This window comes from Gastrolobium bilobum, unplaced genomic scaffold (genome assembly GCF_033153095.1).
Source record: "Gastrolobium bilobum isolate Gb01-03AN ecotype WA unplaced genomic scaffold, APGP_CSIRO_Gbil_v1 utg2933, whole genome shotgun sequence".
NCBI classification, from domain to species: domain Eukaryota; kingdom Viridiplantae; phylum Streptophyta; class Magnoliopsida; order Fabales; family Fabaceae; genus Gastrolobium; species Gastrolobium bilobum.
In genome coordinates, this window is record NW_026898380.1 from 231,497 (window position 1) to 290,182 (window position 58,686).

Here is a 58,686-nt window from a genome sequence, read left to right on the forward strand (position 1 = left end):
TCAACAAAAAATCTTAGTACGATGCTTTTGCCTGATAAAATGTTATCATTTAAGGAAAGCTGTTATTACAGAATAAATTTATGATTCAAAAATTTTTCGACCGAGTTATGTGTTCTCTTTTGCTGGCATGCACGTGCACACAATGGTGGACCCACTCTCGGGCAAATATTCGTGACTGCTCTATATATGAATTGATTTCAACAAATATAAGAAATAAATCAAATTGATTTCAATTCATAATCCACGAAAATAAAATAAAATTTGAGGCCCATATACGTCATAATTAGTTTCGCCTATTGGAAGCAAACAATTTTCACATCATAGCTATAAATAATTATTTATCAAACTACGAACACGTATTTTGAAATTTTCTTGTATAAAAAAAGGGCTAAAGGCACACTTGACTTGTTTTATCAAATTAGACAAATAGAAGAAGAAAATAGTTAGTTCAATTCTCATGTAATGCAAAAAAAAAAGAAAATAGTTAGTTTTAATAATATTCAATAGAGTAATATTATTTGTACATTATATTTGAGTCACATATCTAGCAATTCAATTAGAGTGATTTAATCACTTAACTGATAGAAATTTTTATAATCATTATGTGCTTCAATCAATTGTAGTTTTTCTTATTTTTATAAAAAATGAGTTAAGTCATGATCCGTATAGGAGTGCAGCATAAAGTTCATTTAATTAAGGGATCATTTAATTAAGGGTCCATTTAATTGGGTAAATTGATTAGTGTAAATAACAGTGTAGTTGTACTATATCTTTGATACCATGTTGTATTATATCTAAAAGGGATCGTTTACTGATAGGGAAATTAAAAATAATTTTGAACTGAATTCTTATTTTTCGTTTGACATTTTCATGCGCTGTAGAGTAAAATATGCCATTGGTCTAGCGCCTTTAATGCCCTATTCTCTATTATGATATGTTGATATATTTTAAATAAATGAATTTATATCCGGTGTATTTTTGCTTTTAGGAATTGCAGTATGACTTATTTCATTATTAAATTAAATGGTTTCTCGTCAAGATGCCAATATCTTGGATTTTACCTTAAATTAAAATATATATACATGCGATTTTGATACCCATATACTAGAATCGGAGGTGGTGGAGATATTTAACAATATTTTTTTTATTATAATTTTTTGATTTGAGATTTTTATTGGATTTGATTGAAAGCTTTAGAGATATATCTTTATGTTTGTGATAGTGGGTCAACAAAAATATTTGGATAGAAATAAATACATTTGGTATGAATAATTTTAAAAAAAAAGTTATTTGGTAGTTATGTGTCTTAGATACCTTGAATTCAACATGAATAAAAATACATAAATCCATATGTTACAATTACGGCAAGTATACAGATCATTTCAAGTAATAAAGTAGTGAGAAAGAGTATCGTCCCACGAGGATTAAAGCACCAAGTACTATTATAACTATTCCCTTTAATTTGGACAATCCAATTTGGTTTAGAGAATAAATTTTCAATTAAAATAGAAATAAAAGACCAAAACTTAATTGCAATAAAAATCAAGAACATGCAAGAACACAAGTAAAAAGTATGATTGAAGAAACTACGATAAAGAACTGTAGCTAGGGCACACTTCATCTTTGATCCCCCTTATTAATCTAAATTAATTCTTATAATCAATTATTTTAATTTTTTAGACATTACATCTTCTTTAAATTAATTGGTTAAACCCTAATGTCTTAATGTATTTAACCCTTTAACTCAATTAGAACTCTAATATCTCAGTAATCATTCTTGAATTAAGCATTAAGTTCAATGAATTAAGAAGTCTGCAACTCATTCAAGCCTATGTGTAGAACATGTACAAATTGTTATTTTACCACACTCAGAATTAAAATTTCAATATGTCTATTGTTAGCTTTAACCCTTAAAGCCCTATAAGAGTGATCAGTTCTAATAAAGATATAGAATTTTCGTTCAAGGTAAAATAAAACTAATTGAAATAAAATAAATATAAAAACAATTTAAATATCAAAAGGGTTCACATGAAATCCCATGACCCTACCTACAACGGAAAGCTAGTCAGGCATAGTTGGCTTAAACACAATAAAGAATGAAAAAGAATTCATTAAGAAGAAAGAAAATAAGGAGAAGAAGAAGAATCAAAGGTCTTCAAACTTCAATTTTTCTGAAATTCTGATCTCCAACGTAAGCCTCCAAGAATTGTCTCAATTTCTTGATCTCTCTAAAGTCTCCGGCCAAAGATCGCCAATAAGGGTTTACATCCTCCTTTTTATAGCTTGATGTCAAATCTGCCCAAATCTTGACCAAATCTGTAATGTAGAATCCTCCTTAAACTGTAATTTGATCTCCATTCAAATTGATCACGTGCTTCCTGCGCTACTAGCGCGACAAATACAACAAAGGCATCTGAATCCCGTGCTACTAGCGCGGATACCGCGCTAGTAGCGCAGCAACACTATATGTTGGGGAATTTTCCCGCGCTTGTAACACGGCACTTCTGTGTTGTGAAAAATTTGCTGCGCTACTAGCGTGGATCTCGTGCTTGTAGTTCGGCAGCTCTGTCTTTTGCTTTCTCTTGTGCTTAAGAACATGTTCTTTTCTAGTACTTTTTTCTACAAAAACAACAGAAATTTAGTGAGAGAAGAATTGAGCATAGTTTATCAACTTAATAACAAATATAAGCCTTTTTTTCAAAGTGGATTAAATTTTTACTCTTTTTAACTTAGAAAAATATATACGCTGGAGGCATATCACCATGATACCTTTGATATATACTCCATTTAGAATGTGGCGTTATTTATGGATGTAACTTATTTCTTTGGTGGTTGATTTGCATAGGGAGCAAAAACTCCTATTTGGATCACTTGAGTGATCATTGCAAGCTATGACGCATAAGGTGTTTCTGGAACCAATATTGATATAATCTTTACCAAATTTTACTTGTGTGGTGATAAAATTAAATGTGATTTTATGGTATATTTATAAAAAAATTATTGGAAAATTGATTCATTGTATTTGGGAACTCCTATGTAGTTATGATGAAGTATTGATTGCTCCGAGCTTCTAATGCTTGCTCTGATATTTTTATTTTATTAATGTGCATGCTTTCACTTGAACTGTTTAAATGCAAAACTTAGTTGAGAATACTATTATTTGAATTTATGATCGGTATGGATGCTAAAATGTCTTATGGGTTGTATCAATATTTTGGGAAAAAGAAATTAATTTCGGTGCAAGAGTTTTCATGAATTACTACGAGTAATTGCCACCAAATGGGATTATTTATATTGGTTTGTGAAAATTTCTTTGTAAAGTTTAAGAAATAATTTTGGTTATTTCAAGCAATTTCCTACCTAAAGGGGGTAATTGTGTGTTATAATTGCGAACTTGTTAGGGATGAAGTTAATAGAGGTGCATTGATCTAGGTGATCTGCCTGCCCAAAGGGGACAAATCTCTGAAGTCAGTGTATGTTCACCGAGCAACTTTTCTTTGAAGTTATAGATGAAGTTATTGGAGGCACATTGGTCTAGGGATCTGTCTGCCCAAAAGGAGTGGATTTTTGAACCCAATGTTGTGCTCATTGATTAACTCATATGAGATTCTGACCTTGGTTTGTGCATTCTGCCCAAAGGAAAATGTACTATTATGTTGGTCTTGTTATGCCAACCTGTTATGCTCAATAATTAACTCATCTTGAGCAACTTCTTCTTGAGATTATAGATGAAGTTATTGGAGGCTCATTGGTCTAGGAATCTATCTGCCCAAAGGAGAATGTACTATTATGTTGGCCTCGTTATGATATCTTGATTTAATTGAAGGTGTATATTTTCCTATAATTTATCCTGATGCGTTCTTGTTTGGCCTCAAGATCATACTTGTCTATTAATTTTTTCTTTGAATCAATTTGTAAATGTGTTTAGATAATTTCTTGTTCAATGTTCTTGAAATACTTATTTTAGTTTTTGACACATATAATATTTATGTTCTTCTTTTTATTTTTTTGAAAAAAAAATTGTAATCAATAAAATAAATTTATTATAGATTATGGTGATTATAATGTCCGTACTTACTATCCCTAATTTAGCATATATTTTATGTACTATATCAATTAAGTTTCATTATTAAGCTGAGGTGTATAATTGTTCATGTTGGGCATGATAATTTGTGGTATAATTGTAGTGTAGTGAATGCATTATAATTTTTTGAAATGATGTTATAAAGTTATTCATATTATTTCAGAATGATTATTTCTAATGTTATTTAAAAATTGTGAGTTATTTAATAATAAAATTGATATATTCAATTACTTGCACAAGGGGTTGTTGTATGAAACATATTTTAAAACTTACATGGAGACAAAAATTTAAATAATGCGAAATAGTTGTATATTGTATACTCTGCCCAAAAGGGAGTTTATATTATACTAATTACTTTGTTGAAATTGTTTAACTGTCCATAATTAATATAATTGCATTTATGTAATAAATATACTTTTGATATGAACAATGTCATAATAGAATTATTGATTGAATTGAATTATGATGAATAAAGATAAGATCTAGATTTTTCCTTATGAATTTAGATCTTGATAAGACATTGTGTTAAAGTTAGCCTATAAGTAACATAGAGGTACACTTGAACATGTTTTTAGTGGGAGAATAATAATTGGTTTTGTCTAATCTTGAAGTTATTATGATGTTAGTGGCAGGAAATTCTCTTTACTTGTATTGTATGTAGATAACATAATTCTTAAACATATTGAAATATATTTCCTGTTAGCTGAATGTTGACGAACTCGGCAAGTGCACCGGTCGTACAAGTAATAAAGTGATAAGAAAAGTTGTCAATCCCACGAGGACTGATGACCAAGCAATAATTTATCTATTCAACTAAAGTTGGATCGATCGTAAAGGATTTCTTGAGAATGCTGTGATTAAATTAAAAGCAGAATTTGTAAACTATTTTTAGTTTTTAATATTTTAGAAAATAATTTCTGAATTTATAAACTAGAAATTTGGTTTAAGTTTTTAATAAAAAGGCGTAGCTAGGATTCAACTTCCCTAATGGTTTCTTAATGAGTTTACCTATTCCTACGATTACATTCAAGATCAAATTATTAACAGCTCTTTCTATGATTGATTAAATCTCAATCTCTTGGTAATCTAATCCTTTATTCTAATCCAAAGCCTAATCCCTTAGTACTTTTTCATAAAATAAGCATTAACACAAGAACCTACGGTTATAGAATCCATAAGTCTATCCCTAGATCATACAAATTCCAGCAATCAATCAATCAGAATCATACACCAACATCCCATTTGTCATGCACGACTCTAATGCTCATTCAAGACTGACCAGATCATAAATATGACTAATCATAGATATCAGATTAATTGCATAATTCAAAAGCAAGAATGTAATTCATAAGAAATAAATAAACATCAACTAAGAATCCATTGGTTCTGTAATGTCCCACATCGGTTGGAGAGGGGAACGAAGCATGCCTTATAAGGGTGTAGATACCTCTTCTAGTGTGAGGCCTTTTGTGGGGTGTCCCAAGAAACAAAACCGTGAGCCCGAGGGCAAAGCGGACAATATCATGCTACAGGGTTTAGGGCTGTTACATTTGGTATCAGAGCCTGGCCCTGGACCGGTGTGTACAGCGGGGACGCTGTATTCCCAGTGGAGGAGGATGTAATGTCCCACATCGGTTGGAGAGGGGAACGAAGCATGCCTTATAAGGGTGTGGATACCTCTTCTAGTGTGAGGCCTTTTGTGGGGTGTCCCAAGAAACAAAACCGTGAGCTCGACGGTGCTTGTGCGCGGGGCAAAGCGGACAATATCATCCTACAGGGTTTGGGGCTGTTACATGTTCTTCTAGAACTTGTTTCCTTTCTGGTCCCAACTTCCTTTTCTTTTGGGAAATCAGCATAGATCCAGGATAAATTGCCAGCTTGTGGCAGCAGAAGGCGGGATCGACGCCCGAGATTTCAGACGACTTCCAAGCAAACACATCCTTGTTGCTCTTAAGGAAATCAGCTAATTCTTCTTTAATTTGAGGATCTATGGTCTTACCAATTCGGGTAAATTGACCATGTTCTTTTCCTAATGTGAGGTTTTCGAGCTCTCCATCAGGTTCGGGTCTCGGTATTATTTCTTCTCTCATGTCGAGTTCAAACACATTAACAGGCTTCCTGGAGTACTGGTGCGGAATTGTGTTCTTGCCTTGTTTATCCCCTGCATAAATCCTGGGTGGACCTGTATGTCCATCTTCATTATCTTTGACGGTGTCAAAATAACATCCCATGGACTCCTTTTGATCCCCAAAAACAGTAATTATTTCACCCTTATTGCTTAGCATCTTTATCTTTTGGTGTTTCGTGGAAACCAGCATGTCCCGAGAATTATATTATATTCTGAGGGGAAGTCGGCCACTATAAATTTTATCCGTTATGATTTGAACGCTTCTTTGGTTCCCAGGGTCAACCTGAGATCTATGTAGCCTTTAGGAGGTGTATGCTCTCCATTAAAAGCTATCAAAGTTGTTTTGCAAGGTTTGAGGTCCTCCTCATCCAGGTTCATCTTTTTGAAAGCGTCCCATAGTATGATGTCGGCACTACTCCCAGCATCAACAAAAATCTTCTTAACCCGGCAGTTTACCAGGGTTCCAGCAATGACTAATCCGTCAAGATGTCCCGGCAACACACCATGCATGTCCTCCTTTGTAAAATATAACAAAGGAGGATCTGGTTTACTTGAGTCTTCCTTGAATTTAGGACGGTCCCAAATTGAAAGGACCTCTTTCAAGTACTTCCTTCTTGCACTTACGGTGTCGCCCCCTCCTCCAAGGGCTCCACTGATTACATTACAGTTGATTTCCGCTTCCGGGAATTCGTCGGGGTTGGAATCATCTTTGTGGTTTCTATCATCCTTGTTTTTCTTCTCAGGAATAGGGCTTTTACTTCTCTTTTTGTTTCCTGACTTCCTTTTTCTGAAGCCCTGGGTTTTGATCACGTATTGGCGTAATCGTCCATCTCTCACAAATTTCTCCACAGCATCTCGGAGATCCCATCATTGATCGGTGTGTGACCCGGTCCATCATTGAAAACATAGTATTTGGACTTGTCCAGACCTCCTCTGTCGAATATGGGCCGCGGTCTGTCTACTTTCTTAATCTTCGTCATTGCCACTTCTCTCCAGATTTGAGAGCGCGACGCATTCAACAGTGTATATTTGTCATACCTTCCAACTCGATCCCGTGTATTCGGGATTCTGGCCCTAGGATCTTTTTTCTTATTGTCAACCCGTTCTTTTCCTTTTGGGGCCAGGCTTCTTCTTCTCGGGCTAATTCTTTTGCCCTCTTCAGATTGCGCATTTGCAATCACCATTTGTTCAAGTTCGAGGTATTTCTTCGAACGAGTTCTGAATTCCTCCAACGTCTTCACTGGGTCCTGATAGACCGACTTGGCCAGCCTGGACGCACCATCCAAACCTGCCACAATGAGGTATACGTGGACATTCTCTTGTAACCCGGGGACTTGCAATGCAGCGTCCTTGAACCAGTTAAGGTATTTCTGGAGGATTTCTCCGGGTTGCTGTCGTATCTTTCCAAGTGCGAACTCGAACTTTGGATGTTTTTTGCTGGTCGCAAAGTTTAAGAGAAATTTCTGCCCGAATTCCTCAAATGATCTGATGGAATTAGCAGGAAGAGTTGAAAACCATGCCTATGCTGCCCCAGTTAGGGTTATGGAAAATATTCGGGATATGAGGGGTTCGTCAATTCCTCGAATATACATGTTCGTGTCGAAAGCATCTATGTGGACTTGTGGATCTTGACTTCCATCGTACTTTGGCAAGCGTTCCGAGTTGAAGTCCTCCGGGAAAGGAGCATTCAGTATCTCCCCAGTGAAAGGGCTGTTGTTATACTGCCCCCTATTGTACTTCCTCCTGTACCCACCGGGTTCCACGCGTCCTCGGATGATCTGAGCATTCCGGCTGGGTTGGATCCCATCCGGGTCCCCCTGGCCATTAACTTGTTCTAGATTGTTTTGTGCATTTTGGCCATCAACCGCCTGGTTTCCCAGGTTCAGGTTTGTTGCGTTCGCTGTGTTTCGCCTTTCACGATTTTCCACCTCAAGAACCCGGTTCTGCTGAACCAGGTTTCAAATTCCTTCCCGGCCATTGGCAGACTGGCCTTCAATTCCTGTTGCCCTTGGTCCAGTTAGTTGCGTTAAGCGTTGTTCCAGGTCTCGCATTCCCCTATTATTTTCCTCTCGTATCGTCCGAAAATCTTGCTGTCGTTGCAGGTTATTACGAGTTTCCAACTCTGCAATTCGCTCTACGATCGCAGCAAATGCGTTCTGAGCCAGCCGAGTATCTGGATCGGCTGATTCGGCAATACGCGCAGCAAGATCCTCAGGATGCTGGGGAGGGTTGTTCCTTACCGGAGCAATAATTGTGTCAGCCCCCCTATCGTGACGCGCTGGAGTAGACGCGGTGTCTGAGATGTCATCATCAACATGGACATGGTCATAGTCCATGTCGTTTCCTAGCTGGTTCTGAGGCTGATTGACCTCTTCCAGAACTGGATCCAGCGGTTGGTTCTGGTTTTGGGGCAACTGCTGGCTACTGCTCCTTGTTTGGATTTCCATCCTTTGTCAGATTGGTGGGAATTTCAAATTCAGAGAAGAATTCTCCACAGACGGCGCCAATGTTCTGTCCTTGAGACAGAGATGTCCAGCCCAATAGGCTGGTATGTTTCTCTTGGATCTAGTGTCATCTATAAGGTATCTATGAACGAGATACCCTTGAGTCAAGCAGATCACTGTGCACAGAGTACTATAACGGCGTTAGCCAATGGGGGTGTGTGTGCGTACAGTGCAACATAACAGTAAAAGAGAGAGCGTAACGTACCTTTAGGTTTACCTTGTATTTATAGAAATTACTTGTGGGTAGTGTGGATGGGCCTTTGGTGCCTCTAGTGAGGGCCCAAGCCTGCTTGCTATGCTGTTGTATTATGATTAGTATCCTTGACGGATATCTATCCATGATTAGTATTGATTCATATCTTGGATTGCCCTTTATTGGGCTTACCACTTGATGGGCCCCTTATACGGGTCCATAACAAATTGATATAAATAAAACATTAATATACGAAAATAATTTATTACTTATGTTTTTATTTTAAAATTTATTATAAAACTGATTGCCATTGTTAATTTAGTTGTTGTCACAAATAATTAGTTTTCTTCTTGTGATTAAAGCATTCAAATCACAAAAAAAAAAAAAAAAAAATCATTACCAACTGACTTCCTAAATATTGGATTAGTGGAATTTGAATTTATAAGCAGTCATCAACTCCAATAATATAACACACAACATAATTTACAGGAAGCTGTTCTTTCTTAAAGCATACAGAGCCTATACAATAATAACAACCCTAACGGTTTATCCCGTCCGAATTAAAGTGAATAACACGATTATTTTTGGCCATGCAGATAATAGAGTAAAACATTTACACCATCGATTTACTTATATATATATATATATATATATATATATAAATATTTATATCGCTGAATCTGCAAGCGGATTAGGAGGAGACTTTTCAGACAAAAGATCATTTCGGGTTGGTGCGTGTTCAGAAGTTGATGGTTGTGACCCTATAACATGAACGAAGGGCCCTTGAGGAGATCTTTTTCCTGGACCTGGCCCAGGCGAATAACCGGGAGGAGGTGGTGGCGGCGGTCGTCGTGGTGGTCTTCGTGCATGTATTGAGCCTCTAAGAACGTATGGTGGTTGTGAATGTGGATGTTGAGGTCTTCCTCCAAATCCTGCCTTCATAAACCAACAATTGCTCTTGCTCTCTGCTTAACCAATTATAGAGATGCCATGGCATGTTAGATATAGATTGATGCAAATTGGTGCTGAATCCATCGATAATATAATTTTCATGATAAAGTATAATCCAGTGCTTTATTTTGGTTTTCCTACCTTCCCCTTCCTAGCTATACATATGATCAATAAGAACATGCTAAACCTTTAAAATTATTATGTATGTAATAAATGAATGAGAAACCAAGAGCGAGAAACAAAATGCAAAAATGCACACATGCATGGATAAGCAATGATTACCCAGTGCCAGCAAAGATCTAGCTTCTGTGACAGTAGAAGCAAACAGCAACACCTGGAAAACAAAGAGAGAAACTAGGAAGACATGGAGAGTCTTCATATTGTCCTAATTTAGTAGATCGCGGATTAATGCTTGACATTCCTCTGACTATCAGTAATATATATATATATATATATAATGACAAGCATATGGAAGTAGTTGATGGGTCCAAATCACATATGAGCAAAACAATCCACTCCAATTTGCTGCTTCTTTTAGCATTAGACAAAACCTAGAACCAAATTAAATTGGGTTTATGTTTTCTTATGTTACGTAAGAAAACATATCTCCAGCCATAGATACAATTTTTAATGTGAGATCCACTTGTAATTAAAAATAAAAAGCTGATTTGGAACTGTTCATATATCTGTAGGAAAAATTGTTCTCTTATGTAACATAAGAAAACATAAGTCCAATTAAATTTGCTAACAATTTGAAAAACTAATCATATTTCCACTGTTGGATTGGTTAGAAGAATACATAATTGTAAGGGGTGTTTGGTATGCACGTTCAATATTCAAGCGTGCACGTGAGTAGTGATGAAGTTCAATATTCATTAGACATAGATAGATTAAGTAAGTGCTATATAAGTGAAAAAGATCCATAAACTTATAGGCTTAAGATTTTTGGATTGAGATGTGGTGTCAGCATATTTATTGTGATTTATCATTTAGCTCAATGGTAAATGTCTTTGTAAAGGGTTTTGGACTCTCTCGTTAGCATTCCCAAATCCCAACAATGCACACTTCAAGCATCCAAAACGTCTAGATACTTTTACATGCTTGGACATATACGAGACTTAATTAAACTTTATGAATTATATTTAGCAATTTTTACATACTATTTAATTTTTATTTATAAATACATATTTTCATCTTTACTAATCGTGCTCTCGTTGTGTTTAAATAGAGGAAGGTTATATTTACAACATATTTTCGTTTATAACCTCTTACAATCATATCTTAACCGTTAATTTTCGCCAATCAATGGTTATTATTTTCGCCAAACAAAACTCATTAATTAATTATTAATTCGCAATAAATGATAATTGTCGATTGACATAAATCAACAATTAAGATATGGTTGTAAGAGGTTATAAACAAAAATAGATTGTAAGTATAACCTTCCTCGAATAAATAAATAAATAACAATTTAATATATAATAACGTGAAGAATTTCTAATAAGGCTATCAGGTTTAGCTAGCCATAAGATTATTAGGTATTTTAGATTTCATATTTGGTACGACATTTTATGCGCTTAGGCGTGTGTGATATCTATGCTCAGTTGCATTTATCGGTTTTAGATTCGTTTTAAATTTCTTAAACAACTTTCTCAATTTCATATATTAATATTAGAGATATAAATTTTTTATTTTATTTTAATTTGTAATATTCTAGATCTTTCTATTTTTTCCTTATGCTCTTCTATATAAGAGCTCATATGTACAAATGAATTACTTAATCAATGAAATCAATATTTTTCATTTTCTCATTTTTATCTTCTAATATGGTATCAAGAGCAATTTTTCATCCTCCATGAATGGAGGTTCCGCTGCACTCATAATATTTCTTTTTCTTTTTCTTTATTGATCTTCCCAGCATCCTTCTAACATGGATCTTAGAGACCTTCATATATTGGGTTGTATTTTATTTTATTTTAATTTGCAATTTCTAGATCTTTCTATTTTCTTCTTTTCTATATAAGAGCTCATATGTACAAATGAATTACCTAATCAATGAAATCAATATTTTTCATTTTCTCATTTTTATCTTCTAATAATTAATAACTACTACATAAATTAAAGTATCTATTCACTTTATCTTAACATGAGATTTATGAGTTTTAAATAAAGTTTTGTAAATAAAATTAAAATTCATGAGACAAATAAGTAACTCCAAAACTCTCGATCAGGAAAGGTTGCGCACCTCAAGAAGATTTTTATTAGATACATTCAAAGAGTAGCGCAAATATGGGAAGGGCACCGGATTTGAATTTTAAGCCCTTTTTTTTATAAACAAGAATTTTAAGCCTTTTCATAAACAAACATTAATGAGTCAAAAGTTTAAATAATGAAATAACTATAAATATTTCACAAATTATTTGATAACTAGTAGTACTTTTTTTATTTTTTGGTGAACGATAATCGGGGAGAATCAACCTGATACCGGGTAACTAACAAATTTTATATTTATTTTTAATTATTGATCTCACTTATATATAATAGCTCATAATAAATTACTATTATTAATAATAAATGACGATTAATAATAGGTGTAAGATTTACACCGGTAAAAGCTATTTTTTTCCATATTTTATTAAAAAATTAAATATCATGATAAAACCTAATACTTTTTTTACTCTTCATTAATATATATAATTGTTAATTTGTATCTTTTAATAGATTGAGCTTGTCATCATACTTTCGCATTGTATACTTTTGAGTACAAGCAAATAAATAGTAAAAAAAAATTTGACCTTATTTACAAAAAATAAAAATAAAAATAAATAGTACACCTTTAAAATTATAATTATTGTATGTTATTTAAAAAAATTGAGAAATTTTATCAGTTTTTGTGATTTAAAATTTTAAATATATATATAATCAACGATTCAAGTAGCAAGAAGCTTGTTTCTTTTAACCTAAAGTTTTGAGTTTGAATCTTTACGGATGGAGAGAATGGCGTTGGAAGAGTCACCCCAATATAAGTTCATATATTAGTAAACCGGCTTGGATACCAAAAATGTCCATATAAATTATCACACTATATTATGTGGTCATGTTGGTACGTATATTTTAAAATTAAGAATAAAGAAGTAATGTATCACATGTTCCCACGGAGTGAAAACATTAAAATTAAAGATATTAGAGAAGTAGTTGTTCACAAAAAGAAGAAGAAGAAATAGAAATAGAAATCTAAAGTATTACGATAATATCGTACTTATATATTAAATATCTTATTCAAAGAAACAAAATATTCAAACATGTCTAATTCAGATTGTACTTGCACCAAAAACTTATAAAGACTCTTATTAAAATGAGATCTCATACACGAGGAAGGATCCGTTTACAAATTTTTTTTACAAATTTTTACAAATTCCACTATCTTTTCCCGGGAGAACATAGTGTACTAGTGTTCTCCCAGGAGAAGATAATGTAGTTTGTAAACAAAAAAGTTGGTAAATATAACATGTCCCCTCATACATAACTCTTATGTATATAAAAATTAATTAATGTAGTTTCATCCAACAGTTTAAGCTTTTGTGTCGTATTGATTCTTTATATGGTATTAGAACTTTTATGTCACTAGTTCGATCCTCTTCTTCCCCATTAAATTAATAAATAATTAAGTCTTGTGGAATTTCTTAATACAGATAGGCTGAGCCAGATATATCATCTACCCTTCAAGCCTAATGGGCTCGTGTGATGAGGCATGTTAAAGATATATAAAACCATTAATGTAACCTCACATAACAGCTTAAACTATTGGGATGAATGGATTCTTTACATTGTATCAGAGTTTTGGTGTCACGGGTTCGATCTTCACTGGCTCCCACTTTCTCTTGTGGAATTTCTTAATACAGGTAAGTGGGCATGTGCGTTGTCCACCCTTCAAACGCAGTGAGCTTTCGTGTGAGGGGGTGCGTTAGATATATAAAAATCATTAATGTAACCTCACCCAACAACTTATACTTTTAGATAAGGTTACATTAATGGTATTTTTAATTTTATCTCTAAGAATAACCTTCGTCGTCTTTTTTATTTGGATTTCCGTGAGAAACATAAATTATGATAATATATATATATATATATATATATATATATATATATATATATATATATATATATATAGGTAGGATCCTTTGACATCAGTGTCAAATTTGAAGTTTGACACTTCATTTAAGAGCTGTTAGATAAAAAAAGATCAATGGTGTCACATGCTTACAAATCAGAGTCGTTGATCTTTTTTGATCTAATGGCTCTCAGATGAGCTGTCAAATTTCAAATTTGACATTAGTATTAAAGGATCATACCTCATATATATATATATATATATATATATATATATATATATATATATATATATATATAACCAAGAAGCAGGTAGCAAAATTACAATCATTGTCACCAAACAAAGTCACCTATAACTCATACTTTTTTTTTTTTTATACAAATGAAAATTGAATACATAACCTAATACAACATACTCAAATTCCTCATTATTAGAGCAATCCTAATAGCTTACCTATAACTCATACTTAAACCTATATATGTAAACAAAGAAATCACACCTCACCTATTTGGCAATCTCAACCTTTTAGGCAATAAAAAAATTAGTAACAGTTTGTAAAAATTAAGTTTCTTAAACAAACATGTACTCGTTGCATAATGATGTGCTTGTGCCATTGTTAATTAGAAAAAAAAAATATTTATTTCCTCTGTACGTGAAGGCGTGGTCCTATACCTATTAGGTATAAGGGGGAGTTCATACTTAAACCTATATATATATATATATGTAAACAAAACAAATCACACCTGATCACCTATATGGCAATCTAAACCTTTTAGGCAATAAAAGAAGGGTTTTTCTTTTATCCTTTAACATAACACAACAAACTTTCTTACTCTCACAACATTTTGTGGGGTTCACACTTTTTAAAACAATAAAATAAATAAAAAATTAAGGCACGCAAAACGAATCTCTATAACATTACACAATCACTTTTCCTATAACATAACTCTTATAAAACCCATAAAAGAATAAGAACACAGTTTGTAAAAATTAAGTTTCTTAAACAAACATGTAGTCGTTGCATAATGATGTGCTTGTGCCATTGTTAATTAGAAAAAAAATAATTAAAATTATTCCTCTATGAAGGCGTGGTCCTATACCTATTAGCTATAAGGGGGAGTTCAGCGTGAGTAAATGTGGATCCCTTAAACCTGGAGACCCGTAGCAGGGAAACCTAGAATGAATAGATTGAGCGGACTCAATATTAAAAAAATTTAAAATTTCAAAGATAATAGGTTGATGAGTTATTTCACTTATATTATTCTCGTTTATTCAATTTTTAATTAGTTAATGTAGAACTCATCAATAGTTAAAGGAAAAAGTGTATGTCATTTTAAAGGACGTAAAGTTGTGTCATTTTAAGTGAGAAAAATAGATAGATGATAGAGGAAAGAGAGTGGACAAAAAAAAATAAAGATGTGGGTCACACCTCTTTGTGAGAGTGAAATGACATAACCTGTGTCATTTGAAAAAACAAACATTTTTCCCATACTTAAATTACCAACAATTATATTTGTTACGAAGATGGGTGATCAAACGGCAAAAAAATTAAAATATTACTATTTTAATAAATAATTACGAATACATAGCTGTTTCAAAACTATCTACGGATTTATGCACTCATTCACACCCAAATTAGGCGTGACTATTCACGCTCAAATTAGGCGTGACTCTCAAGGCATTCACGCCTAATTTAGGTGTGAATCATCTAGTGTTGACACGTGGCAAAAAAAGTCAACTTACGAACTGTAAAACTTTGGAAAGCCATAACTTTTGACTCGGGTATCCGAATGAGGTAATTCTTTTTTTAATTCCACATAACTTGTTGAGATCTACGCAATGACATCTCATTTGATATATTTTATCTCCCACAATCACAATTCAAATTTGCAATAATTGTATTATATAGTGTATTACCAAAAAAAATTTAACAGATTATTATTAATAAAGAAAACAAAATAAAGATTTAATTTGTGATTTAAACTCAAAAGTCAATTTGAAAAATCTATATAATAAAGAAAATAATTAAATAAATATTCTAAATACTTGGTAGAATATTATATTAATTTGTATATATTTTAATAATTAAATAAATAACCTTGTACACTATTTTTTTTCAAACACTTCGTAGAGGCAAAAAAATTAAAATATTGCTTTTTTAATAAATAATTACGAATAAGTTGCCGTTTTGAACCTAATTACGAATATATTGCACTCATTCACATCCAATAATGGTACTATGACATTAAATTCAAAATTCAAATAACCTCCAAAAAGTTGATTGCATTTTGTATTTAATAGGAGTTGATTGTGTTTTGTATTTAATATAGGAGTTGATTGCATTGTAATTTTATGAGTTGGTTACAGATTGTCGCTAATTCAAATAAATTTGCTGGAGGTTATTTGAATTTTGAATTTAATGTTATAGGAGTTGATTGCGTTTTGTATTTAATAAGAGCTGATTGCGTTTTGTATTTAATAAGAAATTTGGTACCATCTTATTTATAGATAAGTTAATCCACTTTGGTGCCATCTTTATAGTATCATTGTTGTAAATTTAAATTGTGTTTGTGAGAGATAAAATATATCAAATGAGATGTTATTGTGTAGATCTCGAAAAGTTATGTGGAATAAAAAAAATTATCTCATTCGGATACCCGAGTCAAAAGTTATGGCCTTATAAAGTTTTATGGTTTAAACTGATAATTTTTTGTGCCACGTGTCAACACCAGACGAGTCGCGCCTATTTTAGGCATGAATGCCTTGGGAGTCACGTCTAAATTAGGCGTGAATAGTCACGCATAATTTGAGCGTGAATGAGTGCAATAGATCCGTAGATAATTTCGAAATAGCTATGTATTCGTAATTATTTATTAAAATTTTAATTTTTTAATTTTTTTTGCCAAAACATCAAGCATAGACTATAGCTAACATGTACGAGAAATAATTAAGTTTTATAATGATTAAAGTATTAATCATAAATTTTATTATTTTTAATAATTAATCATCAAAGTAACCGTATGCATGTTAGTATGTCACTATGAAAGCATCATCCCTCCAAATGGCAATAGTATATATGCACGGAAAAGTATAAATAATAGAGAAGAAGGTCCACATTACATAATCTAGAATCTAAGCTAGATTTTGTTGGAGATAACCTGGGTTTCTTTTCCAACTTATTTTATTTTCAACAACGAATTACACGTCTAAATTATAGAAGCAAATTATTATTTTTTTTGAAACGAAGTTACTAACCCCGTTTTAAATGATTTCACTACTAAATTTTATAATGCATTAGGCCTACCTTAACAAATGTGAATTTCTCTTTCTTTCTTTTCTTTTTTTTTTTGGTTTGCTGAGAAGAAACCCAGCAGAGAAACAACAAAACAGATATTGTTCGAATTCTACAAACAGAAGCTAAATCAGCAATAAAAACAGACTGAATCTAAAAAAGAGGAAAACAGAAGACAAACATATCAGGAGCAGTAGGATTGTCCAATGAGTATTTGCCAGCCAATCAGCACAATAATTCTCCAATCTTTCTTTCCCTTTTTAAGACTATATGAAGTGTCCATACATTCATTGTGTATAGGAATAATTTATCCATAGAATTCTTTAGTGAATTTTGCATTCACGTGTTGCAGGTAAAATTTGCCTGTATAAAATTCAATGTGTCAACTGAGTCACGCAATCAAAAACACAAATCATCAATTACTTGCAATTGTTAAGTATCTATATATACTAGGAAAATTAATATTTTGCACATAACATTTAACTAATTATATATTTTAACTCTTGTTGACTATAAGTAAAAACTAGGTTTATTAAAATCAAACCTAACACATCATCTTATGATTACTATGCACATATATCAAAACCGCATTCGATTGTCGTGACTCGTGACTATATTAAACACTTACTAATTAAATAAGGAATAAATTATAAAATTAAAATGAATATAAAAAGACTAGAAATTAAACTAATCTGTATTCACAACATTAGTTAAGTTGGTTATATGACATCATATAATAATAGAAATAATTATAAGGTTTTGTTAACATGTGGCTGAAAAGTAGTAGTTAAATAAATAAAAATAACATTTATATATTATTTATCTTAATTATCTACAGAATAAGTATTTTTAAATAATTGTATTTTTCATCTAATAATTTTTTTATTCTTTTAAATAAAAGAACACTTTTTATTTAAATAAAAACTTGTAGTGTATATATATATATATATATATATTCATTTATTTATTTATTTTAGTAATACCCATGATGAACCCCATTATATCACACGTCAGTACGAGGAAGAGATAAGTGAATACTAGCTCAATATTTGGGTGAACAAATAAAAAATCTTTGGCTTGTTTTTGGATCAAGATATATAAAAGCATTAATTATTAAATGAGTGCTAAGCTTGGTATTTGTCCCCGAATCGTAGCAAATAGCAGCCAAGGGTAAATTAATTACTGGGTCACTAATCTGACAAGTGCCTCCTGCCTTCGATGTCGTTTTCTTAGCTTTTAGTGAAAGATTTTGAAAAGGACCCTATTATTTTCTGACATTTTAAATTAATTGATTCTGCTTTGTTAATTGTCCATTTACATCCAATACCCAATGGGTGTAGCTCAGTTGGTAACTTGGCGTTGAGTTAGTGGGGTTGGACATGTGTTCGATTCCTGCTGAATGCATTCTTGGGGAGGGGGCTGAACCTTTAGCCATCACTGCTCCCCCGCACTCCGGATTAGTCTCATAGCCGGCTCAAAGAGTCGAAGCTCATGGGGATACCGGAGGGAGCCAACTCGCCTCAAAGAGGTAATTAGGGTTGGGTAACTCAAAAAGAAAAATTATCATCCAATCATTTGGTGCTCTTTCTCATAACACTATTTTATTATTTATTTTTTATTCCTGTTATTTTTTCTTTTTTCTATTTTTACCCTCTTATTTATATTTAGAGATCACCCAAAAAATAATGATGCCGGAGCATAATAAATACTCTGTTGATCATTCCACTAAAGACCATCTAAATCTAAAGTCCATGTACTAACATAGTAAATGGCTAAATGATTCCACTTAATTCAACTTAGCATATCTTTTGTATCATTAGAGCATATATTCTTGGGAAAAATGTTTGTCTTTTTAAATGACATAATCTGTGTCATTTTTTAATCTCACAAAGAGATAAGATCCATATCTTTACTTTTTTTGTTCACTCTCTCTATCCCATAATTCATCTCTTTCTCTCGTTTAAAATGACACACATTTTTCCCATAATCCTTTATTAAAAGAAAAAAATATAATTCAGGTATCATTAATCATAAATAGGTGAATAAAATGAGTAAAGTTAATGTGTTATTTTTTTTTAATTTTAATAAGGATGTACTAAGTTTTTTTTTTTTTTTTGATAACAAGATGTACTAAGTTTTGGTACTACAGGAGTATTGAAAATATTTTTACACATATAGATATTAAGAATTTGTTTGATACCTTTTTTTTAAGTTAAAAATTACTTTTAAGCTAAAGTTTTAAAAAAAAATTAAAAATAAAGTTAAAAACTATTTGATAATTATATAAAGTTATTCTCATAATTTTAAATAATAGAAGATAAAATAATTTATTATTAGAATGAATTATTTAGGATAATGAACAAAATTTATAAATAATGTTTAGAATAAGGGCAAACTGTGAAATAAATGAGGAATAAAAAAAGCTGGCATATATCTTACAAAAAAACTCCTTTTGGGAGCTTTTATAACTTTTAGGTTTTTTTTTCATTGTTAATTTGTTTTTAGGGTTCGCTTTTTCAGCAGTGACTGAAGATAAGTTTATCTGCAGTAAGCTCAATATGACGTTATTTTAGGGTGAAAATTATGGTGTTTTATAATTTTAATTTATTTCAGGGTTATTATAGTCATTATAATTATAATTTTTTAATTTTTCAATCGCAAAACGACATCGTTTTGGAAGTAAATGCAGATAACTTATCTGCATTAACTGCAGAAATATTTTTTTGTTTTTTTTTTATAATAAGAGTTTTTATAAAAATATGTTTGGTTAAACTTCTGTTTTTAAAGAGAAAAGAAGCTAAAAATAAGACATGTAAAATAGGCACTAAGTTGTTTTAAAGTTTTTATCCATTAGGTCTTAATTAAAATTAATTTCAATAAATATGACTTAATCGTCATGTTTAGAACACTAGACCACTTGGTCCAGAGGCGGAGCCAAAGCCAAGCCAGTAAGGCGCCTGCTTGTTTTTTTTCCTTATTATATAATTAATTATAAATAACTATGATAAAAATTATAATTTGGCACTACCTAATTAAATAGAACATCAAATACTCAATACAAAGTAACAACAAACCATCTAAGTGCAAACAAATAATAAGGAACATGTATAGTATGGTTATTTTTGTGTTTTACCTTTTCATATTTTTTATCTTATATATTTGTTTTTTTACTGTTTTATTCTAATCAGTTATGTTATTTATTCTTACTCCTATTATTTAAAAAAAAAAGACTTCTAAACTTAATCACAAAAATGATTAGTTAACTTATTTCAAAATTTGGATCCAACTAAATCAAATAAACTCATTTAAAAATAGAAAAAAGAGTTTGTTTTTTTAAAGGACACGAGGTGGTATCCTTTTAGTTTTTGACACTATATTTTACTGGTAAAACATAGTTATAATATGAAAAAAAATTCTATTTTCTCAGTCACTTCAGCTGACTTGGAGAGAGAGAAAAAATAATTTTGCATGTTATAACTATGTCTTACCGGTAAGTCATAATGTTAAAAACTAAAAAGAAACAATTTGTATCCTTTAAAAGGACAAACATTTAACCCTTGAAAGTAACAATCATGAAATCAAATGAATAATATGACTATAATTATGGAATACGAAGGTACATTGAACTATTGTGTTTTGGGTTATTGCACACACAAAGAATAGTCAAAAACTTAATTCTCAAATGTGAGAACTTTTCATCGTGCTTATGGCTGTTGCAAACAAGTGCAATGTTCTCTAACGTGAGATATTGAAAATTTAAAGAATAAAAATAATGAAAGAGGAGACGAAAAACAATGCTTATTATACACATAATTATTATATTTGTGTGTTTTCATATCCTTAGGATAATGTTTGGTTCATTCTTATTATATTGTGGGAGGAAAGTGAAATTCTTACGTTTGAAATGTTTACCGAAAAGGTTAATGTATTTTTATATGTTTGCTTTGATATATAATCAACGATAATTGTTCATTTGAATTTTTAATATTATGTGACATTATTTACTACATAATTTAGATAATTATGTTAGAATTCATAGTAAATTTTTTTCCTTATAAATATGTGTAATTATCATAAATATATTGATAATTTGATATGTCAAATTTTTTGGCACCGCCTAAAATTTTGAGCCGGCTCCGCCACTGACTTGGTCACAAGGATTAAAATACAATATTAAATTTACAAAAAAAATAAAAAAAATACAATATTAAGTAATTAATTCAACTTAAAAACTTAAATCATTATATAAAAATAGATAGATAATTTTATATTGGGCTTTCAATTCCTCATGTTACAGAAAGTCGGACATTTTCCAGCAAATCCATCAATATGTGTCATGTTTATTTTTTATTTTTGAAAAACCAATGGCGGAGCCCATTTTTGGTGTTTGTGTGACATGATGTAGTGGTTTTCCCGTAACATTATGTTTATAAATCTCTTTTATATTCTATTTAATAAATGGATGTTTCTAGGCGTCTTACCTAAGGGAAGCGACACCAATTCATCCTAAAATAAGACGATAATATATTTCTCCTTCAACTTTTTTTTTTTTTTTTTGAGTTATCCGACCCTAATTATCTCTTTGAGACGAGTTGGCTCCCTCCGGTATCCTCACGAGCTTCGACTCTTTGAGTCGGCTATGAGACTAATCCGGAGTGCGGGAGAACAGTGATGGCTAAAGGTTCAGCCCCCTCCCCAAGAATGCATTCAGCGGGAATCGAACACATATCCAACCCCACTAACTCAGCGCCAAGTTACCAACTCAGCGCCATGTAATCTTCTTATTTATGCCGAGCAGTAATTTTTACTTAATTTTTTTATTTTGTAATCACTTAAATTAATTTAATTATATAATCTTACTAATTTAATAAGCTTCATGTAAGAATAATTTCAATACAAGATTACAGTAGTTTTCGAATATGGGAAAAAAAATAACCACATTAAGAAATAAAACCCACTCACATCAAACATGGCATATATTTTATGGGATTAATATTTCTTATATGGTAGGAGATAAAATAATCTCTTATATTTAATGGGATTAATGTTTATTATATGATAGGAGATAAAATTATTACTTATACATACATAAAAATATGTGAATCAAAGTGAAACCAGATAAAAAGAAAAGAGAGAAAAAGAAAACATGAACCACACATATTAATTTCACACAACATGAGAAAAATTTAATTTCATATTTTATTTTCGAGTCCATTCCAAAACAAGAATCACGAGATTATGATTTATGTTGTGAATAAATTTAATTCTTAAACCTTCACACAATATATAAGTTGTTTTTGTTTTTTACCGTTTTAAAAAGTTAGACAGGTTGATCGGGAGAAAACTCACTTCAAACAATATAGTTTTTAAGAAAAAGCATTTAAAGTGTATAACAGTATAAGTAATGGTATGTTTATCTTCTTTTTTTTAGATAATGTGGAGTTATCCCATATAATTTTCTCTGATTATCTTGTTATCGGAATATGACTCCTAAGATTAGCTCCCATTGAAACAGAAGATACATCGGACAATTGTCACTCGATGAAATGTGAGACTAATCCCCCTTTGAAGGGGGGGATGATTTCTTCCTCAAAAAATTTCAAAAATTTGCTTTTGGCCAAGGTATATTTACTCTTAAACTAAAATAAGTAAATTTTAAGAGGTACTTTGATTTAAATTAACAGTAAATACACCTTTATTTATTTGTACATTTTAAAAGAGTTTTCTCCTGTTTTTTATGTGTTAATAATATCATGAACAACGATACTCTTCTTGTTTCTTCTTTTTTGGAGGTAAATAAACAGGGCCAAGGCCCAACTATAAAGAAAAACTAGAAACGAACTACAGGGGGAAGCCCCAAATCATCTTGAATAAGATGTAAAAGACTACTGCAGGAGCCCCAATTACTTCCGATCCCGTCCAAGATTAAGGTAACGTTTGAATTGATAAAAAAATTTGAAATGATATAAGTTATTATTATTTGAACTATTTAAAATAAGATTAAACAAAATTTTATGGAATCTATTCCGTCTCATTCCATTAATTACATCTAGTTTACTTTCTATTCAATTTGGGTATTGCAAAGAATCAATTCAACCCAAAAGTTTAAGCTTTTAGGAAATGTTACATTAATAAATTTTTATATTTCTCTAATTCGTCTCTCAAACGAGAGCTCACTTGGCTTAAAGGGTGGAGAATGGATAGACTCACTTATCTATGCTAAGAAACTTCACAAAACTCAATTAATTATTAATTAAATGGGGGCGGTGATGATCGAACCCATGACACGGAGACTGTAATGATCGAACCCATGACACAGAGGCTTTGATATCTTGTAAAGAATCAATTCAACCCCAAAACTTAAGTTTTTAGATGAAGCTACTTTAATGGATTTTATTAGGGGTGGCAATTTGGGTTGGCTCGTCCCGACTCGCCACCAACCCTCTAAAAACGGGGCGGGTTGGCCCGCCACTAAATATGGGCTGAAAAATGAACTCACCTCGTTTTATGGTAGGTTGACGGGTCGACCCACCAACCCGTCAACTAAAAAAAAAATTATTAAAATTTAAAAAAAAATATTATGAATTTTTCTAATATTATTTTATTTTATTTTATTTCACACTTCTCTTAATTTTTTTCAGTCTCAATCTTAAATGTATATTAATATTCAGTTAAACATTCTTTAAGAACTCATTTGTCTCCATATATAGATGACATTTGTCATAAATAAAATTGTTATTCTTTATCTTTTCTAGGAAATACTAAGATAAATTTTTTTTGGATATCACAAAAAACTTAATGACAAATGAAATACTATTTAATTGTAAAAAAAAAAAAAATTATAACCCTGCAGGTCAACCTGTCCCGCGGCGGGTTGAACCCGTTTTGACTCACTTTTTGGCGGGGCCGGTTAAAGTGGGTTGGTGGGTTGAACACTTCAACCCAACCCGCCTGTTTTGGCCAGTTGACTTGCCGGATTCAACCTATATTATCACCTCTAGTTTTTATATTTCTCTAACAAGTATAGAATGAAACTAACTTATTATTTATTAATTTAGTTTATTTTTCAGATAATAGAATGATTTTTCCCTCTTTTATCATAAAATATCCATATACTGATATAGTGATTTTTCTCTATTTCATATCATTCCGTTTTACTCAATCTTTATTTCGTTTAATATTAAATGTCCTAACAAAGCCAAATCAGCTTACACAATCTGCACATTGATTGGATTCATTTTTAATTGGGTAAGTTTCAACTTGATAACACGATCCAACAATCAAATTTACTATGCTTATACAGTTTGTGGCTGTGTGGTCTGAAAGAACAATAACTTTGTTAGTGAGGCTGCAAGCAGACCTATCAAGTTCAGAAGAAAAGCACAACGATGACGAACGCATTGGCGCATGTATAAAGTTAACATTAGGAAATAATATCACAGTAAGTGCAAAGACATGTAGTTGACATCACTCCTTATAACAGCCACAAATTACGATCTCACTAATGGAGCGGGTGTGAACACTTTGAAGCCAAAAGAAAACAAGAGTGGCTATTCTGTAAACATTTCTTATTTTCATTTTTAAATTTTCATCTTTTAAAAATGGGTTCAATGAATAAACTTTTAAAAGACACAAATTATGTTCTTTTAGCAATTTTAACTATGCATTACCGGAAATGCATAATTATAATATTAAAGTTGTATTTCTTTATTCTTTCTTCAGAAAAAGTGCAACTTTAATATTATAACTATGCATTCCTGATAATACATAGTTAAAAACTGCTAAGAATACATAAGCTTGTATCATTTAAAATGAAACTCTTTTTTTCCTTTAAAAATACAATTGCTTTCCTTTGTTATTTTCATTTTTGGGTTTTCCGTAAACATTCCGAGCAAGGGTCAATAGTATTTTTTCGGCTTGTAATGTGTTTGCTAAAAAAGAGAAAGGATCCAACCCCCCCTAATGTATATAATCAACCAGCGAGCACAGAAGTTACTTTCATTGTAAATCTTGACTCACAGTACACCATTTTTTAAAATAAAACTCTTAGCAAGTTTATGTTTTCACTGAATCAAATTATTTATAAATTTAAAAACAAAAAACAAAAAATTTATTTATAAATTTTGAAAAAGATTAAAAAAATATTGTAATTCCATCCACAATGATGCACTTGATGAATGAAATACATCGCTTCTATGTATTTCATTTATTTACTTTCTTGGTTTCTCTTTCCTCGCCATAAGATAACGTACAATAATTATTGTGCTCATGACCACAAAGAAAGCAAACACTATAATCACAAGTCATTGCTTTCTTCATCCACCCAAGTTTTTATTCTACAACTTCCACTTAGTACTAATCCACTGAAACCCAAGCGGAGTCCAGACACCATTAAAAAATCTAACTGCACTTGCATACGTTGGTATGTGACGTTTTTGGATGACCGCATAATGCGCAGCCATTCTTACAATTTAAAATGTCAACTGCAGCCTGTGTGTGTGTGTGTGAATGTGTGTGCGCCACTGTTGAGTGCAGCACAAGATTGCAAATTTCATAGGAGATTTCATGTGAAAATGGTTTAGATTATGTCCACATTCTACCATTAAGAGGATAACATTACTATTCGGGAGAACCAATCTAACCTTCTGTCTCCTCCCAAATGGGCATTCAATTGAGTTGAGTTGAGAATCTACTCATCACCTATTCAAAATTGCTTCCACAAATCATCGCATTTACTGAAAGTTTTCCACGATGCAAGTATTCCCACCTTGACTCATGCCACGCTGTGTAATGTCAAAAATCTAAGTATTCTCACTGTCAACGCCCAAAATGGGTGGCAGCAAGACAGTGAGGGGGAAGGATCTTATACAAAAAAGTATTATTACTAAGAACTAAGAAGTGTTTGCAATCAATACAACATGGTTTTCTTACGAACACTGTTCTTCGTTTTACTTGCAACATTTGGTCACTCCCTTCCAAGGCGCCACCACCACCATCTTTCTCATTCTTTAACTACAGATAAAGCTGCTCTTCTGGAATTCAAAAAAACAATCATATCAGACCCGCATTCCTCACTTGCTAACTGGGCTGAAGCTGCTCATGTCTGCAACTTCACAGGTGTTGAATGTGACAAATTCCATCACCGTGTTATACGACTAATCCTTAAAGATACTGATTTAGTGGGGCTGCTTTCACCCGTCCTTTCCAATCTCACTGGACTGCACCACCTTGAGATTGTTCACAATCACTTGTATGGCATTATTCCACCTGAATTTTCATACCTCAGACGGCTTCACCGTATCATTCTCGATGGGAACAATTTGCATGGCTCAATACCGGAGTCCTTTTCTCACCTTTCCAAGCTTATCCTTCTACTTATCAAGGAAAATAATATAACAGGATCACTTCCTTCATCTATCTTTTCCAATTGCACTCTACTAGAGGTTGTGGACTTTTCCACCAACTTCCTAACTGGTCAAATCCCAGAAGAGATTGGAAACTGCCCAGGCCTGTGGAGTCTCAATTTATACAATAATCAATTTACCGGACAGCTTCCTTTCTCTTTGACTAACATATCCCTTATAAATTTAGACATCGAGTACAATTATCTATATGGTGAATTGCCTACAAAGTTTGTAAGCAGCTGGCCCAATCTCCTTTACCTTCATTTATCATACAATCATTTGGTAAGTCATGATAACAACACCAATCTTGATCCATTTTTCACTGCTCTTAGAAACAACAGTGCTCTCGAGGAGCTTGAATTGGCAGGCATGGGCCTTGGGGGAAGGTTCTCCAATACTGTCGCCAGTCAACTAGGCTCCAGTCTAAGAACTCTACTCCTGCAGGAAAACCAAATTTTTGGATCAATTCCTCACAGCATAGCAAATCTTTCAAGGCTTTCGATCCTGAATTTAACATCCAATCTTCTAAATGGAACTATTTCCTCTGAGACCTGCAGATTACCAAACTTGGAACAACTTCTCTTATCATACAACCTTCTGAAGACTTCAATTCCGGAAGCATTTGGCAAGTGTCAACATCTGGGTCTACTAGATCTGTCACACAATGAATTTTCAGGTAGGATTCCAGAAAGTTTGGGAAATTTGGTCCGGCTAAATTCTTTGTTTCTCAACAATAACCTTCTCTCAGGAACAATACCTCCTACATTGGGACGGTGCACTAATCTGTACAAGCTAGACTTGTCCTATAATAGATTAACAGGAAGCATCCCACTTGAACTCTCAGGCTTGCATGAGCTCAGAATTTTCATAAATGTCTCGCATAATCATCTTGAAGGCCCCCTGCCGATTGAGCTCAGCAAATTAGAAAAGGTTCAGGAGATGGATCTTTCATCAAATCACCTAACTGGAAGTATCTTCCCTCAGATAGCAGGATGCATTGCTGTCTCTATGATAAATTTTTCAAACAATTCTCTTCAAGGGGAGCTCCCAGAATCCTTAGGAGATCTGAAGAACCTTGAATCTCTTGATGTTTCAAGAAATCAATTATCTGGATTGATACCAGCAACACTTGGTAAAATTGACACGCTCACTTTTCTCAATTTATCATTTAACAACCTGGAGGGAATGGTTCCATCTGGTGGTATCTTTAATTCAATGTCATATTTATCATTCTTAGGAAATCCACAACTTTGTGGGACAATTACAGGCTTATCCCCGTGCTCTCATAAGAGACGATGGTTTCAAAGACGTTTGTTCTTGATTATATTCATCTTGGTCATTTTCACATCAACATTCTTGTCAATAATTTGCTGTGTAATTGGATGCAAGCATCTTAAAGTAATCATTTTGTCTCGGAGGACTGAGGGACCAGCTAGACCCGAGTTGATAAGTAACTTCCCAAGGATCACGCATAAGGAATTATCGGATGCCACTGGAGGATTTGACAATCAGAGACTTCTTGGATCAGGTAGTTACGGACATGTTTACGGGGGAGTTCTTCCGGACGGGACACCAATAGCAGTCAAGGTGCTGCATTTGCAATCTGGAAATTCTAGCAAGAGCTTTAATAGAGAATGCCAAGTTTTGAAGAGAATTAGGCACAGGAATCTGATAAGAATTATCACAGCATGTAGCCTACCTGGTTTTAAGGCTCTTGTTCTACCTTATATGGCCAATGGGAGCTTGGAGAGCCGCCTCTATCCTTCTTCTGGATCATCAGACTTGAGTATAATCCTGAGGGTGAATATTTGCAGTGATATAGCTGAAGGGATGGCCTATTTGCATCATCATTCTCCAGTTAGAGTCATACACTGTGATCTAAAACCAAGCAATGTTCTTCTCAATGATGACATGACAGCTCTAGTTTCTGATTTTGGGATTGCAAGGTTAATCATGAGTGTCGGAGGAGGAAATGGTGGGGCTACTGACCACATGGGGCACTCTACTGCAAATTTGTTATGTGGATCCATTGGATACATTGCACCAGGTAATGTAATGTAGATCTTAACTTCGCAATCTGTATCTTGTAAAATTCCTTTAAAATGGAAATCATTAGAAGGAACAAAAAACCAAGCTCAGTTAAATCTGAAAATGGTCACCCACCAACCTAACTACCAGGGACCAAGTAATTTAATTAGTTCTTATCAAAGAAGCAATCTGCCACAATTTGACACCAACAGAACAAAATATGTGACATAATTTTTGGCATCTCATACATATACTAGCAAGATAACATTCCTGTTTATCATGTGTTTGCTGTAAGTATCTAAGTAGCTTCCATAAATTTGGAAAACTTCAATTTAGGTCCAAGAAGTCATCAATATTCTTCCATACTTTCTCATGCAGAATATGGATTTGGATCAAATACATCTACCAAAGGAGATGTCTATAGCTTTGGCATTCTAGTTCTTGAGATGGTGACTAGAAGACGACCAACAGATGACATGTTTGTTGGCGGGTTAAGTCTGCACAAATGGGTAAAAAGTCACTATCATGGAAGGGCAGAAAAAGTTGTAGACCCTGCTTTGGTAACAGCTTCAAGAGATCAATCCCAAGAGGTTCAGAAGATGTGGGAAATTGCTATTGGGGAGTTAATTGAGTTGGGGATCCTTTGCACACAGGAGTCGCCTTCAACAAGACCTACCATGCTTGATGCAGCAGATGACTTAGATCGTCTCAAGAGATACCTTAATGGGGACACAAGTGGAACTTTTGCCTCCTCTCTTGGAATTTCATCTTCTACAATAGGTGGTGATTAACGGTTTTCTCTTTTTTCAGGAGATAATGGTAAATTGCCCAGTTGTCTCATATACTTGTGCAGTGTCCAACCCAAAACTTCCAAAGGATAAATTGAAATTTTACAAAATATATTAGCAGATAACAAGAATGAACCCATTGAAGACATCTAAATTGCACAACATGACATGTCTTTGCTATAAGCCTGTAATAAACTGTGGATTATTACACCATAGTAATCCATGAGTCGGGATTTCCCAAAGTTAGGTTTTGACAACTTAAAAGTTTATAAGTACAACGGGTAACATTAAGATGTTCTAAATGATATATGCAGCGTGATTCTCATAAAACTTTTATACAATCCGTTGATTACTTTACTCAAACAATACCACTTCTCACATGCGAAAATAGCTAAACAACGAATAGGTAACTTATGTCTAAAGGCCAACAATGCTGTGATTATTAAAAGAAGAAATCAAGCGAGGTAATCCGAGCCAGAAAGTAGTATTAAGTACTTCTAGTTGCGCATACCTACTTAATAAAATTAATGACCCAGGTAAAGAGCTATTTTCCTTCTCAACAAATAACAATCAGCAATCAGACAAACAGTAAACTACTAATGCATACTGATTTAATACAACATTATGGACATTAGTAACACCTGCCAACAGACGAAGATACCACAAATGTATACCAAAGCCTTGAAGTACTTGTCCACAAAATCACGTAAACTGGCATAGATATCAAAGGGAAATAATAGAGAAACTGCAATAATTATACTTGGTATTGAAATGTCATATCATATAATCAACCCACTCGAATTTATCCATTTGCATTAATTATTGGTGTTACTTGGTTGATTCAACCTGAATTTTTTTTTTTTCTTTCTGTAGTTTTTCCAAATCATTGTCAGGATATCACATCATAAATTGCTAAGCCCAATAACTGATATCTCCATCTCAAACGTGTAAGAGACAAAAGACGCAAAGTTCAAGCTCATAATAGTAAAGAACAATGTTCTATTGGTTTGTTGATCAATATATGACCTGGGGGAAGTTAGTTCACAAGAATATTATCCAACCATTCCAGCATGCCAGACAAGCCAGAATCATTAAAGACAGAAAATTATAAAGTGATAATTTAGTACATGCAATAACTAGAGGATCTTATAAAATGAAGGAAGACAGGAAACATATCGAAGTTGTTGTATTCTCAACCATCATCATGAATGACACAATCGCATTTCCACTTAGGCATTGCACAACTTGCAGTAACAGTAATGGAAAAAAATTATTCAAAAAAAAAAACAAAAAAACAAAACAGAAATTTCATAGTTTACTCACGCGAAGCCGTCGATGTCGTTGATTCAGCACAAACAACTTTTAATTAGAGCCCGCTCACGCAGATCTCACACCTAATAGTAATGAAGCATCGAAATCACGATGGAGATTCTTGAACTGTGGCGATGTGATTGTGATGGTGAAATTGAAGCATCTAAATCGTGATGGATCGCAAAGAAACCATCTCAAATTGGCCCCATCTAATTACCTTCAGCAGTGCTTTATTTCGCTTCTTTCAGTCTCATCGTATAGTTTGGTTATTAAATTGGATAACTAAACTGCAAAATAAATTTATTATTTTCAATTCAGAATTTTTTTTATTTTTTATTTTTTATTTTTTAAAAAAGAAATCGTAAATTCATAATATTTCCTTAAATTGTACATATTCTACAAATTTACTTTCATTGTGTTTCCATTGTATTCAACGGTAGAGAAATATGGGATCTCAAAGGTTGGGGGTGCAACCAAATGGGAGCCGAGAAGATCGGGTAAAAATATGTATTTGATTCTTTTAATATTATTTTGAACTCCTTCCGAACGAATAAATTTTTGGTATTACTTTTGTATCAAAGATTTAATATATTTCATCAATAAAAATATTACATGTTAGTTAAAGTTTTTTTTTTTTACTGTTAAATTTTTTTTCTCTCTATGATGTGTAATACTTTCATTAGTAGAATACACTGAATCTTGATGCAACGTTAACACCAAAAATTTATCCGTTCCTATAATAGCCCTAACCTAATTAATTAGTAAATTTCATGTAATTAAATATTAAGTATGTGTTAGTGAGTAAAATTAAGTATAAGACTTAATTAAATGAATTAGAGTCACTTTGGGGGTAAAAAGTGTACTCAGTGAAAATTAAGGGGTATAAATGAGTGTCAGCAAAAGTACCCAAAATCTAAAAATAAAAGCGGAAATATTCCTAGAATAATATTCCAGACTGTTGGGTAAAGTTTGGTAATTAATGGAGTTAAATAGATGGATGAACCGATACCCACTTAAAACCACTTAACATAAGGTTAAGTGGCATAAAACAAAAAGAAACCCTTGTCCCTCCCCACAAACTCGTCGCCAGCAGAAAGAAAAGAAGGAGAAAGAAGAAGAAGGAGAAAGGAGGGAGAAGGAAGGGAGGATGAGAGAGAGAGAGAGAGAGAGAAAACCTCAACCGATTGGAGTGATTCAAAAGCCTAAATCACTTAGAACCTCGTCCTCATTGCTAATCCTTGCTTAGTTTTTAGTGGGGAGCTTGGTGTGGTGAGTTATTCTTCTCCAAAATTTCGACCCTTTGTGGGTTTTGGGGTGATTCTCTCCATCGAAGCTTGAGGAACGCTCATTGCATCGTTGTGTGATCATTGGTGGTAAGTTTTCACTATCTTGCACACAAAATCCCTAGATTTTGCATGAGTTAGGGATTTTGTGAATAGTGTTTGGGGTTTTATGGTTTGTAAGCCGATTAGCTATGCTCTTGGAAGAATGGAGCTTAATGCATGTTATAAGAAATGCTATGAATGATATTTAATCGGTGGAAATGAGCTTAGATAGTTATATGACTATACTTTGAAAATGGCAAGATTTAATGCTTGATATTGGATTTTCTTGCATTAGTAATAAATGGTTTAGTTTGGTTGATTGATGATTGTGTCCTAATGATGTCTAGGATTGAGGCATTTGGACCAACCGTAAGTGATCAACTATTGGAGCAAGCAATGGAGCTTGGTTAGTTCAATTGGATAGGTAAGCTCATGTCGTGTTGTGATATAGAGTTGTTATGATATTGATGAATATATGTAGATATTAATTGAATTGCATGATTGATGCTATGACACCTTGATGTAGGTGTGTGTTGTGTAAACAATAGCTTGAAACCAAAGTTGATTGGTTGCTGAAACTGTTGGTGAAGAACAAAGGTTAACTGAAGCTTGAGGTAAGCCTTCGGACCTTGGGTGTAATTCCCTTGATTGTTCCACCAAGCCCTGAAAGGGTAGTCGTAGTTATAGTGTATATAAATGCAATGAAATAGTGTAATGCTTTGTTATACGTATGTGTATGCATTTGGTGTGGCATGAGATGGTGTTTCCCTATGTTGGTATGTTGCATGACGATGCGTAAATCATACTTGGTAGTTTAGCTGGCCAGTAGGACTATTTGCATCTGAGTTTCCTTAGGACAACTTGAGAGCTCGAGGGATTTCTCCTGGAGATGTTATTGCACTTTGCATAGATATGTATTTACTGCATTATTATTGTTATTGCTATTACACTGATATGGAACTGTGGGGTGGAGAGATGCTCTAAGGACCCCTGGTTTACTGGATATATTCGTATATCTCACCCCGTGTTGTGGGGACCCCCTTTCAGGTAAGGATGCTGCAGGAGCCACCAGTGGCAAGTGGCCATACTTAGACTAGTAGCGATGCATGAGGATCCTGTATTTTGATATTATACATGTTGTTTTGTAGCTCACATGTATAGGATTGTAATTAATAGACAATTGATAGATGTATGTTCTCTTTATTTGGAATGGACTTAGCCTATGCTCATGCCTTTGGTTATCTCTTTGTTGATGAGAGCCAAGGGAGTGTTCATAGTGTTTTGTAAGCTAAGTTCCATGAATTGTAATGAACATGATTTGTAATTGATGATTACTTTAAGTTCAATATATGCATGCTCTTTATGTATTGGATTGTTGAGCTGAGAAATATATTAGGTACCTAGTGCTAAATTGGGAAATGTTGAGAAAACAGAGGTTATGCTGCCCAAAATTTAGTATAATCCATGAGGAGAGGTTGGATAAGTGCTAGGGTTAAGTTTAGAGGCATGAACCATTGAGGCTTGTCATGGGGATGCCCTTTCCCCTAGGTTTGGACTTGAGAAATGAGAGAGGGAGAATTCCCTGGCAGCGCGCTCAAGCGCCCAGAAGCGCGCTCAAGCGCCCAGAAGCGCGCTCAAGCACCCTGCTGCCCCTGTGAGAGCCAATGCTCTCTGCCTCCTCGCGCTGGAGCGCCCAGAGTGGGGGCTTAAGCGCCCTAGTTCGCGCTTGAGCGCCCTTAGCCGCCGAAGGAGGAGATGCTTCTGCCTCTGCGCGCTAAAACGTCCCAAATGGGGGCTTAAGCGCCCAGGATAGCGCGCTTGAGCGTCCTGGTGCGCGCTTAAGCGCCCATTTATACTGAAAGACCTGATGCTTTCTGCCTCCGTGCGCTTAAACGCCCAGATGAAGACTTTAGCGCCCGATAACGCGCGCTTGAGCGCCCGGTAGCGCGCTGAAGTTCATGTAGGGCCTGTGTTCAACGCCCCCTTGTGTTGCTTCAAATTGTCGTAACTTGGGCTACAGTGCTCCAAACGAGGCGCGGTTCAAAGCCACGCGTAGCTAACGATTAGAAGAAGACATTTAATAACATTTGGTCTAAAGATATAAGAGTATGATGTTAAGCTTAGTTATTTTATTCCGCAATGTAATACGGTTATGATCACGCACTTGGTTATCTTAAGTTCGGCATATTTTAAAAAAGAAAAATTTAACCGGATTTAATTGAACCATGTGATTGTAACTGCGCTTAATATCATAAGGCGATGTTAACAAACCGGTTCTAGAATGGGGTGTTACAGTTCTGAACAGGATTTACTTCAGTAAAAAATACATGTAATTTATAAAAAAAAAATAAAGTGGGGGATGCAAATGTTAATCACCGCCCTAGCCACTAAAATTTCCACAGCGTCATTATTAACTTGGTTCTCTGCAGCACCTGTAATCCTCGCTTTAATTGTAGTATTTTCCTTCCACTTGCTCTAAGACGTTCTAAATATTTAATTTTTTTTTGGTGCAAAACGTTCTAAATATTTATTGAGCCTGTGCTCTGTACCATTATGTGTTATTTTTCTTTAATGCTTCAATTAGTGGTGGGTGTTTTCTTTAGGGTCCTTTATGAGAGCATCACTGCACGTCAGGACTATCATATGAAGTTGTAATTAGTGGATGCTTAACATTATGCCAATCAAATGTTTTCATCACACAATTAAGAGAGCCATATCATTTATTAAATAACTATATGTATCTCGAGACAAAAGCAACACACCTGCCACCCCAAGTTCCCAGAGCTTTCCCCAGCGAACTTTGCAAGGCAAATTACTATTGCCAAAATGAAATATTGAAGAAAAGTAATCAATCATGTGAGGAGAGGAGGCAGAGGATCATATTGAGGCTAGAACAATAAAAGTTGAACCTATTGGTTTCAAGTTTTATAATATCATTCTTCATTGTTCACGACAATACGCTCAAATATGGGATGGTGTAGCTGACTAACAAATCTTGTCCAAATGTGATACCAAATCAATAATACACTTGTTTCTAAAGTTCATTTATTTGTACAGATTATCAGACTTTGCCAAGGCAGACTATTTTGTAACCAGAAACAAGTTCCTAATTAACATATTTATACGGTTCATAAAAACAAAAGGAAAGAAAACACCACCTTAGAAACATTCACCTTATACAATCATGATTCAAAATGGGCATATTCAATCCCTCAAATATCATACAACAATTCCTGAAACATTTTCATCTGCTCAAGCTGCAGAGCAATTGCCACATATAAGCTCCCATCATTAGTTGAGCTTGGAATTATGAAAGATAGTCCCTCGTATGCAATCCCACCAGGTCCCATGAATATAGGCCTTCCCCAACCAAAATCAGCATCATGGATTGGGAGCCTTGCCCAGCTTGTGATACCAAGATTTGGACACCTAAAAGTATGTTCTCCACGAACAAGAGCTTTTAGATCAGGCTGCAGCTCTAGATAATCAAGAGCCGATCTCAAATATTCGTCATCCATTCGTAACAATGCATTGTGGATTCTGCTTGCAGCATACCATGTTGGTTTTGACATGAGATCACCTGCCACTGCTATAGGTGTGGTTGTGAAGATCACATTGCCAAAGTAACCTGGTGGGAGGGAAGGTTTCAACCTTGACCGTCCATCAGTTGCTATGTACAATTTGGTTTCTTGATCATCAGGAAGTGCTCTTGCCTTGCATACACTTCTCCATACATGACCAGCCAACATCTCATAAGAGCTATAGCTGATTGAGTTGCCATCTTCTCTGGATTTACCCTTCAGGATGTTCAGCTGTTCACGAGTCAATTTGAAAATAGAGACAGCCGCGCCGTCCGAGCCTGGTTTTGCAGGTTCCAGGAGAGTCTTCATGGACGGTGGGGGTTTGTATTCAATGTGATCAAAAACAGGTCGAGGTGGATCCCTGGCTCGGAGCTGTGTCCGGTCAATGAATGGTGGAATGGAAACATCCAGGCCACGAGCCACATCTGACCATGTATTGATAAAGTGAAGACCAGAAGCTCCATCAGCTACATGGTGTTGCATACCGACGCCTAGTGAGACCCCTCCACATTTGAAATATGTTACCTGCAAATAGTTTAAGTCCAGAAATTCATAGTCTGTGGATGAAGAGAGTATAAATATGGGACTATACTTGAGAATAAATTCATCAGGATCGAGGCCTACAATTAATAAATCAAAAGGGAAACTAGCATTTTCTTAACAGAAAATCAAAGCAACTATTGCATCTGCTTGATCTATGAATGAATAATTGAATTTTTTTACTTATGGTCATGTTAAAACAAGACATGAGAACATCCCTTCCTTCCTGAGCGAGTTATCCTAGATGTGAGAAATCCCGCTGCATATAAGAATCTATCCAAAAGTGTGAACAATCATAATCATACAAAGATGAATCAATGATCAATGGTGATATAAGAGAAGAGAAAAAAAAATATTAAATAGATAATTACTAAATCATAATCGTTGTTCACCCTTGTATCATTTTTGTTTTAAAACATGAGAAGATCAATTTCTGAATCTATCCCCAGATGCAGTGATGTTATGATGTAGACCCCTAGTAATTAAATGCCTCAATTAAATTTAAAGCTCAAACCTACATCAACAGTTGAGCGCTATCAATTAATAGCATGAGTGTTATGTTTTCCATGAGTTTAATTATGAATCATTTCTAAAGTCTAAACTCTTCTACACAAAGAAAGAAAGTAAACTCATCCCCTGCAACGTGCTTCACGTATCCACCCCTATACCATAAAATTATAATATCTTATATTGACAGTGATTCAATATCTTAATTTAATCTCTCTTAAAGAATAATATGTTAACTAATTTTAAATCAATTATCTATATAAGAGTCAACAAAAAAAAAATAAAAAAAATTGGGCTACAGCCGCCGCTGTACGTGCATAATTGAAGAGTGATTCCCGCGTTGGATAGTTGGGTTATATTCCTGGAAGGTGGCTAGAATGGTTACATTACGCGTTACAAAAAATTATGTAAAGATTATTAACTAGTTAGTTTTTTTCTTTTTTTCTGTTTATTTGCTTCGAAAAGGATTTTTTTTTTTTCATTTAATAGTAACTAGATGAATTAAAAGAAATCGTGAAAGAGTTTAAACAAAAATACAAGGATATTATTGGCAAACATTGCGAGAAAATTACTGGTCCTGCAATGCGAAAATAATAATAATCTTTAATATTAGTGTATGAAAAATCACATTAGAATATTCCAGAAGCATTTATATATGAATTTACTTTTGAGTAAAGCCGCATTTTTATCTTTCAAAAATAAGTTATTATTTTCAAAAACATTATTGTTATCAAAGTCGAAGAATAATGTACGGTAATGTCATTTTCATCTTTCATAGATTTTTATATTAATTTGATCCTTGAGTATAAAACATATTTATTTTAATATCTTAATTATAAAAAATATCATTGAATTAGTCTGTATTTTAAGACTATTTCACAATCATATTTCTGCCTTTAAATTAGTCATTTTGTGTTAGACAAAGAAATATTATTGTAAAATAGTCTTTAAAAAAGTTTACCAAAAAAAAAATAGTCTTAAAAAAACGACTAATTTAAAGGTATTTTATACAAATAAAAGACTAAATTAATAATCATATTTCGAATTACCAAAAAAAATAATAATAATAAAGAGAGAGAAAGAAAAAAAAAAATAAATGGTTACAAATTTTGTTAAAGACTAAATTGACTGACAGAAATATCTTATAAGAATCAAAATAAAGGGTTATCCTTTGATCTTCAGTAGTGTCCTCCATGATACATTTAATAATAAGCCCACGCTGCACTAGTAATTTTATATTAGAGAGTTTCTAGAAGCGGTTGCGCCATATATGATTACTGTTAACTAATTATAATAGTACTTACGTTTCTAAATTAATTCAATAAATAATCACTTTTTAAAAAAAAAAAAAGTTTTTTAGTAAGGTATAAAATAGTTTAACTCCAAAATAACTTAATTCAAACAAGCACTGAGCGTGCGCCCACGAAACCTGGCGGGCATTAATTTGATAATCATATTGAGTTTAAATATTATGTGAAAAATAAAAAGGATGAATTCAGAATCAATTTTTCTGTATTTATATTGAGTGTAAAATAATATTATTTTGAAGTAAAAATTAAAATATTTTTATAATTATAATTTATTTTAAAATTGTAATAGTCTTTATTATTATTATTATAATTTTTTAACTCAAAATAAATATAAATAATTTATGGCATTTCTGGGTTAAAGCCATTCCATAAATATAGAAACAAACAAATCCAACATAATTTAAAATTTTGGTAACATACAAAGAAAGCAATGACCACGAGTCATCTGAATGAACGAAAAAGGAAACAACTTATGTGAAAGCATCAACATCAAAAGGCTTAAAATTAAAAAATAAATAAATAAATAAATAAACGTGCGACCCAAAAAAAAAAGGAAGTAACACCTGACCTAACAAGAAAGAAGACGCACCTGCAACACCAACAGCGGATACGTTTCGATTCCGGCAGAATAATCGACGGCGGGGATAAGCTGCCGGAGCTCAAGGGTGGGAGCGAAGTCGCCGAAGTCGTCGATGACGGCGGTGGTATCAGCCTCGACGAAGAGAACCCCTTGGCCATCGCAATCAATCTCGACGCGGCCGTCGTCGTCGCGGCGGAGGCGGGCGGCCATTGGGTAGAAAGGAACGAGAACCTTGCTGAGAGCGTCCTTGAGAACCTTGGCGTCGAAGAAATTGAAGCCACCGTTTGGCCTGTAGAAGTAGACGCTGGGCGTGTGGAAATTGGGCACAACCAAGTCGACGTTGGAGTTCCACAGCGCCCTACGCGGCGTCTCCTCCGCCGGACGCACCATCGTCGACTCGTTCACATTTATGATCATGTCTACACATAACCAATATTATATGTATAAACAAGCTTCTTAAGGTAATAATAACATACGTAACCGTAACGAGGTAAACAAACATTGGACAAAAGATAAAGAAAACATACATAGTTATAATAATTAATTAATTAATTAATTAAAATTATGAAACCAAAATTGAAGTGATTATTAACTAGGCTGTGTCCAACAAATAAGAAACGAAAGTGGCAACTTTACCGAAAAGGGTGGGAATGTGGATATGACAATTGTGTGGGTTGGAATTTTTTGTGTGTGTGAGTCAGAGAGAAAGTGGTGGACGGTGCAATGCAGAGTGGAGCAGGGATTTAAGGTAAGAAGAGGTTGGGGGCTTGGGGCCACTCACCAACCCCGCCAACTACAGCCAAGTTGTTAAGACACTGATCTCTTTCTCAGCTTTTTTTTTTCTTTTTTCAATTATTTCTTGAAATAATGAGCTGTGATGAAACGACAATGTTAGCACTAAGTACTTTGCTTTCCTAACTTTTTAGTTATATTGGAAGGATATATTTATGGGAAATGTTTTTCCTATCGTTGGAAATAAGTTATTTTATGCTAGTGAATAAAATTATAAGAGGGACTTACAAATAATTGGAGAAAAAAAAAGAAGATGTGGGATCCATATTTTTTATGTGGTGTAAAAATTTGATTTATCTGAATGAGATAAATATAATCCTATATTTATTATCACGAAAGTTGATCATCCTTATAATTAACTTAAGAGTAAATACCCTTTTTGGTACTCAGCAAATTTCACGATGCCCGTTTTAGTCCCTAGCAAATAAAAAGAACCATAGTGGTCCCTCAAAAATTCAAAATAGCCCATTTAGTTGAAATTGTGGTCCCTCACAAATTTAAAAAAGAGCCATATTAATCCTAAGGGTCCATTTTAAATTTCTTAGGAACCACGATGGGCCTTTTTATTTGCTAGGGACTAAAGCAGGTATCGTGAAATTTGCTAAAAGGTATTAACTCTTAATTTAATAAGTGTTAATTTTCGTCAATCTTAATTTATCGAAAATTATTGAATTGTTCTTATTAATTAATTATTAATTCTTGATAAATTATAATTGTTAGATTAACGAAAATTAACGATAATTAAATTGATTGTAAAGATAATAAATTTACGAGGGTGATAAGTGTACGCTGCCCCTTGACTTTTTAAATTCATTTTTTTGAAGATTTACTGTATTTCATAATCTATCTCACTAAAATGTAATTTGGATAAAATATTCCAGAAAATGTTACACCTGAAAACCCATTTATACAAATATTGGGTTTATAAGAAATTGTCCTTATTACCTAGGGATGCTGGTGATGTGGTACTCATAATTGAATCACCAACTCCTGATTAATTTTAATGTGGGACGCGCAAATTTGATTGGTCCATGACATAATCCAATTCGTGATTAACTTTAATGTGCGTGCAAATGTGGTTGTCAAGGCGAGACTAAAGGGTGGAAGGAACCGAGGGAGTTGGTGAATGGTGAGGGATAGAGCGTTAGGATTTATATGGCAGGGTGTCGCCACCAATGACGTTTATTTGTTGTCACAGTCAGGGGTACATTAAAAGATGAAAACAAAAAAAATCAATAAAAAATTAGAGTAAAGCTCATTTTCTTACCCAAAAAAAAGTTAAAAATTAACCCCTCGTCTCAATAAAATTTAAAATTGATTCATTTAATTGAAATTGTTGCCCATAGTATATTTAAAAAATATATCTATATTAGTTTTTCAAATTGATTAAAATAGGTCTATTTTAAATTTTAGGGATTAGAAAACTTTTTTTTGTTTTGTAAGAAATTAAAATGAAGACCGTATTTTTTGTTAAGGACCTTAAAGAAACTTTACTCAAAAAAAAAAAAAAAGTAAGATGATGCCCATGCTTTTATTTTTTTAAGAAGAAAAAACAATGCATCCCAGTATTTATTCCCTGTGTAAGAGTTTAGGGAGGAATCCTCTTATATTAAAATTTTATATGATCTGATTATATAAAAATTTTGTATTTATTTTTTTATATGCATTAAATATGTGAAGTGTAATTATCATTAATAAAAATTTTACGTAACTAAATTATATAAAATTTTAATATAAGAGGATGGATTCCGAAAATTTAAAAGGTGGAAAATCTCTTCTGCCAAGTAGCTCTGGATGATTATTATTAATGATACTTAAAACGTGGAAAATAACAATGAATGTAGAGTTATCTTATTAAAGGCCAAAAAATGATCTATCCTTATTTTTTTTTTTATTTGTCTAACTAAAATATAGAGAGTAGTGTTTAAGTAATAAAAATATAAATTATTAAAAGAACTAAAATATTCAATATTTTAGGAATATAAAAGAGCATAAAAAAATAATAACTTAGGAAAAATAATAAAATATATTTAATGCTTCTCAAACAATTTTTTTTATTAATACTTCTGAAACAATGTATTCGTTCAATAGTTCCACACTTCCTCGTGAAACGGTGGTTAGTACGGAGCTAAAGATGCTCTCTCCCCTTCCCTTGGGGTTCTCATTGTTGCCCAACCCCTCCTACTGATCTGCTTCATCTCATTTTTTTGGATCAAAAGGGTGCTGCCAACATTAGCACTGGGGCCCCTGATTGATTGGTGTTTCTTTTGTGTTTTGTTGTTTTTGTTGTTTTTTTCTGCGGTTCTCTTGGGGCTTTGCCCTTTTATTGTACTAAAAAAAAATAAAAAAATTGTACGCTACTAGCTAGTTATGTTTTTAGATATTTGTCCTTTCTATAAGATTAAATATTGTCAATTTAAAAATTAAAACAATACTCGTTATTTTTTTTAAATTTTTATCATTTTTGTTGATACGCATGCAAAGTATTGAAATCATTATTATGTCTATAATAACCTTAACTAGTGAAATAAATAATTTAGGATTATTTTGGTGATAAAAATGATAAAATTTAAGAATACAATTTTGTGAGTTTAAACACTTTTTGGGGAGAAAAAAGTGTGAATAATAAATCTTATCCGGGTAAAATGTTACTATGAAATTTTAATGGAAAACACATAAATGAGATTATTATTATAAAAATTAAATATATACCAAACAAGTCAATTAGGATTAAGAAAATAATTATGAGAATTATTGGGGTCAAATTATAATTTTGGTAAAGTTTGGAGACCAAATTGCAATTATGCAAAAATTGGCCTAAACTCAATTATGATGTCATAATATTATTATTTAGTGAATTTAGTGACAGAATTGATATTATTTAAGTTGGATTAAGTTTAGAAATCAAGAAGAAGAAAAAACAAGAGGGATACTTAGCAAATTTTATAAAATAAGTGGTCAAAGATAACAGGATTTTAAGTGACTTAATATTCATTTGAACTTCATTCCACTCATTTTCCTCCCTCACCAAGTGCTGCAAACCAAACCCCCCTCCCCTTAGTGTGCAAAAATTTCTCCTTCCATTTCTAACCACTTTCAAGCTAGGGATCAACTTATAGTTGCGTCTAGATTACTATCTATGTTTTCTATAGATGCCTCTAAATCGATTCTGTGAGGTGTGTGTATTTGTGACATATATATTAGATGAAAGGTTGGCAAATATTTGAGTTAATACGTTTAATATTCTAACAAACACTTCATAGTTGAAGTTGAATATGATAATATCACTAGACCATGCATTAGCTTAATTGCATAAGTCTAAATAATTATTCACAAAATTAACATATATAATCATATATTTAATGTATGGTATTTTTTTTGGTATGCTAATGTATGGTATTTAATCTCAATAATACTCAAACTCTATCAATAATAATTTGGTGAAAAATATGAAAAGTCAATTACTCATTGGGTTGGAAATAACTGATCATAAATAGCATTAAAATAATGAGCAAGATTTGTGTGCTTGGTTATTTGGTGATGTTTTATTTTCAGGCACATAATTTGTCCAAAGATTACAAGTCTGGCCTTCGGTTTTGAAAAAGATATGATTCTAAACATAGGCGGTGCCATTTAAGTAGGCTACTAATTGTTTGTTGAAAATAAAAAATTTCTTATGTAAACTCCATTGATACTTGTCATTAGATTTACTTTAGATTAAGAAAATATAATATAAAATTATTAGTGTATCTTCACTTAATAGCTTAAATTTTTGGATTAAATTAATTTTTATATGATATCAGAGCCTTTATGACCTAGTGGTCACAAGTTCGATCATTATTGCCCTATTCTATTAGAAATAATAATTAAATATTTTGGAATGTCTTAGCACACGAAATGAGACTTGATGCATTGTCCATTCTTTAAGTCCAATGAATCTCATGTGAGAGAACGTGTTAGATAGATATAATATAAAACTATTAATGAGTCTTTACTTAATTGTTTAAGCTTTTGGATTAAATTGATTCTTTATAATTTCCTATCTATATTAATAAATATCTCTATTACCCTTTCTCTTATCTGCGTGATAATTAAATATAGTGAAATGTTTTAGCACACATAGATGGAGCCTGATTCATTATCCACCATTCAACCGCAATGGCTCTCATCTAGGAAGAGTGTTAAAGGCAGTGTTATTAAAATCGGACCGACCCGGCCGGGTCGACCCGGGAATCGGTGAACTGGTCATATAACCGGTCCGGTTGAAGCAACAGACCGGCCATACATCAAAACCGGTGTTACTCGGTCCGACCCGATCGGTTTTCACGAAAACCGGTGACCCGGCCTGGACGCAAAATATTTTTTTTTTCAAATTATTTATTTTTTCAAAAAAAATCATAATGGACATATTTGAATATTTTTTTACTTATTGACTTACATAAGTTATGTACCTACAACATTAATATTATCTCAATTATGCACTATCCATAAAATTTTGATTTGATTTATAGTTAGAGATGTCATTTTTTAAACTTAAAGCCCCGTATCATGATCCTTATATTTTTGTTTGATCTTTTATTGAATAATAATATGTGATTTTTTATTTTTTATTTTAAAATATTTGAAATTTTTATCTTTTTTTTAGATATTTGAGTATGTTTATAATTTTTTAATATAAATTATAAAATTACATATAATTACCGGGTCATGCGATTGAACCGGTGACCCACTGGTTGAACCAGTGACCCAGTACCTCGACCGGGTCAATGACCAGGCCGGTTTTAATAACATTGGTTAAAGGAATATAATATAAAACCATTAACGAGTCTTTACTTAATAACTTAATCTTTTGTGTTAAATTAATTATATTAATAAATATCTCTATTACCATCTCTCTTATATGCGTTATCTAGGGCATGTTTGATGCATAGTATAATATAAGACCTGATAGTATAAGGTCTGATTGAATTTTAATAATATCCATTGTTTGGCATGGTATTGTATAAATAACATATTGTATAAAATAATATTATCTAGTATTTGGTAATGCATTGTATAATATTATATAGAATAAAAATAAACATTTTTAATAAAAATATCCTTTAATAAAGAACTTATATAATTCTTCCAAAAATGTCATATAATATTAATTTTTACAAAATCTATTAATCAATGTATCCAAAGAATAAATTAATTTTTTAAAAAATAAAAATATTCAATATTTTAAAATTAATATATTGAAAAATTAATTTTTATTTTAATATATTAATATTAAAATAATATATTAATTCTTGAGAATTGCACTCGTCAGCGATGGTAATACACCAATTCCTTATCAGGCCTAATCCCTCCCCCTTAGGCTGGATTAAGTTATACATCATTTTGATGTATCGAAGAATTCTGCTGTATAAGCTTATACAATACGATGGTCATACCAAACAATTAAAAATGTCATAATATATAGTATAAATTTATATTATCAAGCCTTATACATCACATCAAACAACCCTTAGGGCGTGTTTGGTGTGATGTATAAGGCCTAATAGTATAAGCTTATACTTATGACATTTTCAGTTGTTTGGTGTGACCATCGTATAGTATAAGCTTATACAGCAGGATCCCTTTATAGATCAAAATGATGTATAACTTAATCCGGCCTAGGAGTGGTAGATTAGGCCTGATAAGGGGTTGATGTATTAATATTGCTTACAAATACAATTTCCAAGAACTAATATATCATTTCAATATTTATATAATAAAAATAATTTTTTTTTAATATATTAATTTTTAAAATATTGGAGGATATTATCTTATACAATATTATATCAAACGTTAGATAGTATTAAAATTTAATCAGGTCTTATACAATCAGGTCTTATACTATCAAGTCTTATACTATCAGGTCTTATCCTATACTATACACCAACCATGCCCTTAGATTGCATATTCAAGCGAACAGCTTGTAGATTTTATACATGCACAGTTAAAGACAGTTGAGTTTTCTACGTTCACCAAGTTTTATTGTACAGATAAAATGACATCTCAAACAGCATTCAGATTGCTGTAATTGCAAAATCTGGTTTCAACATATATATAAAATCTTTGAAGAACGTGATGCTGCGAATTTAGCAGCAAGTTAACGGTCGCATTTAATTTTTTGAAAGCCAAAGAGCAGCAAACTTTATTAAAGTTTTGATGACGGCCCCATCTTGTTTAGCATGCAAAGCCGCAAATAATTTCGCTGTAGGTTTCTTCAGCTTGAAGCATTTGGTTTCTTCATGATGAAGAATTCTACACCGTCTCTTTTTCTTGCTTATAAATAGAAGCGCAAGTTCATATTGTTTTGAATAAGTGTGTGAGAGTTAAATATTTTTATTCCCATAGCTTTCTTTGTGTACTCAATTTTGTGTATCATCCTATGAGGATTATTGGGTGTATTGAGATTGGGATTTAAGTGCTAGAGTTATTTCCACCTGTTGTAGTCTACTTCATTTTAATAGATACTTTTGATCTATCTTTCGCCTGTGTAATAGGCACACTGTGGAATCATGTAAAAACTTGTGTCATGTGTGTGCCAGTCTATTTTTCCCTCTTATTTCCTTTATCTCATATTGCTTTGTTTTCCAATCCAATTTTTTGTATTTGTTGCTCTGCGCATAACATAACAAGTGTTTACAACCAATACAACATGGTTTTCTTACAAACACTGTTCTTCCTTTTACTTGCAGCATTTGGTCACTCCCTTCCAAGGCTCCAGCCTAAGAACTCTACTCCTGCAGGAAAACCAAATTTTTGGATCAATTCCTCACAGCTTAGCAAATCTTTCAAGTCTTTTTATCCTGAATTTAACATCCAATCTTCTAAATGGAAATATTTCCTCTGAGATCTGCAGATTACCAAACTTGGAACAACTTTTCTTATCACACAACCTTCTCAAGACTTAAATTCCAAAAGCATTTGGCAAGTGTCAACATCTGGGTCTACTAGATCTGTCACACAATGAATTTTCAGGTAGGATTCCAGAAAGTTTGGGAAATTTGGTCCGGCTAAATTCTTTGTTTCTAAACAATAACCTTCTCTCAGGAACAATACCTCCTACATTGGGACGGTGCACTAATCTGTACAAGCTAGACTTGTCCTATAATAGATTAACAGGAAGCATCCCACTTGAACTCTTAGGCTTGCATGAGCTCAGAATTTTCATAAATGTCTCGCATAATCATCTTGAAGGCTCCCTGCCGATTGAGCTCAGCAAATTAGAAAAGGTTCAGGAGATGGATCTTTCATCAAATCACCTAACTGGAAGTATCTTCCCTCAGATAGCAGGATGCATTGCTGTCTCTATGATAAATTTTTCAAACAATTCTCTTCAAGGGGAGCTCCCAGAATCCTTAGGAGATCTGAAGAACCTTGAATCTCTTGATGTTTCAAGAAATCAATTATCTGGATTGATACCAACAACACTTGGTAAAATTGGCACACTCACTTTTCTCGATTTATCATTTAACAACCTGGAGGGAAAGGTTCCATCTGGTGGCATCTTTAATTCAATGTCATATTTATCATTCTTAGGAAATCCACAACTTTGTGGGACAATTACAGGCTTATCCCAGTGCTCTCATAAGAGACGATGGTTTCAAAGACGTTTGTTCTTGATTATATGCATCTTGGTCATTTTCATATCAACATTCTTGTCAGTAATTTGCTGTGTAATCGGATGCAAGCATCTTAAAGAAATCATTTCGTCTCAGAGGACTGAGGGACCAGATAGACCCGAGTTGATAAGTAACTTCCGGGGACCAAGTAATTTAATTAGTTCTTATCAAAGTAGGAAAACTACCATTCAAGTTAAATGTGCCACAATTTGACACCAACGAAACAAAATATATGACATAATTTTTGGCATCTCATACATATACTAGCAAGATAACATTCCTGTTTATAAGGGATACTGACCAAAATGTCACTGTTCACCAACTTTTTTATCTAAATGCCACACGAACAGTGTTATTTCCCAATCTGCCACGGGGGCAAGCTCGCTTCTGACACAAGCGACGCCTGTGTCAGAAGCGAACTTTGACACCACCAGAAAGCTGACACATCAACAAACCGAGGTCGCTTGTGTCAGAAGCGAACTTGCCCCGTGGCAGATTGAAAAATAACACTGTTCGCGTGGCATTTAGGTAAAAAAGTTGGTGAACAGTGGCACAATGGTCACTGTTCCTGTTTATAATGTGTTTGCTGTAAGCATTTAAGTAGCTTCCATAAATTTGGAAAACATCAATTTAGGTCCAAGAAGTCATCAATAGTCTTCCACACTTTCTCATGCAGAATATGGATTTGGATCAAATACATCTACCAAAGGAGATGTCTATAGCTTTGGCATTCTAGTTCTTGAGATGGTGACTAGAAGACGACCAACAGATGACATGTTTGTTGGCGGGTTAAGTCTGCACAAATGGGTAAAAAGTCACTATCATGGAAGGGTAGAAAAAGTGGTAGACCCTGCTTTGGTAACAGCTTCAGGAGATCAATCCCAAGAGGTTTAGAAGATGTGGGAAATTGCTATTGGGGAGTTAATTGAGTTGGGGATCCTTTGCACACAGGAGTCACCTTCAACAAGACCTACCATGCTTGTTGCAGCAGATGACATAGATCGTCTCAAGAGATACCTTAATGGGGACACAAGAGGAACTTTTGCCTCCTCTCTTGGAATTTCATCTTCTACAATAGGTGGTGATTAACGTTTCTCTCTTTTTTCAGCGGATAATGGTAAATGCTCCAGTTTTCTCATATACTTGTGCAGTGTACAACCCAAAACTTGCAATGATAAATTGAAATTTTATAAGGGATTTGCATCTATCATGTCACATGACACAAAAAAAATTTTCTACACACGTAATATTTTGTGGGACCTGCATTTTTTGAAGTAAAGAAAAAAGAAACTAAGGCACACAAAACGAATCTCTGTAACATTACACAATTACTTCTCTTACAACATAACTCTTATAAAATCGATTTTATAAAGGGAAAAGATATTAGCATATAACAAGAACGAACCAATTGAAGACATCTAAATTGCATAACATGACATGTCTATGCTGTAAGCATGTAATAATAAACTGTGGATTATTACACCATAGTTTGGGTAACGTTAATATATTCTTCTTCTTCTTTTTTGAAATATTTCAATCCATTCATTACTTCGTAATTAATTTGATTTAGAGCTGATTCAGAATTAAGACTTTAAACTCTTCTCAAAAGTAGTATTGAGAAGATAACTTTAAGATATTCTAAATGATATATCCAGCGTGATTCTCATAAAACACGTATACAATCCATTGATTAATTTACCCTAACAATACCATTTCTTGAAAGAAATCACAAAATAGAATTATATAGAATTATATGAAATTAGAATACTAAAAATTTAGACTTACTTGTAAAAGAAGTGATTTTTTATTTCTGCTTGCTCTAAGATTTGAAAGAACAAGACGTTCCTCTGCACTTTACACCGTTACCTTCCCAATTCAAACAAACACACTGTATCTTAAATGATTTTCACACGTGTTCTGGTAATTTTATCATCGACTCTTCCTAAACTTCACCGTATCAAAGTCAACACGTCACCTCGCTCAATTTATTTATTTATTTTTCTTTCACGTGTTAACCTCTAGGTTTTGAAAACTTCAACCTTAGATTTCTTTCAACTGATAATTTTTTTAAAAGTAAAATCATTTTTTAATTTGGTAATGCATTTATTTCTAGATTTTCATGAAATAAAATTGGAAATTATTTTGTAATAAATAGAGGATAAATATATATTTATTTTTAAGATAAAATTATTTTAAATATTTATTTCTTTTATATATATATAGTTGGAGAACCTCAATTTTTCATTTCGCTTGCATTTGGTTATTTTGGGAGTGATATTAACGTAATAGAATCATAGTAGTTAAAGTCTTGATTTATCATTATGATTTTACGTTTTTATTATTTTTTTATCAAAATAATTTTATCAATATTTCAAACGATTTTATGTTTTTATGATTTTTTTACGTTATCATTTTAAGTTTTACAATTTTTTATTCTCGTTCTGATTTTACGTAAAATCTCGATTTTAACTGACTTGGATAGAACTTTCCATGTATTGATTTTGTTAATAAAACGTACAAGTAATTATTCATATAATTTTATGTTAAAAAATAATTAAATATTGGAAAAATATTTTCTCATGTTGTAGAAGAGTTATTAGTTATTTTTTCTATTAGCAACCCTTTGATTTTCATGCAATATTTTCTTTTACTTTTTTATTTTTTAATAGATATGAACACCATATGTATCTATTATATGAGAAATTTTTTTTATTATAGTTGCAGAAAAGACCTTGGAATATTCCCGTAAACAAACCAAAATAGCAGTTTTAGGTGAGGTCGACAAAACGGGCTTGGCTTGGCAAGCCAACCCGCCCCACCCGTCAAATGAGACGTGGAGGGTTGACGGCGGGTATAGGCGGGGCGAGGTCAGTCAATATAAAATAGACTCGGGCTGGTGGTTAACTCACCTAGCCCGCCAATAGGGAGGGGCGGGTTAAGTTTTTCAGTCTACCTTCAAAAGTGGAGCGGGACAGGTTGATTTGTTTTTTGACGGATTGATGGCGGGTCAGGGTAGAGCGGATCACTCACTTTGTCACCTCTAGTTTTAAGAAGAAAAAAAAAAGGTAAAACAAACAGATAAAAAAACACGAGGAAGATTATACTTACAACTTTTTTTTTTACAACCTCTTACAACAATATTTTAATACCGTTCATTTCCGCCAATCAACGGTTATCTTTTATTGTGAATTAATTAATGAATTTAATTTACGAAAATCATAATCGTTGATTGGCAAAAATCAATGGTGTTAAAGATATGGTTGCAAGAGGATGTAGAAAAAAAAAAGTTGTAAGTATAACCTTCTAAAAAAACATATAATTTTAATTACAAATCCGAACATGGAAGAGGTAAACCAAGACTGCAACTCTGTTTTTTCGCTTGTCTGAGTCCCAAAATACAACCCACGACGTCACATTTGACCCAATGGATAAGAACGGTGAGTCCCACGTAAGATGAGATGCCCCCAATTCTCCATTAACATAAATATTTTCCTTTCCTATATATATACACAACTTCCACTTCCACTTTAATCGTGGTGTATTTGATTTGATATCCCTTCCCAAAGAGGCTTTATCTATTCTGATTCTGCAATTATTTGAGTTTCAGTTATTTATAACCAAAGCAAAGGTTTGGTGTTAGACATTTGTGAATTTGGAAATTAAGAGCTTAAAATACAATGGCTGCTGCTGCTGCTGTTGGTGGTGTTATTGGTGGGTCATGGATGCAATTGAGAGGCAGAGAAAGGAAGCAGAAAAGTGTTAAGATTTGTTGCTCTTCTTTGACGGATTCTTATAAGACTTTAAGAATCAAACCTGGTGTCTCTCGAATTGAGGTTAAGAAGGCTTTCAGGCAGCTTGCTCTCCAGGTACATGTCCATCTCCCTTCCTTTTTTTAATTTTTTATTTACGTTTTGGATTTTGTTCTATGAATTATGAAATGCTCTCTTTCCTTTGAAATCGGAATTCGTCATGAGATTCATCTGAAAGTGGGTCTATTTCTCTGAAAGAAAAATAAAAATGTTAACATTAGTTCTTTGGTATTTTGTTTTGTTTCAGTATCATCCAGACGTTTGTAGAGGAAGCAAATGTGGGGTCCAGTTTCACCAGATCAACGAGGCTTATGATGTGCGTTATCTTGTCTATACTTGACTGAATTTTAGTTACATAGTGATTATTTCTTTACACTGCACTCAATGGAGACTGAAAATTTCTGGTTTTCACTTATTAGTTCGTACAATGGTTGTTATTGTTTTTTCCCCTCAAAATGCTTTCTTTATATATATATTTAAAATGGAAAATGTTATACTTACGACCTATTTTCATTTACAACCTATTTTCGTTTACAACCTCTTACAACTATATCTTAACCGTTGAACGGTTATCATTTATTGTGAATTTATAATTAATTAATAAATTTGATTTGCGAAAATCTTAACCGTTGATTTTCAATCAACAGTTACGATATGATTATAAAAAGTTGTAAACGAAAATAGGTTATAAATATAACCTTTCCCATCGTTAAAATTGTATATAGTTATAAGGAACATATAGGTTTGGTTGGTTATTAGTATTACTTTACTATAAGGAGGCTGATGCTGAGTCAAATCATGGCCTATTTGGAATATAATAATGATGAGCTCATGAAATGGGATTAATAGTTGGTATGATTTGATCAATCCCCTAGTTGGTGTTATTCTAAAGCAACGAAAGCAATAACTTATCATCTTTATTCGCCCATGGTTTCTAGCAGAATTTAGACTTTATAATTATAAGACAACCATATTCTATCTAATTGGGATTTCCATGTTGCTAATGTGGAACGCAGATTGTGATGGCCAATTTGAGAGGAGAATCCAATGGGACAGATATGTATGAGGCTAATGATGCAGGGAAAGATGAACCTATATATCCAGATTGGGACTTGTGGGAAGAGTGGATGGGATGGGAAGGAGCAGGAATTCGTGATTACACATCTCATATTAATCCTTACATTTGAAATTTTTCTGTAATTTATTATGTATTTTCTGAGTCATTACTATGTATTATGATGTTAGACCCACTTGTCGTCATCAAAAGTGGTTGGTGTTCCGTGTACATAATCCAAGTGGGCGAAGAGTCAATTTTCCTCTTGCATAATTGGAGTTGAGGAACTTTGTGTCAATAATACAAATGGAACTTCAAAAAAAGAAAAAGTTCTTTTCATGAACTGTGTGGAACATGTCATATCCTAAATTTATCCTTTCCCCAATCAATGCTTCACTGGTAATAAAATGTGATCCCTGCAAATAAAGATGATTTTCCTAATTACGAAGCTATCTTGAAAACATTATTCCTTTCTGATCCGGATAAAATATGATAGGCCCATTAAAAGTCCAAACACATAGAACGAGATCCAAACCCACTAGGCCCAGAGCGAGGCACGATGGCTTCCATCGTGCACAACATAACACGATGCCATCATCGCGCATGCAACCTTCCTTTAACATAATTTCAGAGATAGGGAAGCAAATTCAGGAACTAATAAAGGTCCACCGCGCCATTGAGCAAATAAACAGAAGACAGCACCAGTTTGTCACCACTCTACCAAGATAGCCTGACATAAAGGGATAAAGCTATGAAAGCACCAGCTGAACCTGCAGCCCTTGAGCATCCAATCAAAGGCCATACCGTCTTCCTGAGGCGGCATTAGAACTACTATATAAACAAAGGGTACATGCTCAGGTATTATCATCTAATTCAGTAAAAATACACATAAACATGTCATTGATACTGACTTGAGCGTCGGAGTGTCATTGCAGGTACCCCCAGTCAGGATCATCGCGCTGAAGGAGAACCAAAGTCATTCCGTCATCATCAAACAAACCCCCAGCCCAGGAAACAGATTACCCAAAGGCCTTCTCACTTCAATCGTGTGTGATTTAGTCGGATACACTTTGCCAACCAATATTGTATTAGTGTGATCACTTCCCTTTTGCAAGATTGTATAACTCATATCATACGAAGTATAGCACTACACCTCAACAATCGATGGCTCTTATTTATCTTTTAGTTTATAACTATATGAGATTACATTTTCTTATGCAATAGGACATAAGATATCTCATGTTGCACTCACAAATTTATGTGAGTCTCATTGTATAGAAAAAGAAAAGAAAAATTGAAAATGAGCCACGTCTTTTTGAGTGCGTAAAAGATATTTATTGTCTCCTATCACATGACCATAATATTTCCCTAACTATATATATATATGATAACGAATAATTTACTATTCTTTTTAAATGCGAATATTTTTATTTGTTGCAAATATAAATAATGAAGTAAAAATAATTCTTATTTGTAATATGAAATTCTGATGAAAATCAAATACTGGAAAAATATTTTGCCTTCTAGGTTCCTGATTGTGCATTGTTGTTGTTTTTATAAGGATATTTTTTTTGCTTCATCCTTAGAGATAGCAATCAAGGTGCAGAATATCTAGCAAAATGGGATTCTCATAATGAAGAAGTCTGGTCCATCTGGAGAAATTCTCCTCGAGGCTAATTGTTCAGCTTAGCTGATTCATCCCGGTGCTTATTCTATTACACTGTACTACTTCTCCTTTTCTCTGATCTGCTAGAAAAAAAGAAAGGAAAAGAAAGAACAGATTTACACTCTACTTGGATTGCACGTTTCTTTTAACCTGGAATTTAGTAAATATAGGGCATCGTCTTCATTCCATAGTTGAGTCCAAAAATAAGAAAAATCATATTTTAATTACGATTTGAGAATCTCCTATTGCAAAATTTATGAATTGGGTTGAGAAGAGGCTTACATATTTATTATCAAATGAGATTATGAGAAATAAGGATAACAAGAATGATATGGACTAGTGAATATATATAGGGAAAGTATTTTCTCCTTTTAAAGGAAATTTTTTTTCTTCTACTAGTGACTCATAGTATAAGTGGGGCTTACAAATTATTCGATAGAAAAAAATTCAAGGTGAGACTCACTTATGCTTTGAGTCACTAGTAGGAGAAAAAAAATTCAAGGTGGGACACAAAATAAGCTTCTTCAGTCACAGTACCTCAATCTACTGGATATTCTCATCTGCTTCTGTATCAAATCTATTTAAAAAAAGAAAGAAAAATCAATTATGAGCATCTTCACTTTGCGTAAGCAAATGAAGTGGTTTTCACAATATATGCAGAAAAAAAAAAATATGTCAAAGAAATAAAACTACAAATATAAATTAGAAACTACATAACTCTTTTTCAAGCTTTTTTTTTTCGCAGTTCGAACAGCTGAACAATTAAATTCTCCAGCAATGGAATCATGAGAATTAATCACCAGTGTCAACAAAGTCAGAGAAATATCACCAACGTCAGCACTATCACAGGTCTGACTCTCAACATCCTATTGTTTTTTTAAAAAAAACGGTACGTCAAGTAGTTATCAAAATATCTTTTTTCATAACATCAATTTAAATTCAAATAATGGGTTACCAACACCTTTTCTTGTTCTGACGATACAATTTCATTTTCGCGAGCATTATTGAAATTTGCTTCATCCTGTGATATACAACAACCAACAACAGTCAACAAAATGAATAAGAAAACTGGATATCTCCCAGAAATAAATAAGCAGCATACATTTGGGTTGATTAGAAACTTAAGGAATGCTGAAATTATTTCTTCGCTAATATAAATTTAGAAACTTGATATTTTGGCTCACTGTATGAGTTCAAATCCTTTTGCTTCACATTAAGTTTAAATAGCATTGACTTCTCATTCAGAACATTTAGTTCTTCTGGAAATTGATCCAAATCCGCACCCTAAAAAAATAAATAAATAAACAGGGCACAAAACGTTATAACAACTATAGCGCAAACAGTGTGCAAAAAATGACAAAATATATAGGTTCACTATTTCACAGGAATGATAATACAAACCCTCTTGAAATGCAGCTCGCGCAATTCACCAACGCTCATTCCCAACAAAGAAACACAGTCTCGATCAAACAGAAGAAATGATGCAGAATCTATGTTATCCACAACTCTGACTTGAACACTAAATCTATCATTTTGCAAAATTGTACATCAGCAACAAATATTAAGGATCCGGATTAAAGACAATTTATAAACCAAGAACAATATATTACCTTGGATAATAATCTTCCCAATATTTTGGCAGTTCTTACAGCACCACTTCTCAAAATCCTCAAAAACGAAAAATGGACATTTCTTGCAAGACTTGTACCACAAGTTTTATTTGCTCTCAATGGATTTTATAGTCCCATACGTGATGTACGTCGTAACCTTAAATATAGCCATCGCAGGTAAAAAAGAAACATCATCAATACATACTTGATATAAATAAATAAAAGCATCAAACAGACTTCAATATTTACCTCACCACAAAGCTTCACATCATTGGTAGACTTTTTTCAGTCTCCTTAAGAAAATCATTTTCGAAAGAATATGAGGACTAAGTAGACAACTGAGTGAACCTCAGACTACTTTCCACACCATCAGCGGAAAGACTATAAAGCAAAAATTTATAGCACTATAAGTGAATAACCTGAATAAACGTGACACATAAGTTTAAGAATAATAAACACACCATTTTTTGAACTCAATGATCTCTGGCACCTTCGAATCTATGACAATCCTTGTTGTATATTTTGTATTCGTTAAACCGATCTTACCTATCGAATAAAAAAATCGAATAAAAACATAATATAGAAGCTAAAAATCAAATAACGTTTCGTTTGGGAAAAACCATACACCTAAAACATTTTATCCTTCCCAGTTGAAATATTATGACGTTATGAGGAGTGTCGTTGTTTGCCAAAAGAAATTGCACCTCATCCACATAATGCTCCCACAAAGTGCACTCCAGCTTGTGACCCCTACATATGAGTTGCAGCAAGAACAACGTTATACACGAAACATATAAGCTAACAGAGCGGCAACAAAATTATTTTATTTTACTCTAACATTTTAAATACCTCAGGTTGTCAAGCTCCAACACAACCATTTTGGTTTTTCTACCAGAAACTACATGATCACCAACTTCCCATTCCTAAGAGTAAACCAATGACGTCTAAAAAACAAAGAGGGCAGCAATGAGTTTGTCATAAAAAATGCAATAATTAAATAATGAACATCAGTAAGGAAAAATATATTACCTACTAAATAAGGAGAGTCAAATGATTCTTTCTCAATGATGTCATAATCAACAAAATCAAATCCACTCGCAGAAAGATTAGAATCAACAATCGATTTAACATCAGTCCTTAAGTTGAAAGACAAACGATATTGATGCTTGGTTGACCTGAAAATATTGCTATTGAATCCAACTCCAATTTTTTTTATAAAATAGCACTCTCCTTCATGGATTTTCTTCCGCACCTGCAAAGAACCTTTGATAGTGGCGTGGATCCTACCACCCTACAATAAAGCGCAACCAAAGTACATCAATAACATTAACTAAAGTGATCAGAACAAAGACGGAAGATTTTAAAATATTTAAAAAACGCATACAACTACTTGTTCATCCAATAAAACCATTTCAACATTGTCGTCAAAATCTTTACGTTGAAAATTAGGAACTTTTCAAGCCCGAACTACCTTAACCTTAATCCTTCAATCCTCCTTGGTAGGATTAACATCCTTCAAAAAATCATATTTTGAAAACGTATTGTTTGGGAAGACAAAAAAAAAAGGCAAGAAGCGATTTTGTTGAGAAGGCAATTCGCGAAATGCTGATATTCGGCAGCAGCAAAAAAAGAAAAAATCGACAGAAGCAACAAAGGAAAAATCCTTCCCAAGCGTTCCTATTTTATACACGGAAGCAGATGTATTTTTTAAATTTTTTAACAAATCCAATGTAGAATTTTTTAACAATTCCTTCCCACCACTATTCAGAATTTAAAAATCAAATTTAAAATTTAAAATTAAAATTTGAAAATGAATATTTCAGAAAGCAGTGAGATATTATTAATTTGGAGATTTCAATGTAGAAAGTAGAGGTACATTAAATGAGCTGTCTGCCATCCACAATTGTTAACATATCTCCTTCATTGATTTAAATTACAAATTCGATTTTATTTTTTATTTTTCTATTTATTCATTTTTACCAAAGAAGGAAAGATTTTAAATATTTTGTAGTCTGAACACAAAATTGAAAGTGAAGGAGAAAGAGACACGTCAACTAGGGGTGCTAAACGAGCCAGGGGCCTGTCAGGGGCTTTTGGCTCGGCTCGTGAAGGCTTGAGCTTACATGTCTAAAATTGTTGTTGGCACCAGGCTTGAACTTGTATAAAAACTCGTTTAATAAAAAGGCCTCAGGCTTCAATTCAAAAGCTCGGTCTTAGAGCCTCTCAGACCGACCTAATATATTATTTTTAATTTTTATTTTAATTTTTATACTACTTGTAATAGTCCTCTCTTTTTCCTTAATCCATTTCATCCCATTTTATTGATTAAACAGAGTTTTTGAATGATTTTGTTCTATATTATGTTGTTTGGATATACCTTAAATTTATGAATATTTATGGAATTACTAGTATTATTGATTATATATTATGTTTGGATAAATTTTTATCGTCTTGCTTACCAAAAAAAAATAAAAAATTATCGTCTTATTTTTTTAAAACAGGCTAACAGGCTAAACCAGACTTTTATTTTTTGTAAATAAGACAGGTCACAGGCCAATAATTATATTTATAACAGATAACAGACTTGGTCAAGCTGACTCATTTAAATACAGACTTAGCTTTTTAAGAGCAAAACTCGGATCGACTTGGCTTGTTAATATTCCTAACGTTGACAAACTTGACAAAGAATGAGATTCCTTTAGAATATAAGATTATGTTAAATAACAAAGGAGTTAATGCACTCTGTACTTTTTTACTTTGAATTCTGATCAACGAAACAATTTACAATTTACAATTTACTTTTTTATATTTACAACTAATCATACTGCCAATCTGAATCTCAATTACAATTTACAACGAAGCAAGATGGTGGCTGACTCAAGACTCAGCAAAACTCACGTAGGAGGCAGCAATTTATGACCTAGGATCATGTGCACTAAGCTTATATAATCACTTAACTAATTAACACATAGTATTAACTTTAATTGCTACGCTTAGTATTTTAATCTCAAACTCAGGATTCTTAACCTACTCAATTTTATAAGAATTATCATATTTTTCTTATATATTTCCGAGCACCTTTTCGGTACGCGCTTTTGATAGCCAATACCAGTTTCTGGCACCAGTTCTTATTATTTTGACTTGAAACTCGTTTTACAAGTCCTATATATTATTCTAGTAATTATCATGCACTTATCATAATTTTTCGGGATACTTTTTCGGTACGCATTTATACCGACTAGCAGAACCGGTATCTGCACTTTTCTTCCGAAAATCGACTTTCAGCATTCTTAATCACTTACTATAATTATTAAAGCCTCATAATAATTATTAGGGTAAATTATGGAATTATTTCCTAATTTCACATAATTAATTAATTAACTTCTTAAATTAACGGTGCAGGTTCTTACAGTCCCCATATATCCGAAAAAATGAGATCAAGAGGAGCAGCATAAGTGGTGGT

The 58,686-nt window shown here is 33.0% G+C and overlaps 3 protein-coding genes, 1 long non-coding RNA gene and 1 pseudogene across 4 annotated transcripts; 4 read left to right on the forward strand and 1 right to left on the reverse strand.

The window, feature by feature from the left end:
• The first annotated feature begins 26,181 nt into the window (after positions 1 to 26,181).
• Positions 26,182 to 29,486, forward strand: LOC133315514 (putative leucine-rich repeat receptor-like serine/threonine-protein kinase At2g24130). Its single transcript, XM_061517149.1, has 2 exons — positions 26,182 to 28,714; positions 29,167 to 29,486. The coding sequence occupies exons 1-2, from the start codon at positions 26,182 to 26,184 to the stop codon at positions 29,484 to 29,486; spliced, it is 2,853 nt and encodes a 950-aa protein (XP_061373133.1).
• Positions 29,487 to 31,890: 2,404 nt separating this feature from the next.
• Positions 31,891 to 33,445, forward strand: LOC133315481 (uncharacterized). The gene is made up of 4 exons (XR_009752096.1): positions 31,891 to 32,167; positions 32,467 to 32,543; positions 32,646 to 32,733; positions 33,167 to 33,445. It is a non-coding gene; the product is annotated as an uncharacterized LOC133315481 (long non-coding RNA).
• A 1,677-nt stretch (positions 33,446 to 35,122) lies between these two features.
• LOC133315491 (shikimate O-hydroxycinnamoyltransferase-like) lies at positions 35,123 to 39,054 on the reverse strand. Its single transcript, XM_061517122.1, has 2 exons — positions 38,647 to 39,054; positions 35,123 to 36,225 (listed from the first exon to the last, which is right to left on the reverse strand). Exons 1-2 carry the CDS (start codon positions 39,052 to 39,054, stop codon positions 35,332 to 35,334), a joined length of 1,302 nt encoding a protein of 433 aa, XP_061373106.1. The 3' UTR covers positions 35,123 to 35,331.
• A 6,570-nt stretch (positions 39,055 to 45,624) lies between these two features.
• LOC133315515 (putative leucine-rich repeat receptor-like serine/threonine-protein kinase At2g24130) lies at positions 45,625 to 48,173 on the forward strand (annotated as a pseudogene).
• A 2,314-nt stretch (positions 48,174 to 50,487) lies between these two features.
• LOC133315502 (chaperone protein dnaJ 8, chloroplastic-like) lies at positions 50,488 to 52,237 on the forward strand. Its single transcript, XM_061517139.1, has 3 exons — positions 50,488 to 50,950; positions 51,141 to 51,209; positions 51,910 to 52,237. The coding sequence occupies exons 1-3, from the start codon at positions 50,762 to 50,764 to the stop codon at positions 52,078 to 52,080; spliced, it is 429 nt and encodes a 142-aa protein (XP_061373123.1). The 5' UTR covers positions 50,488 to 50,761; the 3' UTR covers positions 52,081 to 52,237.
• The last annotated feature ends 6,449 nt before the right edge of the window (positions 52,238 to 58,686 follow it).

What these genes read in the sequence shown, in the direction of transcription:
- LOC133315514 (XM_061517149.1), top strand. Translation starts at nt 26,182, where the DNA reads ATGGTTTTCTTACGAACACTGTTCTTCGTTTTACTTGCAACATTTGGT. An exon ending in CATTGGATACATTGCACCAG is followed by an intron (nt 28,715 to 29,166) that starts GTAATGTAATGT and finishes GACGACCAACAG; the next exon opens with ATGACATGTTTGTTGGCGGG.
- LOC133315491 (XM_061517122.1), bottom strand. Translation starts at nt 39,054, where the DNA reads ATGATCATAAATGTGAACGAGTCGACGATGGTGCGTCCGGCGGAGGAG. An exon ending in ATCCGCTGTTGGTGTTGCAG is followed by an intron (nt 36,226 to 38,646) that starts GTGCGTCTTCTT and finishes AACTATTTGCAG; the next exon opens with GTAACATATTTCAAATGTGG.
- LOC133315502 (XM_061517139.1), top strand. Translation starts at nt 50,762, where the DNA reads ATGGCTGCTGCTGCTGCTGTTGGTGGTGTTATTGGTGGGTCATGGATG. An exon ending in TCAGGCAGCTTGCTCTCCAG is followed by an intron (nt 50,951 to 51,140) that starts GTACATGTCCAT and finishes GTTTTGTTTCAG; the next exon opens with TATCATCCAGACGTTTGTAG. An exon ending in AGATCAACGAGGCTTATGAT is followed by an intron (nt 51,210 to 51,909) that starts GTGCGTTATCTT and finishes TGTGGAACGCAG; the next exon opens with ATTGTGATGGCCAATTTGAG.